The following is a 72,089-nucleotide window of genomic DNA, read 5'->3' on the forward strand; positions in this document are numbered from 1 at the left end:
TTCAAATATCTTCTTCAATTTCTTCCTTTAAAGTCTTAAAGTTCTTTTCATACAGGTTTTTCACTTCTTTGAACAGAATTATTTCAAGATATTTTATGTTCTTTTTGGCTATTGTGAAGGGTAATATTTTTTCTGATTTCTTCCTTAGCCCGTTTATCATCTGTATATAGAAAAGCTACTGAATTTTTTTAGTTTCTCTTGTATTCTGCTACACTACTGAAGGTGTTTGTCAGCTGTAGGAGTTCACTGTTATAATTTTTGGGGTGATTTTTATATACTGTCTTATCATCTGCAAATAGGGAAAGTTTGACTTCTTTCTTTCTAATTTGTATCTTCTTTTGTTGTCTTTTTGTTCTAGCTGGAATTTTGAGTACTATATTGAATACATACAGAAAGAGTGGACAACATTGTGTTCCTCCTGAGTTTAGTGGAATTTCTTTGTGTTTTCTCATTTAGTTTGACGTTGACTGTTGCCTTGTTGTATATTTCTTTTATTATGTTTAAATATTTTCCTTGTCTCCCTGATTTCTTCAAGACCTTTATCATGAAGAATGTTGGATTTTGTCAAAGACTTTTTTAGCATCCAAGGGAATGAGCATGTAGATTTTTTTTCAGTTTGTTTATATGGTGGATTATACTGATAGATTTTCAAATATTGATTGAATCATCGTTGCATCTCTGGAAAGATGCTTATTTGAACATGGTGGATGAGTTTTCTGATGTATTCTTGGTTTTGGCTTGCCAGTATTTTATTAAGTATTATTGCATCAATGTTCATGAGGGATATTGGTCTTTAATTCTCTTTCTTACTCATTGTGTGATTTGAGTATCAGTTTAGTGATAGCCTCATAAAAAGAGTTTGTCAAAATGTCCATTCTATTTCTATTGTACAGAGCAGTTTGAGGAGTATTGGTATTGTCTCTTTGAAACTCCAGGAGAAGGTTAGACTGAAACTGTCTGGCCCTTGCCGTATTTCTTTTTTGGGAGGGGTGCGGGGTGAGGTTGGACGTCTTTTGATGACCTCTTCAATGTTCTTAGGGCTTTTAGGTCTATTTAAATTGTTTATCTGGTATTGATTTAATTTTGGTTGCTGATTTTCTCAAATAACCATCGCTTTGTGTTAGTGACTCTTTGTATTGTTTCCTTGGTTTCTATTTTACTGATTATATAAATTTAAAGCTTCAATTTGATTATTTATGATGTGTACTCTTTGTGGGTGAGTTTGATTTTTGTTCTGGAACTTTCAGGTATGTTGTTAAGTCACTTGTTTGAGATTTCTCCAGGTTCTTTATATAGGCACTCAGTGCGATGAACTTTCCTGTTAGCACTGCTTTCAAAGTGTCTCATAAGTTTGGGTTTGTTGTGCATTCATTTTCTTTGAATTCTAGAAAGTCTTTAATTTCTTTCTTTATTTTTTCCTTAATCCATGGGTGATTCAGTTGAGCATAATTCAAAGTCTTTCATTTCTTTCTTTTTTTATATTTTTTCTTTAACCCTGTGGTGACTCAGTTGAACCTTGTCTAATTTTCTTAAGTTTATGGGCTTTCTGAAATTGGTGTTGTTGAATCCCCACTTTAAGCTATGGTGATATGATAAGATGCAGGGGGCCTTCCAGTTTTTTTTTAATATATTGAGGTTTAATTTGTTACCAAGTATATGATCAGTTTTAGAGAAGGTTCACTGAGGTGTTGAGAAGAAGGTATATTCTTTTGTGTTAGGGTGGAATTTGTATAGATATATGTTAAACTTACTTGAGTCATAACATGTGTTAGCTGCTTTATCTCTCCGTTAAGATTCTGTCTGGCAGACTTGTCCAGTGGTGAGAATGGGGTGTTGTAGTCTCCCATTCCTAGTGTGTGGGGTTTGATGTGTAAGTTAAATTTTCATAACATTTCTTTTACAAATGTGGGTGCCCTTGTGTTTGGGTTATAGATGTTCAGAATTGAGTCTTCATTTGTATGGATTTTTTCTATGATAATTTTGAAATATCCTTTTTTATCTCTTAGTTTGAAGTATATTTTGTTAGCTATTTGGATAGCTAAATATACTTGTTTCTTAGGTGCATTTGATTGGAAAATCTTTTCCCAAGCCCTTTACTCTGAGGTAATGTCTATCTTTGAAGCTGAGGTGTGTTTCTTATATTCAGCAGAAGGATGGATCCTTTTTTTCTATCTATTCTGCTAGCAGGTGTGTTTTTATGGGTGATATTAAGAGATATTAAGGACCAGTGATAGTTCCTGCTATTTTTTGGTTTTGTTGTTAGTGGTGATATTATTTGTGTGTTTCCCTTCTTTGGGTTTTGCTAATGTGGAATTATCTCTTGCCTGTTTTTTTTTGGGGGGTGGGGGTGTAACTAACCTTTACGGGTTGGAGTTTCCCTTTTAGTAATATCTGTAAAGCTAGAATTGTGGATAGGTACTGTTGAAATCTGGTTTTGTCGTGGGATATATTGTTTTCTTCATCTACGGTGATTGAAAGCTTTGTTGCATATTGTAGTCTTGTCAGCATCCATGGTCTGCAGGACATTCTGGCTTTTCATGATTTCCACTGAGAAGTTAAATGTAATTCTGATAGGTCTGTCTTTACGTTTATTGGCTCTTCTCCTTTGCAGCTTTGAATATTCTTTCTTTACTCTGTAAATTTTATGTTTTGATTGTTATGAGTTGAGGGGACTTAAAAAGGGGGGGTTAACTGATTTGATGGGATGATTGGTATTTGTGAATTACTGTTTTTAGAAAATTGTATTGGTACTGTTTCTTGTATATTGATATATTGAATATTGAATGTGAGTGTTCCTATCTCTATTTTGTATAAGAGTATGCTTATAACTTTGTCTATATTGTATTGATACATCTACCATATTACAATGTACATTTCTACCTCTGATACTATTTATATAATAACATTGTTTACAGTTGAATATCATTGTCTTCATATATTGCACAGTTGTTTATTCTTTTAGTCTTCAAGTTAGATAGGTATTGAGAATTATATGTTTGTCATATTTATTTTTAGATACATAGAGATTATATTTAGTATAGATAGTATAATCTTCAGCCTCTTCGAAGAGCTGTAAAAAATGGCCTTTAATCTAACCTAAAATCTTCTTAACTCTGTGCCAATGAGACACAATTACTCCTGACAATGCCACTCTAGTCCCGAGAGAACGTTGAGCATCAAAGACACTCCACTGGGAGCTTGTCTTCTTGGCAGAACTGGCCTTTGGGTTAAGAAAAGCACATACCTCAACTACTGACAAAGATACAGAATATCCATAAATGGATAAAACAGGATTGTCTTATCTTGCCAAGACAGGGTAGGATAGTTCTAAGAAAGTTTCTTGCCTTTAATAATGGTATATCAGTTATGTTAGGCCTTAGCCAAAGTTGGTTGACTCAACATTACAAACAAGACTTTGGGTGATTGCCCAAGTAGTCAGTTGTCTCTGTCATTTGTTGCACATTTTGGATATCTCTCGTTTGTTAAGTAATATTTATTCCCTTCTCAGATCTTTGACGGAGTAAAAGATTATATAATTGTAGTTACTCTCTACATTATTTAGACTCCTTGAGATAAATTGGTTAGCAAAACTTTTGTTCTCAATATTGTTTGTTATATTTATTATTTGTTATTATTGTATATAGTTGTATTTTGTTTAGTTCTGTCTTATTTAGACAAAAGGGGTAGATGTAGGGATAAGCCCAGCCCATTAGGGGGCAGGTTCGCCTCGGGCTAATGTTTACATATAAATCTGGCGAGTTTGAGCCCGCAGCCCCTTCTGTTTTCCTGTTCTCCACGGGAAACTGTGGTTCTGTAAGTCTATTTCCCCATTAAAGCTATATATATTATTACAATCTGTCTGCATTCATTTATGCCAATACATGGTCCAGTCTATTTTGTGTTCTCTAGGTCTCTTATATTTTCATGGGCTTGTTCTTCTTTAGGTTTAGAAAGTTTTCTTCTATGATTGTTTTGAATATGTTTTCTGTGACTTTTAGTTGGATTTCTCCTTCTTCTATCCCTATTATTCTTAAGTTTGTTCTTTTCATGGTGTCCCAGATTTCATGGATATTTTGTGTTATGAATTTGGTGGGTTTAACATTTTCTTTGACTGATTAATCTATTTCTTCTACTGTATCTCCAGTTCCTTAGATTCTCTCTTCCATGTCTTGTACTTTGTTGGTTATGCTTGCATCTGTAGTTCCTCATTGTTTACCCTGAATTCCTCAATTCACCCAGTTTGTGTTTTCTTTATTGCCTCTATTTCAGTTTTTAAGTCTTAGATAGTTTCCTTCACCTGTTTGATTAGTTTTCTTTCTTGCCTTTCTTTCCTTTCTTTAAGGGATTTGTTGATTTCTTCCAATCTGTAGTTTGTCTTTTCCTCCATTTTTGTAAGGAAATTTCTTTTTCAATTCTTATTCAAAGGACTCTATCATCTTCAAAAATTCATTTTTTAAGTTCATTTTCTTCTGCTTTATCTTTGTTGGAATGTTCAGGCCTTTCTGGTGTAGAAAAATTAAATTCTGGTGGTGCCGTATTGCTCTTTATGTTGTTGAATATATTCTTACACTGTTGTGTACCCATCTGTTCCTCTAATGGTTGTATGTGGATTCTGTGCTTCAGTGGGTCCCTCTTCCTCAATTTGGTGCAAGTAGGGCCTGTGGGTTAGGTGGTAGTTTTTCCTACAGGTATAGGTAGGCTCATCTCATGTTGGTCAATGATGTGCTCTGGGGCTCCATCAGGTACAAGTTCTTCCAAGGCTCTGGTGGTTGCTCTTCCACCATATAGGTGGGGCAAAGTCTTTGGTGGTCACGGATGTGGTAGGGGATGGTTGGGGTATAAGAAGGTTGCTCTCATGTCTCTGGGACTTCAGTGGTTGGGTTTGTGGCATGGTATGTGTCTTCAGGTCCCAGAGCTTAGAAAACAAAGCCTTCTGGCCAGGAACCCACTACCCAGGTGCACTCAAGACCCAATTTTGTTCCTTAAATAAGAAAATTATCTAAGGGACTGATCATCATGTAAGAGCACACATATAATCAATAAAATAAAATAGTTGCTAATGTCAATGTAATTAAGTAAATAAATTCAATCTAAGACTTTGAATTACATAGTAGTATTGAATCCATGCAAAATTTCCTAACTTCATTTATAGATTATGATTAAATAACTTACTTTTTCAGAATTAAACTATGAAGGGTTTGGGGATGAAGGAGAAATAATAAGCCTAATTGAGTGATTTAAAATTAGCTTTTTTCTTTCAAAATAATCCACATGGATTTGTGTAGGGTAAAAATAAAAAATATAAAATGGGAAGATATGTTGTTGTCATATATAAAATGAACTTTGAAATAATTCCATGTTCCTTATGGGTCAGGATAAACCTTTGGTGTGTCTGCTATGTGTGCATTTGTAAACATAGAGGACTCATGAGAAAGAGTTCCCAACAATCATTGAGTCTACTGACAGCTAAACTGTTGATGCAGATACTGATCTGAATCATGCAAACATACTCTAAACCTCTGGGAAACCAATCATATGTACTAATTTTTTAAGTTCTGAAAATCTAGTTTCAACATACAAATTGGGGCTGTAGCAATGTTCACCCCAGCTTATCCATCTAAGGATATATGACCAAGAAAATAAAATAGTGTCACTGAATACCTAGAGAAGATTTTTTTTTAGTCTGAATTGAATATCAAGCAAGCCATAGCAACCCCTTAGGCCAAAGCCTAGTGCAGAGAAAACATAGCATTAGTCATATAAAAACAAAAAAGGGTGAAAGGGTCAAAACATAATAGGTTGATGAGGCTGAATGAAAGAAGTCACCTCTACAACAAGAATGTACAGCCAACTGTTGGCAGAAAAGACACCCAAGTTTATCTGAAGATCTACCACTGTAAAACATGGAGTGGCTACACCAATGGACAGATTTTCACTATGGACAAGCTATCCTTGTGTTTAGAGAAGATGCCCTCTGGGACTCTCACAACTAAAGAAAAGAAGTCATTGTCTGAACTTAGGAGCTGAAGCAGCTGCTGGCTCAGTGTTGAACTCAACAATCCCTTGCCAGTCTCAAAATCCTAAGGTCAATTTTATATGACATTTAAGGTATTGTACTTAATATTATAGTAAATCTGGACTTTCTGTGCTCCATTAATTGACTAACAAATCGTGAGTGGTGGTACATCTGTTCACTATAGTGTTTACTTAAAATATCTATGCTTTTTGTAGGATTTTACGGCATGAATTTGTTACTGCTCATCAATAATACCCTTGATCACTCAAAAGCTCTGTAACATTTGTAATGAGAGTTAACATTGTCCTCATGGCTTGGAGTACCACAGCCATTCTGTGGTAAGCAGATGAAGGAATAATTCTAAAATTTAAAATGTATTTGAGAAATATACTTTATGGTGTTATATCTGACAAAATTAGAAAATATTGCAATAAATCTCAGAAAGGAGATTGTTCTTCCTGGAAAAAAGTCTTCAACTAAGTTGCCTTTAGGAATATCTGTGCCTCATAAAAAAGGGTTGTATTTTTTATTTTTTAAAACAATATTTTTTTTATTTTATATACCAATCTCAGTTTTCCCTCACTTCCCTCCTCCCACTCCCTGACCTTCTCCCCACCTCACCCCCAAAAATGGTTTTACATATTAAGGTTATCATGAATATGGAAGACATCAATTATGGTATTTATAGATGACTTTGGATTTATTCAGAACTTCAGTAGGGTGGGGAAGGAGCTATAGACATGGTAGAAATATTCAGAAAATTATAAAGAGAAATGCAACCTAAAACGTGGCTGCAGATGAGGAGTAGCTTTCTATGGATAGACTAAGAAGGTGGCTGCTTCAGACTGAATCTGTGTCCAATGCAGATGCTAATAATATTGTAGAGAAGGTAACAGAGAATTTAAAATAGCTTGAAAACTTAATTTGTAACTGAATTTCAGAAGCAGCAGCTTTTCAGCAGATGAGCTGGGTAGTTGTGGTGCATGCCACTAATCTCAGCAGTTATGAGGCAGAAAGATGTGGACTTCTGAGTTTAAAACCTGTCTGGTTTACAGGGTAAATTTTAGGACAGCCAGAGCAATAAAGATAAACTATGTTGATGTGGGATTCCTCTATGTGTGGTGTGAATATGTTTTATTATCATTAGTTAATGAATAAAGCTGTTTTGGCCAATGACTTAGGGAAGCAAAGCCACGTGGGAAATCCAAACAGAGAAATAGAGAGAAAGTAGGCAGAGTCAAGGAGACACCATGTAACTTCCAAAGGAATAACATGCCGTCACTGGTAAGCCAAAACCTAGTGGCAATACACAGATTAGTAGAAATGGGTTAATTTAAGATGAAAGAGTTAGCTGAAAAGAAACCCAAGCTATTGGTCAACCAATGTTGTAATCAATATAATTTTGTGTGCTTATTTGGGTCTTAGCAGCCAGGAAACAAATGAGCAGTCTCCATTTACAAAATGGAGTGTCAACATGAGGCAACTAGGTGGGTGGTCCTTGGACTTCCCACAAGTCAGGGACCCTGATTGCTCTTCGAGCTGATGAGGGAGGGGGACTTGATCGGGGGAGGGGGAGGGAAATGGGAGGCGGTGGTGGGGAGGAGGCAGAAATCTTTAATAAATAAATAAATAAATTAATTAATTAAAAAAAAACATGAGGCAACTATATTCACATTAAACCTGAAAGAGTTTGGGAAGGAATTTTAGGCATAAAAGAACATAGTTAAGCACAGCTTCTTGGTAGCAGGGTATTTTCAGATAAACCCTGTTTGCTGGCAGCAAGCAGAGGCACAGCACCTTTAATAGAAGTCTTCCTGACTCAGTATTAGTGGCAAAAATTTCATGGCTTCTTTAAGATCTGGCTTCCTGTATCATGCTGGCAGTAAGAACTTGTCTTACTTTTTCAGGAAGTCCTGCACTTAGATGGGGTTTGAGATCAGAATGCTACAAGGTGCTTAATGGTGACATAGACCCACTGAAGTGGTGAGCATTGCTTGCGGAGCTGGTGGTGAACATGCCTCCAGCATGTTTGACTGGGCAGGACCAATAAGCAAAGCAGTCTTAGACCTAGTCACACTGCTTAGCATTTTAAGAACTACTCCTGATCAGAAAATGATTACTGATATGTAGTAAAGACATATTCAGATGAAAAAGACCTCTTAATGGGTCACAGTTTTAGATAAATGTATGTAGGCTTGGGAGAGAGAGAAAAAAAGAATATAGACAGTTATATAAAGAAATAGACTTAAAAAGTAAAACAAAGTCTTTAAAGAGACAATAAAAATAATATAAAAGAGTACAGACAACCATAGATTAAGTAAGTAAAGAAAAATAAACCAGGTAAAGATGGAATATACCCCGAGAATCTGGATTATTATTACTGTGTTTTGCTTGAACTTTCTGAGTGCAGAGAGATATATGATTGTAGGCTGCTAAGCTAAACCAACAAATATATTTTAAAGGTACTATGCCTTGGTATGGATCTTGGTCTACTGACAAATATATAGGGTTAATTTTGTTACACTATGTACATGTATATTTATACTCTTGTTTAAAGTATTATGTTCCTGATTTAAAATTGTAATGTATAATTAAAAATACAGGTTAATAGTCATCAATAATAATCAAACTTTTAGTCATGTTAGGTTTTCTAGATATATATGTATATATATAAATATACACAGAGATATATTTCAGTTAGATACATAATCTTCAACACTCCCGAGACCTACAGAATATGACATTTAAAATGTTTTAAGAACTGAGACCTTTCTTGACAGTGAGACATTTCTGCTACTGGCAACACCAATTACTTCAAGAGGAAGATGAGCATTGAAGACTCTCTGTGTAGAGTTTGCTAGTCATTTGGGCAAGAAACTTTTCTTGCCTGTACTGCTTTATGGTATGCTATATGAACTGGGCATGTAGGACCCATAAAGAAGTGACTGCTGAACATTCCAAAAGATGGAATGGTGCCTCATGGTTCCTGCTTCACAGAAGAAAGTGACAGACATTCTGCAAAATACAGAAGAAAGTGACAGACACACTGCCAATATAGGCAAAATAGTCTTTCAAATTTCCTGCTTTATAGAGAAGTCTGACAGATACTATGGACCTGTAGGATGAAAATGGGTGCTCCAGTGTTACAGAAAAATGTTGGCTGACTGTCCAAACAGCAAGACTTCTGTGAATTCTAGAGTTTTGGAAGTTGTTTACAATGTACTTGCTTATTTAGGTAACATTATATTTTTCTGCTGTGTTTGAAGAACTGAAGATAGTTATAGTCATAATTTTTATAGCTATGATAAAAGATAAATTAGATATAAAACTTTAGACTCACAAAGATAGGATAGATGATAGAGTATTTTTTTTAATTTGCCAAATAGTAAGTAGAGTAAATATTGTAACTATAGTTCTTGCTTGATAACTGTTTTGTATTTGTAATTTTATTACATTAAAGTTAAAACCTTCCTTTTTATTTAGGCAAAATGGGGGAGATGATGTGGGATTCCCTTCTGTACACTGTGAATAGTTTTATTACAATTGGTTAATGAATGTAGTTGTTTCAGCTAATGACTTAACAGAGCAAAACCAGGCAGTAAATCTGAACAGAGATATGTAGATAAAGTAGACAGAGCTTAGGAGACACCATGTAGCTACTGAAGTAGTAACATTCTGGCACTGGTAAGCCATAGCCTAGTGGCAATTCAGAGATTAATAGGAATGGGTTAATTTAAGATGTAAGAGCTAGATAGAACAACACCTAAGGTATTGACCAAATGGTGTTGCAATTAATAAAGTTTTTTTGTGTGATTACTTGGGTCTGAGAGGTCAGGGAGTGAATGAGTAGTTTCTGCCCCAATTAAAAAAAATAAAGGAAAGATAACTTCAACAGATGAATTCTAAATTTAAAAGAATTTTACTTCATGAAAAATGCTATCAAACATCTGATGCTCCAGCAAAATTATTTTGTGAAATTAAGAGTTACTCATTTCAAGCTTGATTATATTATTCTAAGAAGTTATCACTATCATTTCAAGCTCAAGTAGCTACACCTCTAATTAGTCAGTAGCCACTAACACCAAAGCAACAACTTCAACCAAAAAAAAATCATTACTTTTCTTCTCACTAAAATTTTAAGCACTAAATTACTTTAAGGAAGTATAGACCATGCCTTAATTTTTGGCATAAGTTGCAGCAGTATATAGAGATATCACTTACTGTGCAAACTTGATCACCTGAGTTTGATCCCCAGATCACATGGCAGAAGAGAACAAATTTCTGAAGATTATCCTCTTACTTTCATAGGCATGTCATGGTACATGTTAACCTGGATACACACACACACACACACACACACACACACACACACACACACACAGTACATACACACATACACACTTTCAGAAATACATACACATAGAGAGAGAAACAAATATTTATAAACTGCAGTATAGTATAAATAAATGTATGTTATTTTTATTAACTGGGGGACCAGAGATTTCATATCTCTCTTTAGGTGATGCTTACTTTGCTCTGGTATACCAATAGAGTGATCTGAAATATCTCCAAGACACAGTTGTAGTATGGAAGTAACTCACCCGTATTAGAAGCACACCTGAGAAGAGTGAATTAAGTTAGGAGGTCTTGGGTTTATTCTTATTTCGTTCATTAGCACTATCTGAATCGAATCTTTAACTATTATACATCACATTTTTTTCTTCCTTTTCTTTTGTGGTCAAAGGAAAACAAGTTGCTTTCATGGGCCCCACCTTTGTTTTCACGTTGTGACTCTTCTAAAGGGCTTTGAGAGTCCTGAGACTCTCCCTCACAATTTGTCAAATAAGAGAAGTCACTGAACTATAACTTTTCACCAGATCTGTCTCAAAAGTGGTATAATTATGAAATATTTAAGCTTCAATGGTTGAAAATATTTTTTCATATTGGTGTATCTTTTATTTAGTTCTTTGAAACTATTAGAATTTGATTGACATCGGATTGAATTTCAGCTCTGTTATTTAGTAACTGCACACACTAGTAAATGAGTTATTCTCTGAGCTCTCAAAATAATGGTTACTATAAGACATTGTGTGTTTGTTGTAGTGTAAAAATTTTAATTTTATTGTAATAAATCAAATTAAAAGTTTATTTGCAGATCTTATATATCTTGCAGATCTTCTGCCTCTTCCAGTTATTTCTTATGAATTTTATTTTAATTTTAATTTGGTAGCTTCTGATTCTGTTTCTTAAACATAGTAAATTTTTCATATGTATGTCTTTGAAGACAATATTATTGTAAATTTTCACATGTTGCTATCCCCATCAGTGTGAGTAAATCAAAATCTATAAAAACCAAAACATTCACCAGTTCAAGGGGATGAAAATATTTCATTAGGAAAAAGTGATTAATATTTTCCTTTGCCCCTTCCTAGAGAATGAATAGAGGAACTGTAAACTTTAGAAAACTTTATTTTTAAAAAATTAAATTTCTAAAAAATATTCTCACATGAAATTTTGTAAACTCAGCCTCAAAAGTGTATTTGTATATGATCTACCAAAAACATATAAAAGATTACCTTGGGAGCAGGATAGACCAGATGGCTTAGCAATTAGAGCATTGGTTGCTCTTATAGAGGACCCAGGCTCAGTTCCCATTGCCAACGCCCTTACAGTAGTCTGTAATTCTAGATCCAGGGGATCTGATGCCCTTATACATAAGCTGAAAATATGGAAACATTTTTAAAGTGATTCCTTAGAGAAAGCAGTAAGGCTGGTGGATAAATAATCACAATGACTGGGAAGAGAATATAGAGGTTGGGAGCCATTCCCACAAATGAGACTCAAATACCATGATTGTTTTGGTTATTTCATTTTTGTTGCTCTTCAAAGTACAATTCTTTTTTATTTGTTTGTTTGTTTGGTTAGTTGGTTGGCTGGTTAGTTGGTTGGTTGATTGGTTGGTTGTTTTTTCTAGACAGGGTTTCTCTGTGTGGCTTTGATGCCTGTTCTGGAACTAGCTCTTGTAGACCAGGCTGGCCTTGAACTCACAGAGATTCACCTGTCTCTGACTCCTGAGTGCCAGGATTAAAGGTATGTGCCACCACAACCAGTCAGAGTCCACTTCTTAGCAGTTACATAGATGTAACTATGGAATCTGTATGATGCTGTCATCATTTCATATCTTTCTTGGAGCAAGAAGAATTGTTACATCATCCCCAACGGAAGTATAAATAATTCTGTGGCAGCAGTGAATGTAATAAACACCTTATTGAGAAGGAATGAATTTTTATTATTAAATTACTGTGGTAGCACCAGATTTATGGTGGTCACACTTGGAATAAGGCAGTAAAGAAGATTTGTGCCTTTTGTATCCATATACAAAATCTGAGATATATTTTTAAAAGTGTGTTCAAATTACGTCTATGTTGATATCTGTTGACTTAGTTTCCCCAAGTTATATTTACTCACTCCTTAGTGACTAAAGCATGATTCCAGAGTTTGTGGAGATGAATTTCTAAGAAAATTTTGAACTGTTTCATGTGTTTGCATGCATTATGAAGGATACTCATTATACATTTACGCTTTTTTCTTTAGATTCTGAATGAATGAAAAGCTAGATAGAAAGAATGCTCACTAGAAAGCTAAGCTCTCTGCATGGTACTCAGTGAGCATTTCTATGCATTAATACTCTTTCAAACCCAGAGTTTTATTATAACAAACGTGGCCTTCTGTACCCTTCTAGATATGACAGTCACTAGGAGGTAGGGTTTTTTCCTACTCAGTCTTGTGTCATATACATGCTCTCTCTGAAAGTTTGAGAATAGGTGCATCCTGCTCAGTTTAGCAGAGCCTGTATTTGACTTAGACCTTAAGTTCTTAGTGCTGGCATGGTTACAAAACATGGCAGGGTCTGTTCTAAGGAAGGGAACCAGAAGGGAAATCAGAATAACACAAAGAAAACCTGGAACAAAACTCTGGCTGTTAAGAGGCCAAAGTAGACTTAATCCAGGTTTTCGGGGTTCCTGTGTTCTGGGAATGGTGCTTTTAGGTAATCTCTATTGCATTCCTGTTCTTTACATTTCACAAACATGTGTCTCACTAACAATCTCTTTGTTTCAAAATATTTTGACTGTTGCTGTAGTTGCTATATAGACTGCTGCGTGAACTCCAGCTTCAGTGAATCTTTTTTTTTGTTTTGTTTTTGTTTTTACTCTTTTTTATTGAGAAAAGAAAAAAAAAACAAGTTTCTGCCTCCTCCCAGCCTCCCATTTCCCTCCCCCTCCTCCCACCCTTCTCCCCCTCCTCCCACCCTTCTCCCCCTCCTCTCACCCTTCTCCCCCTCCCCCCAACTTTCTCCCCCTCCCCCCACTCCTCTCCCCCTCCCTCTCCAGTCCAAAGAGCAGTCAGGGTTCCCTGCCCTGTGGTAAGTCCTAGGTCCTCCCCCCTCAGTCCATATCTAGGAAGGTGAACATACAAACTGGCTAGGCTCCCACAAAGCCAGCACATTAAGTAGGATCAAAACCCCGAGCCGTTGTCCTTGGCTTCTCATCAGCCCTCATTTTTCTCCATGTTCAGAGAGTCCGGTTTTATCCCATGCTTTTTCAGTCACAGTCCAGCTGGCCTTGGTGAGCTCCCAATAGATCAGCTCCACTGTCTCAGTGGGTGGGTGCACCCCTCGTGGTCCCGACGTTTTGCTCATGTTCTCCCTCCTTCTGCTCCTCATTGGGACCTTGGGTGCTCAGTCCAGTGCTCCAGGGTGGGTCTCTGTCTCTATCTCCATCCATCACCAGATGAAGGTTCTATGGTGATATGCAAGATATTCGTCAGTATTGCTCTAGGATAGGGTCATTTCAGGTTCCCTATCCTCAGCTGCCCAAGGAACTAACTGGTGAATCTTTAAACACATTAATGATCTGCTTGTCTTACATGAGCTTCGGAGAATTTCTATTTCCTTTTCGCTGGACAGGTTAAACATTTCTACTAACCCATTTTCAGAATTCTAAGTAAAGGCAGCACAATAAAACCCCGATGATAAAAGGAGCACTGGTAAATCATAGTTAGTGTTGTCAGTGTATGTTTTCCATATAGGGATACCTGATGAAATAATTTCAACATCTTATTAAAGCAAAGTCTAGTATGTGAATGAAAAAAATCAAGCATATCTTTAGTCTAAGAAATGACACAAATAAGATTGTCAAATTTACCATAATGATCTTAATTATCATGAGTAGTGCTGACTACTTTAAAGATTCACATTTTAAGATGTACTTATTTTTATTTTATGTATATGGGTAGTTTTCCTTCATATATGACTGTCTTACATATGCATGCAGGGTCTTCAGAGGCCAGAAGTAGAATGACAATTACTAGCTGCTATTTGGGTGACAAGAACTAAACTTCAGTCCTCTGTCGAAGCAGCCAGTACTCCAGCCATCTCTCCCAGCCTCATTTATTTTTATGTATATATGTGTGTATCTTTATGTGTGTTTGCCACATGGGCATCAATGACCAGACAAGGAGCTTATAAATTGTTCAATCTGAGTTCTGCTTTCCTGTCTGCATGTGTATCTTGTGTGTGGACTATTTCACCAGCATTGAGTTTAACTGAACATTAAAGGTCTGGCAGAAAGTCACAGTTACTGTTTCAAGGCTTTCTTTATTGAGAGACTTTTTTGTTTCAGTCTCATTACTTGTAATTATATGTTTAGAACTTTTATAAATTCTTGGCTAATTTTATTGTTAATATATAACTATAATTTATGATTTTTCTGTAATTTATAATGTATTGATAAATAAAAATTTTAAAATATCTTTTGATATTTCTCTGGAAATTAATACATGTGTTATAATAACCCATTCATCTATAATTTTATTAATATGCATATTCTTACTCTGGAGTTTGGTTAGTTTGTCTAAAGTTTGTTATTAAAAGAAGTAGCACTTTGTTAGGTCTGTTGCCTTGGTTTTATCTCTGTTTTCCTTCTCTGTTTAATTTTAATTTGCCTTATTCTTACTCCTTGAAAGTATTATTCCTTGAGACTATCATATTGAGCTATTTGTGACACTTTGAAAGAGTTATCTTTCTTTTTACTTTTTATGTTTTAATTTAACTAATTAATTTTTGTATGGGTGATTTGTCTGCATGTATACACCATATGTCTGCCTGGTGTTCTCAAATGCTCTGTGACTAGAGTTACTGAATGTTGTTAGCTTTGGATGCTAGGACCTGAATTCAGATTCTCCGGAAGAGCAGCCAGGGTTCTCAACTGTTGAACCATCTCTTCAGTCCCGTATTTATATTCAGAAACATTTATTTTTTGCATTTTTGAGACTATAATATAATTAAATCAATTTCCCTTTCCCTCGCTACCTCTAAACCCTTCTTACCTGTCTTTTATAATGAAAGTCTCTTTTCTTCTTTAAGTGTTGTTACACACATCTAGGAATTTCAGAAGATTCACCTGTGAAGTTTCACCATTACGGCTCCCTACCATGAGCTCAACAAGGACAACAACAATAGACATGCCAAAAGTAGATGGTGAAAACCCACAAGGCCACAACCCTACACAAGGAACTATAAGCAACTAAGGAATGCAGAGGTAGGAAAATTAGTCTTTCCCAGAGACAAGCATGCAAACTGGTTATCTAATACCAAATGATCAGCCTTGAAACCATAAATGTAAAGACTATTATACAGAGTAAGCAGGTTGTATTTTGTGTTTAGGAATATACATATTTAAAATATTTGTTTTTTTTTTAAATCATCTTCATGTATGTGCCTGTGGTGTCTACAGTGAGAAAGGGGATGTGGAATTTGGATCCCCTGGATTCAGAGTTATAGGTGGTTATGAACTAACAAAAATGGGGGCTAGGTACCAAACTTAGATCATCTGCAAGAATAGTGCATACCCTTAGCTACTAAGTCATCTTATTTATGCACTTACACATGTATGATTGTGTGTGTGTGTGTGTGTGTGTGTGTGTGTGTGTGTGTGTACATGTGTATGTGAGCACTTGCTTAGGCCTGAAGAGGGTGTCAGAACCCCTGGAGCTGGATTTACAGGTCATTGTGAGTCACCTGCCAGGCATCCTTGGATTCCAGGCTTGTTCTCTGTAGGAGTATCAAACACTTTTAACTGGTAAGCTGTCTCTCCAGTTATTTTGTGACTTTTCAGTGCCAGCATTTGTAGTTGTAAAATCAATCATGTAGATGGACTTTTCTGTATAATGTTCTGGTAAGGGACATTTTCACTTTTATTTTATTTCTAAAAATTTTTAAAACTTCCCCCTAATTTATTCATTCAGTGACACATTGTTCATCCAATACTTCTTAATGTCCACGAGGTTATGAATTTTCTGTAATTTCTGCTATTTCAGTCTTTATGACCTGATATTCTTTTGTTTCTCTCTGAATTTTTTTCTATTTGTCTGTGTGTATATGTGTGTGAGTGGGTGGGTGGGTGGATGTGTACCCATGCAAACATGCACATCAACCACTGAGTCATTTTCTCTTATATTTCCAGTAAAACCTGTTTGCAGGCTGAGGCCTGACCTGTCTCGCCTTCCAAGCATGAGCAACTACTATGATCTATGCTTATAGAAATGCCTGATCTTTTTCTCACCTAGACACAGACATGTAGAAGTACAGGAAACACAGCCAATCAGCCCGTGCGACTGCACCTATAGTTTACCCGAAGGTACTGCCAGTGCTTATGTGGGTGTGGAAAATGCCCATGAAGAAATTTTGTTCCCAGGAAACTTCCTTTTTACTCCATGTGTAGTAGCAGTGACAAGCAAAACAATGCCTGTAACCAGGAGAGTTTCAAGAGAAAGGCCATTATTAGGTGCGATAACGGCCCTTTTTTAATGTTTTAATTATAAAACAGGGGCCACTGTTGATCTTGACCTTTTCTGGTACTCCCAATGAAGCAAAACATTGTAAGAAGTGACTTTTGGCATGGGTTGTCTTTTACCCTGAGTAGGTGGTAGCCCAGCGTGCCTTAGAGTATCTGTCTATGACCACAAGCATATATTTTAATTTGCCAAATGGAGGGTAATATGTTATATCTCTTTGCCAGATAATATTGGGTTCTAACCTTCTTGGGTTCACTCCCTGCCCTTGTATGCAGAGAAACTGATGGAGAGTCTTACATGTATGAACAATTCTCTTTAATTCTGTTTTGGAGATTTAGAGGTATAGGTATTGAGTCCTCTCCAGTTGACATGAGTTAAGTCATGCATTTGGATAGCATTTTGTATGGGAAGAGTTGAGACCTCTATGAGACAGGCTCCTGAAGCTGCATCAATCCACAGTAGCTTTCCCTTGGGAAATTTTGGCCAGGAAGGTTTTGGTGTCCTCTCAGATGTTGAATATATATGTTTCTTTCTATCTTCTACGATGATCAAAGTTGTATCATCAAGGCAGAAATAGGATTAGTATCCAGTCTGATATAGGCGTAATGTAAGTGTGGCAGTAGGTTCACCACATAAGAGCTCTTTGAATAGAGGTTGTACGGTTCTGGGACCTCTTGTAGGGCAATATATATGGCTATCATTTCCTGATATTGAGCAGATCCCCCACAAGGGAGAATTTTTGTAATATTTGTCTTGGTCTCCCCTGCATGGAAAACTATAAATGTGGCCTCATTCTTCCTGCCATCTGTGCAAACAGTGAATGCTTAAGGCAGGGGCCTAGAAGAAAAGACTAAGGAGACTGTGCAGTATAGTTCTTCATATAGCTTCATTCTCCTGGATTCCCCACTGTGGGTGTCCAGGGCCCCCAGAAATCCTTCCAGGGTGAGGCTCAATCTACAACAATGTCTGGCCGCCCATTCTAAATCCTGAATTTTTAATAGAACTATTGATTTAGAGGGATCTTTTCCATAATGTTGGAAGTACATGTCCCTGCTTTTTATAATCATGTCAGCTATTTGATCAACTAGAGAATAGCTCTGGGAGTGCCCACAGAGTGGTGTGTATCCATTCTAGTGGTTGTTGCTGCTGAACAATGGCAACCAGAAATAATTTTTTTCCTAATAATATCCATCCTTGGATTGGAATGTTAAAATTATATCTCAACAAAGAAGCCTGATAGAGCTCATTGATGAAATTAGTGAGTGCCTGATGGCCCTCGGGGGGCAAGGAAATGATCTCATAAGGTTTCCTCCATTTAGGAGATCATGTAACACATCTAGTCTCCTAGTCTCTACAAGCAACCAGGGCCCACTTCATTTCCCACACTATCTTTTTTTATTCTTTCTTTCTTTTTTTTTTTTTTTGGTTGGGAGACTTTTGATCACTGCTTCTATTTCTTGGGGTTTATTAGTCTATTCAAATAGTTTATCTGGGCTTGATTTAATTTTGGTATGTGGTACCTATCCAGAAAATTGTACATTTCTTTAAGATTCCAATTTTGTGGAGTACGGATTTTTACAGTATGACCAAATGATTCTCTGGATTTCCTCAGTGTCTGTTGCTATGTCCCCTTTTCATTTCTGATTTTGTTTCTTTGGAAACTCTTCCTCTGCTTTTTGATTAGTTTGGATAAAGATTTGTCTATCTTGCTGATGGTTTCAGAGAACCAGCTATTTGTTTCATTAATTGTTTTTAGTGTTTTCTTTGTGTCTATTTTGTTGAAAAAGCCCATTGCTGGATGGTTTTGGGGCAGAATTCTACCAGAACTTCAAAGAAGAGCTAATACCTATACTTCTAAAATTGTTCCACACAAAAGAAACATAACAGACCTTTCAAAACTACCTTTCAAAACAGGCTACAATTACCCTGGTACACAAACCACACAAAGACTCAACTAAGAAAGAGAATTACATATCAATATCCCTCATTAACATTGATATAAACATACTCAATAAAATACAAATACCAAATACATATACACATCAAAAAAAATCATCCACCATGATCAAGTAGACTTCATCCCAGAGATGATGGTATGGTTCAACATATGAAAATTTGTCATTCTAATCCATCATATAAATAAACTGAAAGAAAAAAATCATCTCATTAGATGATAAAAAAAGTTTTTGACAAAATCCAACAACACTTGTGATAAAGTCTTGGAGAAAACATAATAAAAGCAATATACCTCAAGAAAACAGTCAATATCAAACTAAATGGAGAGAAATACAGAAACAAGACAATGCTGTACACTCTCTCCACATCTATTCAATATGCCACTCAAAGTTCTAACTAGAGCAATAAGAAAACGAAAGGAGGTCAAGGGGATACAAATTGAAAAGGAAAATTTTAAACTTTCACTATTTGAGGTGATATGATAGTATAAAAAAGTGACCCTAAAATTTTCAGGAAACTCCTACTGCTGATAAACACCTTCAGTAATGTGGCAGGATACAAGGAGTAACTGAAGAATTAGTATTCCGTCCTATATAGAAATCATATAATGTCTGAGAAAGAAGTCAGGAAAATATCACCTTTCACAGTAGCCACAAACAAGATATTATCTCTTGTGTTAACATTAACCAAAGAAGTGAAATAACTGTAGAACAAGAACATTAACTCTTTGAAAAAAGAAATTGAAAAATGTATCAGAAAAGGAAAATATCTCGCATGCTCATGGATAGATAGGATTAACATAATAAAAATGGCAATCTTACTAAAAGCAACCTATAGATTCAATGTAATCACTATCAAAACATGAGGGAATGAGATGGTCGAGATGGGATAAGGACAGAGAGGGAGAACAAGGAAAGGGAAACCTTGATTGAGGGAGCCATAATGGGGCTAGAGAGAAACCTGGCACGAACTAGGGAAATTACCAGGAATCCATAAGGATGACCCCAGCTGAGACTCTAAGCAGTAGTAGAGGGTACCTGAACTTGCCTTCCCCTGTAATCAGACTAACAACTACCTTAATTATGATCAGAGAATCTTCATCCAGCAACTGGTAGAAACAAATGCAGAGATCTACAGCTCCCAGACTTCAGTTAAAGAGAGGCAAGAGGGATAATTTGAGCAAAGGGATCAAGACCATGATGGAGATACCCCCCAGAAATAGCTAACGTGAACTAGGGGGGACTCATTGGCTCTGTACTGACAGCAGGGGAACCTGCATAGACCCAAACTAGGCCCTCTGAATGTGGGTGACAGTTTGGTGACTGGGGAAGTCTGTGGGGCCACTAGTAGTGGGGCCAGGATTTATCCATAGTGCTTGAACTGGTTTTATAGTGCCCATTTTCTTTGGAAGGATACCTTGCTCAGCCTAGATATACAGGGCATGACCTTGGTCCTGCTTCAAAGTGATATGCCAGACTTTGATGACTCCCCATGGGAAGCCTTTACCATCTCTGAGGAATGGATGCTGGGCGGGATGGCTGAAAGGTGAGGAGGTCGGGAGGAGAGGAGGGAGAGGAAACTGGGGTTGGTATATAAAATGAGAAAAGGTTGTTCAAAAAGCTAAATAAAAATAAAGATAAAAATATCAAACTCTTTTGCTGTCATATATCTCCCATTATCATCTAATTGCACACTTTTGTCTATCATCTATCTCTCTGTTGTCTATCTACCATCTAGATGACACAGAAAGAAAGTAGAGTACTAGTTGGTTTACAGTGAGCTCCTTGCTCTAACATAAGCATGTGTGAATCTAAGTGGAAAGAGAAAAGCGTCAATTCTGGAGTGTCTTACAGTTTCAGCACTTAGTTAAGACATGAAAGACTAGCAGGAAGCAAGACTGAGTTCTCAGGTGGGTGACCTGTGCTGTCACATGGTAGTCTGCATGTAGCAAGACTCAATATTTGGTTTAATGCTCTCTTGTAACTTAAAATTTTTAAGAGTTTTGATTTTTGAGCTGTATAGCTAAAATGCAGTTGAGAACCTGGAAGTTTTGAATGAGCAAAGGAGATGCCTGCAATGTGTGTTCTCATTGTTCTTTGATATCTTAGTCACATGGAACATAAACAGAGACACCAATCCATGGGTATTCAATGCCACTCTAAAGGAGAGAAAATTAAACACTCTATACCTGTGACTGGTTGGAAACTTGAACAGCCACAAAGAACACATTTTCCACTGAAACAAGAACTCACTAACATTTGGAGATAAAGTTTGATGTAATGTTCATACTTAACTCTTCAGAGTTCGTTCTTAATGATTTTGCTTTATTAAATTAGCTAATTCCTAATGCTGAGAATAAAATAAAAATGAAAAGTGATAGGAAAACTTAGAATTCAATTCCCTTATATAGAAATATATGTTTGTGTTTGTGTGTGTGTCTGTGTCTGTGTGTGTGTGTGTGTAAGAATATAACACAAAAGCATAATTTTTAGTCACAAGAAAGTGGTGAATACTTGGGGAGGTAGGCAGATATATTTATTTTAATTAGTATTTTTATTTATTTATATATACACATTTTCTTTTAAAAATTACACATGGCACCCTGCAATTATGTACAGGTTTTAGCATGCAAATTAATTAATTAATTAATTAATTAATTTTATTAAAAATTTTTGCCTCCTCCCCGCCTCCCATTTCCTTCCCCTCCCCCCATTCCCCAAACCCCACTCCCCTCCCCCTCCCCCTCCAGTCCAAAGAGCAGTCAGGGTTCCCTGCCCTGTGGGCAGTCCAAGGTCCTCCCCCCTCCATCCAGGTCTAGGAAGGTGAGCATCCAAACAGACTAGGCTCCCACAAAACCAGTACAAGCAGTAGGGTCAAAACTCAGTGCCATTGTCCTTGGCTTCTCAGCAGCCCTCATTGTCCACCATATTCAGTGAGTCTGGTTTTATCCCATGCATTTTCAGTCCCAGTCCAGCTGGCCTTGGTGATCTCCTAATAGATCAGCCCCACCTTCTCAGTGAGTGAGTGCCCCCCTTGCGGTCTTGACTTTCTTGCTCATGTTCTCCTTCCTTCTGTTTCTCATTTGGTCCTTGGGAGTTCAGTCCATTGCTCCAATTTGGGTCTCTGTCTCTATCTCCATCCATCGCCAGATGAAGGTTCTATGGTGATATGCAAGATATTCGTTAGTATGGCTATAGGATCGGGCCATTTCAGGCTCTCTTTCCTCAGCTGCCCAAGGACCTAGTTGGGTATATCTCTCTGAACCACTGGGAACCCGTCTAGAGTCAAGGCTCTTACCAACCCTAAAATGGCTCCCTTAATTAAGATATATCCTTCCCTGCTACCATATCCATCCTTTCATTATGCCACCGTCCCATTCCCCCAAGTTCTTCCTATCCTCCCCTTCTCACTTTTCTCTCCCCATCTCCCCTGTCCCCTATCCCACCCCACCCCCAGTTCCCAAATTTTTGCCCAGCAATCTTGACTACTTCCAATATCCAGGAGGATAACTATATGTTTTTCTTTGAGTTCACCTTCTTATTTAGCTTCTCTAGGATCATGAATTATAGGCTCAGTGTCCTATATTTATGGCTAAAATACAATTATGAGTACAACAATCTTATACAATAAGGGAACATCTGGAGGCATTACTATCCCTGACTTCAAACTCTATTACAGAGCTACAGTATTAAAAACAGCTTGGTATTGGCATAAAAACAGAATAGTCAATCAATGGAATTGAATAGAAGACCCGGATTTTAACCCACAAACCTATGAACACCTAATTTTTGATAAAGGAGCTAAAAGTATACAATGAAAGAAAGAAAGCATCTTCAACAAATAGTGCTGGCAGATCTGGTTGTCAACCTGTAGAAGAATAAAAATAGATCCATATCTATCACCATGTACAAAACTCAAGTCCAAATGGATTAAAGACTAAATATCATTCTGAATACATTGAACCTTATAGAAGAGAACGTGGGAAGTACTCTACAACATATGGGCACAGGAGACCACTTCCTACATATAACCCCAGCAGCACAGACATTAAGCGCAACATTGAATAAATGGGACCTCCTGAAACTGAGAAGCTTCTGTAAAGCAAAGGACACTGTCACTAAGACAAAAAGGCAACCCACTGACTGGGAGAAGATCTTCACCAACCCCACAATAAACAAAGGTCTGATCTCCAAAATATATAAAGAACTCAAGAAACTAGACGTTAAAATGCTAATTAACCCAATTAAAAAAATGGGGCACTGAACTGAACAGAGAATTCTCAACAGAAGATGTTCAAATGGCCAAAAAAAAAAAAAAAAAAAAAAAAAAACAAAAAAAAACCACTTAAGGTCATGCTCAACCTCCTTAGTGATCAGGGAAATGCAAATCAAAACAACTTTGAGATACCATCTTACACCTGACAGGATGGCTAAAATCAAAAACACCAATGATAGCCTTTGCTGGAGAGTTTGTGGAGTAAGGGGTACCCTCATCCATTGCTGGTGGGAATGCAAACTTGTGCAACCACTATGGAAAGCAGTGTGGCGGTTTCTCAGGAAATTTGGGATCAACCTACCCCTGGACGCAGCAATAACACCCTTGGCAAGAGATGCCCTATCGTACTACAAAAGTATTTGTTCAACTATGTTCATAGCAGCATTATTTTTAATAGCCAGCAACTGAAAACAACCTAGGTGCCCTTCCACGGAAGAATGGATGAAGAGAGTGTGGAATATATACATATTAGAGTACTATTCAGCGGTAAAAAACAATGACTTCTTGAATTTTGCATGCAAATGGATGGAAATAGAAAACATTATCCTGAGTGAGGTAACCCAGACCCAAAAAGATGAACATGGGATGTACTCACTCATAATTGGTTTTTGCAAATTAATATTTAAGGGACTAAATACTAGTGAAAGTGAATGGGTTATGTTTTAAATATTTGGGGTAAGATATGAGCCTATTTAGGTCTGAATTAGCTGTGATCAAACCAGACTCTCTGATTGTGGCTGACAATGGGGGATTACTGAGAAGTCATTGATAAAGGCACTGGGACTTATTTTTATGACATGTTCTGGCTTTTGGGGACCCTAGTCTATATGGATGCATAGCTCCCTAGGCCTGGATGTAGGGGGGAGGGCCTTGGACTTCCCACAGGGCAGGTTCCCTGCCCTCTCTCAAGCAGGGTAGGAGAGGGAGGATGGGGTGTAGGGGAGTGGGAGGGGATTGGGAGGCAGGAAGGAAGTATAAATAATTGAATGAAAAAAATTAAAAAACTTTAATTAAAAAACGGTAAAATAGAAGTAAGACAATTGTGCATGGTATTTTTCACAGCTCTTTTGAGAGCAAATACAAGAATAAATCACAAAATATAAATTGCGTTGTTTCAATGGTTCCACATGAATTCAGTTTGAATTTAGAAAATAGCACTGAACTATATGAAGGAAAATGTTAAGATTCATGCTAATAATTTAACATGTTTTATTTTTTTCTTGGGAAAATAATTGTTAAATGAGAGGCAGGGATATAGTCCAATTGGTAGAGTATTGTCCTTGCATTTCTGGAGCTCTAAGTTTGATCCCTAGCAGTACCTCCAGAGAGTGAAAAAAAAAAAAATACTTAACAAATCCAGACAGAAACTGACCAAGAAAGAAGTCTTTATATGTTAGTCCTACAACTGCACTTGCTTTCTTTTGTTATTTTGTTAAGTCATGTTCCTTAAAAAAAGTCATTTTTTGCCCTAATTTGTATAAATTATACTAGTAAGCTGGACTGTGACTGAAAAAGCATGGGATAAAACCGGACTCTCTGAACATGGCGAACAATGAAGGCTCATGAGAAGCCAAGGACAATGGCACGGGGTTTTGATCCTACTTAATGTTCTGGCTTTGTGGGAGCCTAGCCAGTTTGGATGTTCACCTTCCTAGATATAGACGGAGGGGGGAGGACCTTGGACTTTCCACAGGGCAGGGAATCCTGACTGCTTTTTGGACTGGAGGGGGGGGGAGGAGTAGGGGGAGGGGAAGAAGGGTGGGAAGAGGGGGAGGGAAATGGGAGGCTCGAAACTCTTTTTTCCTTTTCTCAATTAAAAAAAAAGAAAATATAAGGAATCAGATGTTCAATAACCAGTTGTTAGCACTGGGTTTTGATCCTACTTCATGTTCTGGCTGTGTGGGAGCCTAGCCAGTTTGGATGTTCACCTTCCTAGACCAGGATGGAGGGGGGAGGACTTTGGACTTTCCACAGGGCAGGGAACCCTGACTGCTCTTCAGACTTGAGAGGGAGGGGGAGAGGAGTGGGGGGAGAGGGAGAGGAGTGGGGGGACGGGGAGACGAGTGGGGGGGGGAGTTGGAGGCTGGGAGGAGGCGGAAATTGTTTTTTTCTCAATAAAAAAAAAAGAAAGTTAAAAAATAAAATAACCAGTTGTTAGACACTATCATATAAATGCTAAGCTTCCAGCCCAGCCAGGAAAGGTGAAGAAGGACAGTCTTTCTAGTCCTCTGAAGTTATAGACTTTCCATTGCTGCTCAGGGCTTTAATGCTAGGAATTAAATTTCATAATCAGATGTCAGGAAAAGGTTGTTTTCCTCAGTCTGAGACAAATCTCTCAATGTCTTAGAAGGAATTTCAAGCATTAATAAAACCTCTGGGTGCTCAACCTGAAGATATGAAAAGCAAAGCAACCAGCCACTTACTCTTACCTCAACCTCAGCACAAAAAGGGGATTCTGACTCCAGAAATCTCAGAATAAGACTGAGACTGTGAACTCTCTCCTTCCTTTTTATAATCCTTTCTAGGGCTGGGAAATAAAGGCATGCACCACTGGGATTAAGTGTACACTGCCTGCTTTCTATGACAAACTAGTGTGGCTAACTGTGATTAAAGGTGTGTGTTACCACTGCCTGATCTGTAAAGCTGTCCAGTGAGACTGTTTAACTCTCTGATCTTTAGGCAAGCTTTATTTATTAAAATACAAATGAAATGCCACTACAGAATGTATGAAGGATGTGGCTGTATTAACATGAAACCCTTCACCGTGTATCTTTTTGTCATCTGCTTATTAGTCATTTAACAATGGAAGTGAGACAGAGAAAGTGAGGGGGTGATTGAGGAAGGGAAGAAAGATAAAAAGAAAAGAAAGAAGCAATAAAATAGTGAGACCCTATCTGGGTAAAGAGTTCAAATTCAACAACTCAGAGTTACCTTGTCTGAGATTCTTCTTTAAAGAGAAGTGTTCACCCTCTGGTGACCACTATGAACTCAGTAGAAAGAATTCCTATGTCCCCTTGTTCTCAAACGAACCATGCAACTCTACCCTAGTATCATCCAAGAGAGTACATGACATCTGGACCAGGTATAAAAACAAACAACAAAAAAACAAAAAGCAAGATAATCCCATCTCCTTTTATTGTATTATTGAAGTCGTAAAACAGTTATTGCTATGTGCGTTTTAAATTAAGCCATGTTTCTGAGCTTTATATCTTCTGAGGTTTGTTTCCTCTTTAAAAATAATTGTCTCTTCCAGACTGAAGAACAATTAAATTGTCCTTGTATTTACATAACATCTTTCAAGACCATTTCTTTTCTGCTTAAAAGTTGTGGGTTTTGTTAGTTTTGCTTTTTCTTTTAACTTCTGTCTATTATTATTTTAACAGAGAGAACAAAATCTCAGCATTACCTTTCCTTTGAAATGTGGTGATTCTGACAACCCAGCAGATAGTGAATGTCAGTTTATCATATGCTTAATCTCTGTATGATTCTGAATCTGTTTCTTAATGTTCAAGTCTTCCCCATTGATAATCTATTTCTGGCTTGAATCATGCTGTTTTTATTCTTATGCTTCATTATTTATTTAAATAGATGACAGAGATAATCTCTTACCATTATCCAGCCATACCCTGAAACTATATTTTCTTTATATGATCAGCTTTTGAATTTGAACGGCATAAAAATTTGTCTAATATTAAATACTATCTAATATCTAAAACTCCACCAATTCCCTTAAGCTCTAATGTCTATTATGTTGATATTAAGCTCTTGTATCAACATGCATCGTGTTGGCTACTGCATCATTACTTCAATTTTTTTTTCATGATTATTGAGTACTGCTTTGCTCCTCATCTAAAAAGCCAAATTATCTTATACAACATTAAATATATTTAAATGCATGTGCTAGCTGAGAAAAGCAGGCAGAGGATCAATGAAGTGAATCCAGATGGCTTTGGAGGTCACCGATTCCTCAAAGTCTCTGAGTCTCACTTCTATCTTGTCTGTTTCTTTTAAATTAAACCCCTTTCTTCCCATTTATCTGCTTTAATTACCCACTTCCAACCAAGACGTAGTATAGATAGTGTAGTCCAGGTGTGTGTAAGTAGTTGTTTGATCAATAGTCTTGGGTTAAGGTCCCAAACCTATAATTTGAGCAAATTACCCATTCAGCTACTCTTCAAAAGTAAGGTGAAAGTTAAAGACCTGGTTTATATTTATAAAGACTATTACTGTCGGTTGTGTTGAAGTATGAGCCTTTATGAGTGATGGGTGAAATTTTTAAGTTTTTTGAGCTGATTGTTAATATTGGTAATAGTTTAATAGTCTCTATAGTAGGAATGTATACAGAAAAAATGGCAAGTACTATTAAAATGTGTTTTTAAAGCCTTGTTTTACTAGCACATTGCTAATTATAATAATGGATATAAACACTAAGCATATTTGGCCCTTCATAAACTCTCAGTAAAGAGGTATCACCATAAAATTAGACTATCTATTACAAATCAGTGAGGTACAGAAATCTAATCATTTGTATTATGAGAACATATAACAGCTATAATTAGTAAATAGGGAAATCATGGTTATCCTGGCCTAGTGAATCTCCAAAAAAAATAGAATTTTCATAAGAAGAAAATGCAAAGAAAATAGGAAATAAATATACAAGGAATCCACTAGAAAAACAGGTATCCAATAGGAATTCATGAAAACAAGGAGAGTTATTAGACTTTAACTCAAAAGACTCTCTGTAACGGCGTAAACGAATGTAGACAGATTGTAAAAAAAATACATATATATATATAGTTTTAATGTAGAAATAGACTTACAGAACCACCGTTCCCACAGAGACCAGGAAAGCAGAAGAGAGGGCTGGGAGCACGCTCGCCAAATTTATAGGCAAACATTAGCCCAAGGCGAGCACGCCCCCTATGGCCTCTCATAGTTATTGATTTAAAGGATTGTTTCTTCACTATACCTTTGCAAAAAAGAAGATAGAGAAAAGTTTGCCTTCACAGTGCCTACTGTTGAGAATTATAACAATTCTCAACCTTCGAGGAGGTACCACTGGACCGACCTCCCCCAGGGTATGTTAAATAGCCCCTCCCTGTGCCAATATTTTGTGAACCAACCATTGCAAATAATACGCAAGAAATTTCCCAAATCTATAGTATACCATTACATGGACGACATTTTGTTATCCGATTCAAACATGGATACCTTGAACAGACTGTTTGAAGAAATAAAGATACTTTTACCTAAATGGGGATTGCAAATCGCTCCTGAAAAGATTCAGAAGGGGAGATTCTGTTAATGATAGACAGGGTAAGATAGTTTTGAAAAGTTTCTTGCCTTTACTAAGAATGCAGCAGGAAAGGTGAGCGGGCACTCTAAAAACTGCCAGGTCACTGAGGTCAGCTGGACAACCTTAGTCTGCACGAGTGAAGCAATGCTTCTTGCGAGCACTGGGTCATATTTACACAAACTTAGTAGTGGTGTCAGCCTTGGTGTCCTTCTGTAATTGAGTTTATTTTATTGGTTGAATAAAGAGACTGCCTTGGCCTTTTGATTGGGCAGCCGTTAGATGGGCAGAGTAGACAGAACAGAATGCCGGGAAGAAGGGAAGTATGGCAGATGCCATGATTCTCCTGCCCCGATGGACGCTGGTTAGACTCATGCCGGTAAGCCACAGTCAAGTGGTGATACATATTAATGAAAATGGCTTAATCAAGATGTGAGAGTTAGCCAATAAGAGGCTAGAGCTAATAGGCCAGGCAGTGTTTATATAAATACAGTTTCTGTGTAATTATTTTGAGCTAAGCTAGCCAGGCAGGGGGACACAGCCCACCACTCATCCTACTACACAGCCTGGATCAGCCCAGCTAAGTTGAGGCCCTGTATCAGTAAGGAGAGAATTCAGAACTCAGACTCTGTTAGCAATGGCTCACAGAAACCCCTATCCTTCAAGGTCAGCCAGGCATGTCCTCTCAGTAGCCAACAGCTCAAGAAGTAGAGACAACAAAGAGCAAGGTAGAAAAGCACTGAGTGGGGGTGGGCTATTTGAAAATCTCCTATGTAACACAGCACTATGCACAACTATCTATTAATTTTTGTTCATTTTTAATCAACAATATGTTCGTTTTAATTTTTAAATAATATCTTATGCAATTTTTAAAATCATTTATTCTTTTTTGTTGAGACTTCAAAGCAATGACATCATTCCTCTCTTCAATTTTTCCTTTCCTTCCTCCACATCTTCCATAAAACTTTACTTGTTCTTTTTCAAATTAATGGCCTTGATTTTTGTTAATTGTTATATATACCCAATGTATACATGTATTTGTTTTATATATTCTAAAATGCATAGGCACACCCTGCTCAAAATGCACAATATTATTTGTACTATGTTTTCATGCCTGAAAATCTGATACTGGAAAATCGATTGGTGTGTTCTTTGAAAATTCTATAGTCTTCATGTTTGCTACTTTTGTTGATTCTGAAGTTTATCTAATATTTAGCACATGTAAAATCAACAACAATTGTAATGAATCATTTTGGAAGCTTATTTACTATAAATCTGAAGATTAACCATTCACCCCAGATAATCTGGATGTCACAAGATAACAGAATAACAATAAAAAATTCTTTTCCAGAATATTTTTCTTAGACATAAAAAGTTGTTGTAATCACTTTACTTTCATAGGAGATCATAATGCAATTATCTACAAAATAATAGCCCTGATCACTATGAGATGCACAGAAAAAAACAAATAAAACAATAAATTAAAACCAAAATGTTGGCTTATTATTGTAGGCCTGTAGCGTGATGATTTTCTGCATCTGCCCTGAGCTCATTATCTGAACTGGCCTCCAAAGTAAGTTCTAGAACTGTCACTATGTTTGCTTCTTTCCACTACTGCATCCATCAACCTGGACCTAATTACATTGACCAGACTGACTTTAAACTCATAGAGATATACTGCTTCTGTCACTTGAGTGCAAAGAGTACTGCATCTAGCATTTCCCTTTTCTAATTGTTTTTTGTTTGTTTATTTGTTTTCTGGTTATTTTATTCTTTCAATGATGGCACCATTTTATTGACACCTTTCTGATACTGAAATGCTTCTCTTTCATATTTTTCTAGCACCAATGCATGCAGTACATATACACACACACAGAAAACAGAAAGAGAGTTTTAACTATCCCATTATTCATCTTAAATTATTAAGGATTTTATTTCCTACAGGATGTTAGGCAGAATTTGGAGAGAAGAGTTTGTGAAATGTGCTCCCTGGCTCCCTCACATATCCTACTTGATAACCTTTATGTATTAAAACATAAAATTCCAACCTACATCAGAATTTGTTTTCAGAAATTTATAAATGACATATACTTCCTTAAATGTCTTTTATAGAATTTTAGAATTTATATAGTAATGTTTATTAAACAAGTTTGTGAAATGTGGAACTCAGCAAAACTGAACAGCCAGACTTATTTAATGCTTTAGATCTATAGTATGCTAGTGAACATGTGACTGTGTAAAGAGGTTTTGTAAAAAGACTATTTTCAGTCTACTGCTCCATGAATACTTCTGCTGTACGTCCATCACAGCTTACTTCAGTCATCCCACAGTGGCCAGGACCCTTGTTGACACTTTTACATTCTAAAGTCTGTTACTAGTCTGTCAATAGCTTTGCATAGGCTCTTCTGTCTCTCTTGTTCAATTATATTTTCAATATGACATTGATTGTAAACCAGAAGATGATGATACTTGTGAGCTATCACAGATTTGATCAGGGCTCAATAAATTTAAAAATATGAGTATTTTAAGAGCAAACTCATGATAAATCAATGTTCTCTACCACGTTCAGCGGTTCAATACGCTCAGTATGAAGTAGATAAAGTGGAAATGAGAAGTAGAGCTGAGGGAATATTTAATAATCTATAATGTAAACTAAAGAACTGAAAATTTTAGAATTTGACTAGAACATTGCAAAGCTTCCATTCTAGCTAGTCACCAGAGAGAATTATAACAGGTAGTGAGTTCAAAGTGTGGAGTGGATCACATGAAAGCCATTTTACTGCTGTGTCCTGTGCAGCTTTCTGTTGCTTTACATTGGGAAGTGTCTCACTGTTCCTAGACATTTTCTAATTGCAAATCAAAAACTGGCAAGTGGGCTTTTTATCTGTAATAGCTTAAAATATTTTAAAAACTGTAGAGCCTTCTTAACTACCAAAGCCTACCATCACTGGATTTCTCTCGAGAGAATAGTCTTTGTTTCCACATGCAAACCATTTGCATTTTGAATGTGTTAAAGAGAATTATGATCTCTCTCTCTGCTTACAGTAACTGCAAGATACAGTACCTGCTAATATACAGGGAATGAAAGCTTAATATTAAGATTCAAAATGGTGATTTTAAATTGAGGATTTATATGAAAAGGGAAAAGGATATCACATTCTTGACCAGGATATTTTTTTGAAAATGGAAACTAGAAATTATTACAACTTTGATGTGTTATTCCTATAATAGCTCAGCAGATAGCACCTGTGTATGTGTGATAAAGGCCTCAAAGAAAGGTGAAACAAAAGTCATTAAGCATGAGTGGTATGCAGGATCTCTATATGACTGACAGGTCTAAAACAGTGAAGGTCAACAGTGTGGACTTTTGTTCATTTGATTCAGAGGAGAATCTCTACAAAGGACCTGGATGATAACCTTCAAAAAGTTTTCTTTAAATATACATAAAAGACAAATTTAATATGCAAATTATAATGGCTTCTGTGTGGAATAAGTTCTCACACAAACTCTAAATAAAACCTTCAGATGAGTGAGGTTGCATAGTTCTTAGCTTTAGTCATTACTCATTCCAACATGTATCCATACCCCACTACTAAGAGGGAGGAGAGTTCTGGAGACCAGCTGTAGCTGCTACAGGCTCCAGGTTACCGTTGCTAATCCATTTCCTTTTTGTTCACTTGCAGTCTGATGATCTTGGCTGTATTAAATATAGAAGTTCCTTTTCCAAAGCTGTCTGTGAAAAAAGACTAATAAAAGTGGCTGAGAGGACCACCCTTTTTTAATGACTCACTGAAACTCGCAATTCTTTCTGTAATGAGAAGACAGCAGGCATCAAAATGAAAATTAAGACGGAAGGAAAATAGTGGAGTTTTGCATTTCTATACAGCTTTAGATTAAGTTCCTCTTGGTGAGCTGTTCCCACCTGCAGAAAGTATGATCACATTGGTACATTCACAGTGGAGATGAGGAACTCCTGCCTAAGCTCCAGAGCTCTCCTTGAGATGAAATCAGGAGAAAAAGAGAGAAATGAGCATGAAACTCACTTAGCTGTGGTTTCATGGTTGCCATTCACAAAATCAATCAGTCTTCTATTTGTTTGTTTGAAGAATATTTGTAAACCATTCTTGTAAATTATACTCACTGAAATAGACTGTACTGTCCCTTTAAAAGACAAGCCATGACCATTCCCTTCCCCATCCTCTGATGCAAACTGATCTTCAGCTTCCAGCCTGAGTCCTTCCCTTTCTATCTCTCTCTAAAATAAGCAGCTTCTGGTCACTCCCTTCACCCTACTTATCTGCCCCTCTCTGTCTCTCTCTGTCTCTCTCTGTCCCCCTCTCTCTGTCTCTCTGTCTCTGTCTCTGTCTCTCTCTCTGTCTGTCTCTCTCTCTATCTCTTTCTCCCACTCTCTCTGATCTTCTTTCTTCTCCCCTTTATCCTCCATAACCCACTAAATACATTTTCAACCTAACTCTGCATGGCATGCCTATCTGTCTGTCTCTTACCTGCCCTGGCTGTGGCTCTTTGTGGGAATGGCTGCCCCACTGAGGTCTCTTACCCACCATGTGGTTCCCTGCTTGGGACCTGGTTGCCTTCGTGGCCTGACATGGTCTCTTGGCCCATTGCCCATTGCTGCCACTCTGGGACCTGCAGTGTTTCTACTGCTGTGTTCCTCGAGGAATTGCAGCATTTTACTTAAATTATTATATTGGTGCTGTGACTCAAGAGGCTCTCCTGCCCTTCTCCCTAGGTTGGGATTCAGAACTGGGTATTTTCTCTACAACAATGTGTTCCATCTGCCTGAACACCGATCTCTATGCACACCAACTGCTTTGGTGGTTTTTCCCCTTCAAGCCCCCAACCACAACCTTCACAGCTACAGTTGAGCCCTTCACTGCTTTCCATAGCTAAAAATGTGACCGGAAAACTCAGCGTTGGTTCTTCCAGGGTAGCAGTGCACACACTGTGTGGTGCATTCAGATTGGGAGCCTAAAGTCCCTCAAATTCTTTTCTGCTTTCTTTTTTTTTCTTTTCTTTTGGACCACTCATAAGTTGTCCCCAGGGTGAGACTGCTCAGAGTGGCCTCAAAGCCTCTTTGACTTCCGAGTCACCTGGATCAGAGCCAGTCAGGCTTTAACACTCTTTATAGGCCCTGTGGTGTTTTTTGGGTTTTCACATTTTCAGCTATGGTATAAACCCTCAAACTATGCTCTGCCAGTGTCCCACTGGCTCTGCTTTTCCTCAGACCATCCCTACCAACAATACCACTGCTGAGAAAATTGGTCAGATCCATGAGGCAGCTGTTTTCAACAGCTTTTGTGGTTGGCAGCCTTTGTTCCCCACCATGATTTTGGTGTGGCAGCTCAGCAACAGGGTGCATCATGCCTCTCAGTGTGATTATTCATTATTTTGTAAAACCCCCATAGCTCAAAAATCATGACTTCCATACAACATATGACAGCTGCCATTTTGACTGTGGTCAGATGACCTTACTACCATCTTAACTGAGGTCAGGTGACTTCACCACCATCTTAACTGAGAGCCAGGTAAGGTGACCAAATCCAGCCAACTTTACTGAGGTATTCCCTTCTTGGTTCCCTGGTGTTGACTCTGTTACCTGTGTGTTTTGTGCAGTGGCATGCCTTTGGTAGAGACCACCAAAAATCATCCACTTTCCCCAATTCCTGTTCACTGTATGTGTGTGTGCATACATGTAACATAAATGCACCATGTTTACTGTTAAATGTTATGATTGTCTGTTCATTGCATCTCATTTCAGGCTACAAAAACAATAAGTCTCTTGTTTTAAATTGGTATGTACTTTTAAGACTCTTACAAAAATACAATATATTTAATCCAACTCTGATTTAAAATATATTAAGCTAATCTCTACTATTGTCAGTTCTGCTGTTAACCTTCTATTGCAAGCAGTTTTTCTTTCTTCTGTCTTTTTATGAGAATAAATCTTACCTGTTAAGTTGAGAGCCAGTATAGTCAAGCTCAAACCCAGATCTACAGGCAGATTCTATAACTTATCTATACCCAGTAAACAGCCCTCAACTGCTCAAATATCTGGGGAATATGGCATTTAAATACTTGAATATTTAAAAATTCACAACAAAAGAGGTTGGCTTTTAGCAGCAGCACTCTACTTCCTCAAAAGAAGACAGAGGGACACAAAGCAATATCCATCTGCAATTGACTTCAACTGCCAAGCACTGCTGACCACTGGGTAAAACTGCCTTTTATCTAATCTGAAGATCTCCAGATAGTGGACAGAATCACTAGAATTGATAGCTTAGCTGCTCAGGTCAAGACAGGTTTATCTTCCTACAGATTTCTTAGCCCACAGGATATTCTGGAGCCTATCAGGCCCTGTGTTAAACAAAGAGCAAATACAACCTTCAGCAAACATGGAGGACCTTGAGAAGTAGCTCTCTAGGTGCCAACCAAGTAAATTCTCTGTTGTTTTCTAATCAATAACTCAAGATAATTTTTAATCAATAATCTCAAAGATCTCTCATGCAGTTTGACAGCAGAGAGGTTTTATTGTTTAAATTGACAACCTCACCAAACAAATTTCAGCAAAATACAAATACTAATTATTAAAGCATGTACCTGTAAGTTATAAAGGTATGAGAACAAGTGCATGCTATCAAAATTCTCTTTCATGCTTCCTTTTAGAGTCTTAAAAATACTTTTCATTGTACAACAATATCTGCCACACTCATTCTGATATAAACATGCTACTGCTTAAAACTTATGTTTTCACAAATGCAAAGAATTCTTGTAAGTTCCAGGCAGCTGAATTGAAGGATCCACCTTAAACAGGTCAGATACTCACCTCTCAATTCCCTGGTCCCATAAAATTTATTTTTCCTAAACTTAACATTGTCCTCTGTTCTGTCTTAAACAGGTGTAAGAGACCCCAGAGCACAAACACTGGACAGAAACAGAGAAACCAGCTATTCCAGGATGTGACCAGCACCCAGTTTTCTCAAGTTCCCTCACAAGATGATGCCCACAAATAAGCAGGAAGCAGTCTTGAGAATATGCCATCCCAATTCCTTTAACCTGTTGTACCTATCCCACCTTTTTGTTATGAAAAATAGATGGGAATATAATGGTCTTTCCAGTCCCTTTAAGAGACCAGCCATACCCACTCCCGCCCCCACCCTCTGAGGCAAATTGATCAGTTTCTAGCCTGATTCCTTCTCTTTCGGCCTCTCATCTCTCTTCCTCTCTCTAAGAGGCAGCTTGTGCCTCTCTCCCTTCTTGCCACTTCTCTCCCCCCTTCTCTGCTCTTCTCCCTTTTCCCCTTTCCTGTTCCTCTACATGATCCACTAAATAAATATCCAACCTCACTCTGCATGGCATGCCTATCTGTCTGTTTCCCACCCTCCCTGGCTGTGGCTGTGGGACTGTCTGCCCCACCAAGGTCTCTCATCCACTGTGTGGCTGTCTGCCTGGAATATGCTGCCCCTTGTGGCCCACAGGCCACTTGGGTGCTCCCTGCCTAGGACAGGCTGCCTTTGTGGTCTGCCATGGTCTTGTCTGCTATAGCCACTCAGGGAACAACTCCGTTTTATTTCTACCATTACAGTCAACACTTAAGCTGTTAATCTGAAAACTTACATAAATTTAAGTTCTTTTACATCGTGGGTTTATACCTCAAAGACAGGCATATGGAACTTCAATGCAGTCTGTGCTAGTCTAATATACATAAACACTTTTTTCTTCTATAAAAGAATATGCAGAGAGAAAGAGAAAAAAAGAGATGAGAGATGGAGTGGAAGAAACAGGCATGAATTTGGAGAGAATGAGGTAAAAAAGGGAAAGAGGGAGAGACAGGGAAAAAGACATTGATTTTGTCAATATAAGTTGGTTAAAGTCTTCTGCATTGCTACTTATTAGAAAAACAAAGGAAGGAATGTCGTGTGACATATTAGTATACACTAATATCAGATTATAACTGTTTACCAATTAATGGCACACATGGCGATTCTGCCTGTTTCCCATATCAGTTCAATCTCATCTGATCAGTGTCATAATAATTTAACTTTCAGAGTGTAGCTGTCATATGACAGAAGAGTTCACACTTCTTTTCTCCTTCATCAAGGTCCTGGTACCCTGATCCCAGTTGTCTGACTTCCTAGTTGCCCCAACTCCCTATGAATGTTCTTCATATACCTATATTTGAAATATTTGAACCAGATTAGAAGTATTGGATAAAGTACAGTGAAAGAGGAAATGTTATGCCAGTTATACAGAAACTTATCTCTGTCTCCTCTTCTCAAGTATCTTCTTAGGAATATACAGACAGAACAAAGCCATGAATACCTTTATATGTATTAATGATTATAATAATATATGATATTGAGGGTATATCCACTCTTAATGTGTAATCAGAGATAAATTTTATTTATGTATACAAACTTCAAATGCATGCCAAGCATATTCAATGTCTCTCAATCTCTACAGCAGTATGGGAGCTGTCATCTCAATGCTGATTTTACCACCCTACCAGCTGTGGACTGTCTCTTGAGCATCATTTCATCTCCCTACCTCAGCGTCCTAGTGTTACATTTCTGCTGCCAGGCATATGGAGTCTTCAGACTGGACCAATGCTGAAGTTGTCACTATTTTTTTGTTTTCTTTTCCTAATTTTATTTATTTTTTCTTTTTTCTTTCTTTTTATTTTTTATTGCTTTATAAATAATACCATCCAAAATTTTGATTTCCTCCCCTGTTCCCATTTCCCTCCAGCTCCCCCACTCACCCACCCACCCCTATTCCCCTCCAGTCTTAAAAGAGGGCAGGGTACCCTGCTCTGTGAGATGTTCGAGGCTCTCCCCCCTACATTCAGTCTTAGGAAGGTGTGCATCCAAATAGACGAGGATCCCAAAAAGCCAGTACATGCAGTAGAGCCAAATCCCAGTGCCATTATCATTGGCTTCTCAGCTGGCCCCAATTGTCAGCCACATTCAGAGAGTCCAGTTTGATCACATGCTCATTCAGTCCCAGTACAGCTGGCTTTGGTGAGCTCCCATTAGATCAGGCACACTGTCTCAGTGGGTGGACCAACCCCTCGTGGTCCTGACTTCCTTGTTCATATTCTCCCTCCTTCTGCTCTTCAACTGGACTTTGGGGGCTCAGTCCAGTGTTCCAATGTGGGTCTCTGTCTCTATCTCCATCCATCACCAGATAAAGTTTCTATGGTAACATTCAAGATATTCATCAGTCTGACTATGGGACAAGGCCAGTTCAGGCACCCTCTCCTCTGCTGCCCATGGTCCTCGCTGAGAATATCCCCTTGGACATCTGGGAACCCCTCTAGAGCCAAGCCTCTTGCCAACCCCAAAATGTCTCCCTTAATTACAATATCTTCTTCCCTGCTCCCATATGTGCCCTTCCTCCACCTCACCCATCCCACTACCCCTAGCTCGCCAACCCTCCCCTTTTCACTTCTTTCTCTCCCTCTCCTCTTCCCCCTTTCCCTCCACCCCATGCTCCCAACTTTTGCCTGGTGATCTTGTCTGCTTCCAGTTTCCAGGAGGAGCTATATGTGTCTTTCTTTGAATTAACCTTATTACTTAGCTTCCCTAGAATCATGAACTATAGGTTCAATGTCCTTTGTTTATGGCTAGAATCCACTACTGAGTGAGTACATACCACATTCATATTTTTGGATCTGCGTTATCTTACTTGGGATAGTCGTTTCTATTTCCATCCATTTGTATGCAAGTTTCAAGATGTCATTGTTTTTCACCACTGAGTAGTATTCTAATGTGTATATGTGTCATAATTTCTTTATCCATTCTTCCATTGAGAGGCATTTAGGTTGTTTCCAGGTTCTGGCTATTACAAATAATGCTGCTATAAACATAGTGGAAAAAATGCTTTTGTAGTATGATTGGGCATCTTTTGGGTATATTCCCAAGAGTGATATTGCTAGATCCCGAGGTATGTTGACTCCCAATTTTCTGAGAAACTGCCACACGGATTTCCAAAGTGGTTGCATAAGTTTGCATTCCCACCAGCAATGGATGAGTGTTCCCTTTACTCCACATCCTCTCCTGCATAGGTTATAATTGGTGTTTTTAATTTTAGCCATTCTGACAGGTGTAAGATGGTATCTCAAAGTTGTTTTGATTTGCATTTTCTTGATAACTAAGGAAGTTGAACATGTTCTTAAGCATCTTTTGGACATTTGGACTTCTATTGAGAATTCTCTGTTCAGTTCAGTACCCAATTTTTTGAGTGAATTATTTAGAATTTTAATGTCTAGTTTATTGAGTTCTTTATATATTTTGGAGATCAGACCTTTGTCTGATGTGGGGTTGGTAAAGATCTTTTCCCATCTAGTAGGTTGCCTTTTTGTCTTAATGACAGTATCCTTTGCTTTACAGAAGCTTCTCAGTTTCATGAGGTCCCATTTAGTCATTGTTGCTCTTATTGTCTGTGCTACTGGGGTTATGCATAGAAAGTAGTCTCTTGTGCCCATGAATTGCAGGGTCCTTCCCATTTTCTCTTCTATCAGGTTCAGTTTGTTCAGATTTATATTGAAGTCTTTAATCCATTTGGACTTGAGGTTTGTGCATGGTGATAGTTATGGGTTTTTTTTCATTCTTATACAGGTTGACATCCAGTTATACCAGCACCATTTGTTAAAGATGCTTTCTTTCTTCCACTGTATAATTTTAGTTTCTTTGTCAAAAATCAGTTGTTTATAGGTTTGTGGATTAATATCCACATCTTTGATCAATTCCATTGGTCAACCCCTCTGTTTTTATGACAATACCAAGCTGTTTTCATTACTGTAGCTCTGTAATAGAAATAGAAAAATTTAGGGAATTGGAGTAGCCCTGGACTCTGTTCCCTGAGACTGTCTGGCTGGGCAGCCACTCACTCACCACTCTGGATCTCCTCACTACAGGAGCTGTGCCCCTTGCTTAGCTCCAAGGACCTCACAGACAAAAGGGTGGTCTTTTGTGGCAGGGTGGTATGGTACAAAAAAGCCCCAGCCTCGGGACCACTTACCACTGGCTCCCCAGCCCCTCATCCCCAAAGTAGGCTGAGTTGGGGGATCCAAGGACCTCGCAGATTGGAAGGAGTGTTTGGGGGCAAGATGGGATGGGGTAAAAATAGAAAGCCAGTAGCCAGGAACACACCCTACTGAATGGTCAGAAAAGATTAGGGAATTGGAGAGGGCCTGAACTCTGTTCCCGGGGACTTTCCAGGCAGCCACTCAATCTCCACTCCCAATCTTCTCAGTACAGTAGCAGGGCCTCAGTACAGTAGATGGGCTCCAAGGTAATCTTTTCCTTTTTTCAATACAGGGTTTCTCTGATTAGCCCTGGCTGTCCTGGAGCTAACTCTGTACACCAGGGTGGCCTTGAACTCAGAAATTCATTAGTCTCTGTCTCCCAAGTGCTGGAATTAAAGGCATTTGTCACATGGTAGTCATTTCTGACTTTAATAACCACCTGGACTCTGCAACTCTCACAGACAGAAGCACATATCTCCACAACTCTTGTGCTTTCTCACACAGCCAGGATTTTCTTTCTCTGGGGATGGGTTCTACTGTTGCTGATAAATAAAGACTGTGATGGATTATTAAAAATTGTTGTGGAGCCCTGAGTAGCTTGCTAAAGAATCCCCAGCAGTGGCAGGCAGTGGGCCGGGGGTCCTTTTGAAAGCAGCCAGTTCTAGACAGGGACTGTGCATGAGACCATGCTGAAGGTCTAGGAAGGTGGCTAGTCCCTAGCGGCATCCCCGGAGACAAGCCATATGGTGGTGGTGGTTGAGAGACAGACAGAAGCATGCCATGCAGAGTGAGGTTGGATATTTATTTAATGGTTATGGAAGGGAAGAGAGAAGAGGAGAAGAACAGAGAGACAGAGAAAGAGAGAGAGGGAGAAAGAGAGAGAGAGAGAGAGAAAGAGAGAGAGAGAGAGAGAGAGAGAGAGAGAGAGAGAGAGAGACCAAAGCTGCCTCTCTGAAAAGGGAATGGAAGAGAGAGAGAACTTAGGCTGAAAACAAGATCAACCTGTCTCAGCAGACGAGGCAGGGAATGGGCGTGGCTTGTCTCTTAAAGAGACAGAACAGACCATTACAAAGACCATGCTCCAATCTTTTCTCCTCTCAGAACACAGCAACTAGTCCTTGATGTGAATCATATGGCACCTTTTACCTGGCTGCCAGTATCATCCCTTAATGATGAAGGAATTAGAATTGTGACAAATCCCCATGATTTCATTGTGCTGATTTCTTAAGGCAGAAAATCTTCATTCTACTTAATTTATTACTCTACCTCTCAAATCTATTGTCTTAGTATAGATATTTATTTTTCCATGAATGGATTCCTGATGATCAAGGCTTTGCTTTTTACCCTTCAAGTCATTCACAAAAATTTCAAATTTTAGGCCACATAGAGATTTAAAACTTGGCATGAAGAATTTTACTGTTTAGTAAGATGAGTCAGAGGCTGAAGGCTAGCCTGAACAACTACATATAATCCTTGGAACACATGAAAAGTTGGAAGAGCTCTAGAAAGTTGTCCTCTACCAGTATGAACTCATATGTGCACACACACACACGAGTATGTGTGTGCATGCAGTGCGTACATACACACACTAAACACCATACACACTGAGGATAATAAGTAAAATTTAATAAAGAATTTCACATTATTTAAACCTAAACACCATGGCTCTGTTGCTGCATGAACTTGAAAAGTTAATCTCCTTCAGACATTGTTAGGAATTTTTCCTAATGCCAGCTCTCTGTCTATGCAAAAATCCCAATGAAGCCAAATCACAACAAGCCAAATTAAAAAATATCCTGGTTTAATGGGATTCCTGCACTCTCAGGTGGCTTGGTTGGGGAACTGGGAGGCCACTAATGTGTACCACCAGGAGGAATGAAAAGAGACCATGAAGAGACGTTGTGGGGAAGCAGTGTAATTACACTGGGGAAGTGGTCAAGATTTTGGTGGGCTCGTCTTGTCCCCACTCTGGGTAGGGGTCAAGTGTTGGCTTTCCACAGGGACTGGGCCTTCAAAGATGGAGGCCAGAGACCAGGGTTTACAGACATATCTTCCATAAAAGTAGAAGTATAGTCCTATAACATAGATTTATGAGTTCAAAGGTTAATGGGGAAACAGACATAAAATATAAGCATGTTTTTCTGGAGCTGTGATCATTACAGTAATAGGCCATCCCAGTATTCTGTAGTGCCATCTATCAGTAAGCCTCATCTCCTAGCATAATTTCCACTTAGTCAAAGCTCCTAGACTTGTTCCCAGCACTTGTGAGCGTGCCAAACCAGGAGAGAAAACTGAACTGGTAGCACTTAAATGTCTGAGCTCAGATTCTTACCTTGATGGTAGAGCAGTTCAGTGCAATCTAATCTTAGCCAGACAAGATATCACAGAGTTCCCAATGCTACGAAGGCACTTACTAAAGGCCCTCTTCCCAATTCTTGATGTCTTATTTGCATGGCATTGTGCTTAATCTGACATGGTGAACATTGGTGCTTAACAAAGTTCCAGCATTGCAACATTGCACACTACATTTCTCCAGCACCTTTTTACTTTAATTTTCAATGATTCTCAATATCAATCAATTTCCCATTGGTAAATGTTGAGTGGGCTTTAGTAAAGGATAATAAGATAATGTGTATAATGGTAGCCTCACATAACAATATAATTCTTTGGAAAAAATTCTCTGTCTTGGTGGAAAAAGTAATTACACAAAGGACAGAAAAGTTAAGAGATTTTACTAAACACACATGATCCAAAGGTTGAAATGCCTACAATTCAAATCCAGAGCCTGAGGCCATTAAGGTCAAGAGTTCAGGTAATAAATGCAGAGAAATCAGAATGGTACAATATAATGAGAAAGGAGTAAGACACACCTTGTGGGAGTGTTCTGATGGGAACAAGCCCACAAAGTAGGGATAAGAAACAGGTGTAGAGTCTGTTCTCCAGAAGTCCTTTTCTCAAAGTCAGGCATTTGGATAAGGATCTTCATTCCCTTGGGGCTTCAGGAAAGTTACTGCTTGATAAAGCAGTCTTTCTTTTTATCTATAGCAAGAGGAATTTGTGGTCCTGCATTTACAAGTGACTGGTGCCTATTGTCAAGGTTAATGCTGGATTCCTCAACCGGATCTCAAACCACACCCCAGCTAACAGGACCCTGTCTCCTGTTTAATCCTGTGTGCAACTATAGAATATAAATGATGTAGTCTTTTAAAATTAAAGCCAGTCCAATTCACTCCCAGGTCACATCTGTCTCCTCCTTCTTCCCCTACCCCAGTCTCCACATATTCTCTTTGGGATCTGACACCCCCAATCACTCCCAACTCACTCAACCCACCCTCCCTCCAACCCCAGAGCATTTATCACAATAAGATTCTTCATACTTATCTTCTATATAACAGAGGGCTTATGTATTAATTAAAAGGAATATGCTGCAATGTATGTGTGTTTGTGCATGCACACATGTATTTGTGCGTGTGTGTGGTATTAAAGAAAGAAGCCAGGAAAGCATATATGAGATAATTTTCCTACCACTGAGCTACATGACTTTTATATTTTTATCTTTTGGACTTCTGTCCTAAAAAATAAACACCAGTAAAGTGAAAAAATTTCAAAATGTTAATATTTGGGTCCAGGCTTCACCCCAGCCACTGGAATCCATGTATCCAGAGAGTCCGGAATGTTTAGGTAAAATTTTCCATTCCAGGCCCCTCCTCTAGGAGTTGCCACAGTTTAGACTCCACCTGCAAGAAAGCCCACCAAATAGTGACCCCTCCCCAGAAAGGGTCACAACTACTCTCACAGGCTATTTGCACTGCCTCTCCCCAGAGAATGATGAACACATGGTCTTTCTGGTTCTCCTTTCCTTTCTCCATGGTTCCCCAGTTGTCCTTCCCATCTCTAATCCTGGGGGGAGAGGGCTGGAAGATCTTCTGGAAGGGCTGGCATCCATTAAATCTGGGCTTTTTCTAATTTGGTTTGTTTCGGTCTGATTTGGATTGTTACATCGGTGGAAAGGTTTGTCTGGCCATAAAAACTTTTCAGTTTCTTCTAATAAAATATGTGTTAAAATACCAGATTACTTTCAACAGAACAACTCCCCTTCTCTTATCCTCATGCCAGCTTTTGGAGAGGTGTTCCTGCTTTCAGAAGCACACATGATACAATGGAATATGCATATGTGTTACTTTTTCAGACATGGAGAAGAAATCACTCTTTCATATCTGCTAGGGAAGACTTTAAAGACCCAGAAAGATAAGAGTTAGTTAGTTACTTATTTCTGTGCTTGACTTATGGCCATTAAAAACTCAGAATTCCATTCAGATGACTCAAATTTCTAGTGATAGTTGGGGATGTTTTATATCTAAGAATATCAAAGTAATAAACCAGCATACATTCTCTTTGTTTAAAAAAAAATGCCTTGCAGTTTTATCACTGCAGTAAGCCCAGCTTCCATGAAGGTCTTCTGAGAAGAACCCATTCTTCTTCATGTCTTTCTCAGGAAGTTTGTTAGTATGTTAGATTTGTTTTGCAATTTTTAAATTTCATTTATTCTTCCAGAGTGTCATGAATACACCTATACATTGGGCATAATCCCCATATGTGTCTAAACTATATAGGACATTTAAGAAGTTTTATGTCTATGAAATAGCTTAAACATTTTTATTTTAATAATAAACATACCATGGGGAGGGGAGTCATATATTCAAAAGTTACATTAAGAAGCTTTTCCAGCTGGGACTTGGGCAGCAGGTCTGAAGATAAGGCATGCTAAACATATGTTCTATCACTGAACTGTGCCACACCCAGTAGTGGTGTGTAGTGGGATCTTCATGGTATAACCTTACTATAATCTTGGATTTGGATTAGTTGCCTGGGAAATATATCTATTAGCATTAACCTTTAAGTACTATGGTACCAGGTCATAATCCATGTGTTTCCTTGACAAAGAAAGCAAAAACTTCATTCTTTATCAAGAAATAGTGGTTATAAAATGGAAAGTAATTATTGAAATTACCTGGCAAGAGTGAGAAGGAAACATGGAACACACAACAAACCCATTTAGGAGTTTATTAGAAGGGTGTTTACAGGCCTGGGGAATCAGTGTGCAGAGAGAAATAAAAACGATGGCATGTCCAGCTTTTTAAAAGCTGCCTGGTGCATGCTCACAAGGGGTTGGCATTATTGCATCATATGCAGATGGTGCAGATGATGGCCTCATGCATTCATGCAAGGGCTTAGCTGAGTCATAGTGGATGTAACCATGCATGCATGCACATGAGTCATGTGGGGCCCTTTAACATTCAGGTACTTTTGCCTGAGGGCTTGTCTGCACACGACTCTAGAACCGTGAACTATCAGCCTTATGTGGCTGTAATAATTACATTCCACCCTTTTGTTTATTATAAAATTTGGGGATTTTGAGGTCTTTTAATGGGTGAGAATGGGATACCATCAAGTTTCTCATGACTGCTTCATGCTGATTTTGTGGGTGTTGGGGAGTTGAGATGCTTGACCACATCTTGTCATGGCTGATTAGTTTTGTGTTTTTTCTGGGCTTTGTGTAACTGGCTGGATGGCAGCTTGGACCTCACATGATGCTGGCAAGGCAGAAAATTATATCTGGAAAAAATTTTAGATCCTGGTGATTAAAGAAGGAGAATCCCAAGATGGAAGATAGAGGGGGGTTCTTTTAAGTGGATGGAAGAGAGAGTTTCCCAGGAGTTTCTGAGACCAAGGATGATAAGGAACGAATTAAATGATACTTATCCACTTATCCTGTGCTAGTCTGGTCTGTTTAGGTATGTCCAATTGACTCCCTGGAACTTATGAAAAAAATGTTTGACAAAAAATAAAGTTTAGACGTATTAAAAGCTTATGATTACAATGGTATAGTGTTGAAATGGAAGATGGTGGGGAAAAGATGGGGGGATTATTGGAAATTATTAGACCCCCTTAAAGTTTTCCTTGAAGTAAACCTTAAGGCACTTGTTTTCCCTTAGTATCATGGTATCACCTTAGCATCCAGGAGATGCTGCTGCAGTCAGTGCTGAACCTGGTATTTTAAAGTCTGTTTTGTGAGTTTTTGGAGTTTGGGGCTACAAATTTGTTATTGTTTCTTACCACCTGGGCTTTTGACAGTCCTTGTACCTCTGGCTCTATGTTTAATGATGATTTCTGTAATAACAGCTGAGTGGTTAACTGGAAATTTAAGCATGACATTGGAGATATAGAGAAGTTGGTAAAGTAGATAGGAGAAAGAGGAAGAGGGAGAGTATATGCAGTTTTTTGGCACAAGAGATTTGAATATGGTGATGAAACTTTCATTTTTCTGGAACTGGAGAAAGAGTGGCTGATTTGGTGACCTCTGGAACTTAAGGGAACAGAGCCTTGTTTGAGTTACTGTATATGAGAGAGTATCTTGAGCTGGAAGTGTATAAGGTTTAAGGTGGGACTTGGGAATCCAATGAGGAAGTCCCTCGAGGTTGGCAGCTGTGAAAGTTACAGGAATTACTTTAAAGGGAACCTGCCATTTAGGGGAAAGAGACAAGGGCTTTGGTCTAGGGAGAGAACAGTACCCGATCCCCTCTTTTAATTGGCAGTGGGCATGAACTAACACATGGTTTAGGTAAAAAGTAGTCAGTAAAATCCCATAATCAGGAGTGAAGATGGAGTAACAGTGGAGTAAGCAAGTGATCAATAAGGGGAGAAGTTTTAGGTGAGAGGCCAGGGGTTAAAACCAGCCACCCATACATGAGTTCAAAGGGCAAGATGAAAGGGGGGCTTTTGGAGAGATCCCTCATTCTAAGAAGAGCCAAAGGCAAAAGTTTTCCCAGTCAAAATAAAGCTTTTCTTTAAAGAACAGTTAGTTAGTTCTACATTCCCTAAAGACTGAAGGTGGTATGGTATAAAAATGCTAGGAAATGTTAAGAGCCTTAGACAAAGTTTAAGATATCTGGGAAGTAAACTCTGGGCCATTATCTGACTGAAGAGAGGTTGGGATTCCAACTAGGGGATGTTTTCTCAGAGAAGAGCATCAGAAACTGTCTGGGCCCTCTTGTTAGTAGTGGGAAATGCTTCAATCCACCCAGACACGGTGTCGACAAAAAACAGGACATATTTAACTCTTCTGACCATTGGGCATATGAATAAAATCAAGCTGCCAGTCAGTTCCTAGAAGGGAGCCCTTGGCATGGTGGGTAGGAAAAAGGAAGCTACAATATTTGGTCTTGGGATCTGACTTTTGACAGATTTTATAAGAGACAGTGATAGCTTTTAAAAACTCTAAGTCCTCAGGGGTAGGTTGGAGGTGAGCCTTGAAAAAATAAAAAGAGCTTTGCTATTAGGCTGAAAGAGCTGATGAAGGTAGGACAGAATTTTCTGGGTGTCAGGGGATGTCTGCAAGAATGTGGGTTGTACTATATAAACCCCCTGAGGTGATTGAGGTAGGTTTCGGCTCTGGAATGCTTCTGTTCTAGATGCTTCGTCAGTCGGGTTGTATCCCTTGGAAATAATGGAACTCTCAGTCTGATGAGTCTGACAGTGAACAATTTCTATAGCTTTGGGGTGATGGGATTTTTTTTAAACAGGTTCATAATGTAACCTGAGTTAGTTATGGATCCACCTTTTGTTGTAAGAAGCCCACACTCCTTCCAGATAGTTGCATGGGACAGGATGATATGAAAGGCACATTTGGAATTTGTGTAAACATTTAAAGATTGTCCCTTTGCTAACTGGACATCATGAGTAAGGGCTATTAACTCAGCCTGGTGCGAGTGAGAAGGAAACACAGAACGTGCAACAAATCCATTTAGGAGTTTATCAGAAGGGGGTGTGTACAGGCTTGGGACTCAGTGTGCAGAGAGAGAGAGAGAGAGAGAGAGAGAGAGAGAGAGAGAGAGAGAGAGAGAGAGAGAGAGAGAGAAAGATGGAGTGTCCAGTTTTTTTAAAGCTTCCTAGCACATGCACACAGGGGTTGACATGACTACATCATATGCATGAGCACAAGGGCTTAGTTGAGTCGTAATGGATGTATGTAACCACACCTACATGCACATGAGTCATGTATGACCCTTTAACATACTTCTGCCTAAGGGCTTGTATACATGTGCATGCCTCTAAAACCCAGAAGTATCAGCCTTATGTGGCTGAAATCATTACAATTATTACTATGAAATAGAATATTTGCTTATTAGTATTCTAACATTTGAGGAAAATGTAAATTTAGTGTGAGAAAGATGAATTATAAGGCAGTATTTTTGATATGTGAATAATTGGTGGACACTGAAGTAAAGCAAAGGTGGCCTGTGTTCCTTCTTGTCCCTGGTTGGGGAGATGGACTGGAAAGCCATTCTGTTCCCTGTAGTTCCAGAGTGTTTAGTTGGAACAGTCACCAGTCATTTACCATTGTCATGGTACTCTAGAACAGAGGAGGCAGGTGGTCTCTCCTATCATTTCTGCCCATAAATATTTTATGACTTGAAGAAGATGTGTGATCCATATTATTCTCCCATTATAATATCTTTGCTTTCCATGGTACTTGGAAAAGTTCTGAGGTGACCAAATTCAAGTGAAATAAAAGGATGACTAATACATGTCTTTCTTTAAATAGATGATCTTTAGTTGGACTCAAAGAGTATCTCTCTGTAGTAGCTAATACTGTTCTCCTAACCCTGCCTCTTTTATCTCTTTGACTCTACTACCTAGCACCCACAAACCCACTCTGTGCCCAACAGTTGCAGCAATGCTGGCCTTCTGCAACAGGCTACCCTTCCTGGTTTTCATTTGAAGGGAAATTTATCTATCTGAGTTTTAGTTTCTGAGAATGTTTTTAAATAATCTACCCAATAGCACTAGTGGACAAGTTGGTCCTAATATTATGATACATCTGTGAGTATAAAATATGATTATATATATATATATGTAAACACATATATAATCACTTAAAAATGTTATTATACATTTTTATTCATATGCATATATCTAAGGTATAAATATTTCAGAAGTCTTTTAGTCTGACTTATTATAGTCTGTAAAATATTTTGATTCATGTTTTATCCAACTTATTAATATTTCATTTCATTATTTATGTTCTTAATATCACTTTTAAAGTATTTCTTTGTACTCAAAATGTTTTATGATATCAAATAGGCATTTTTAATCACTGTAGAGATAGATTATAAGTCTTGTTTCATTTACAAAAAAAGTTGCAAATGGAAACTGTAGGATAATATCATTGCTTGCAAGTCTTTAAAGGGCTAGAAAATGTACCAGACTTTCAGTAAGCTACTAACAGATATCCAATATATATAAACAGTATATATATATATATATGTATGTATGTATATACATATATATATATACACATATGTGTGTATGCGTATATTTGTACTGCTTTCTGTAAAGAAACAGAAAATCAGACATATCTTGGTACTGAAAGAAAGAAAAACTCCACCTTTTCTTTAATGAAATGAAACAGCTAGGTGTTATGTTATAATATAGCATTGTGGAGGAAGAGGGAAGACAGTCATGAGTTTGAGGTCAGCCTGATCTATATTGTCAGATGTCTGAAGAGCTTAAAAGAAGCAAAAATAATTACAACAATGTATTACATGCATTTTCTAATTTCAGTTAACAGGGAAAGATGTGTTCATTTTTATGTTTTCATATTTCAAGACTTCAAATAAGAGAGATAGATATATTTAGGACAATTTTCTGCTTTACATTGAATTTTTTTGCCATATTCCTGTATTAAGAGCAATTAACACAGTTGAATTAGTACTAGACTGAAATCATAGCAGAAAGCTTTTGTGATGAAGACTATTTATTTAGTATATGCTATCTGTGATGTAACTTGTGAATCAAGAATGTGTAATCCTCATTTCACTTGATTTCTTAATTGTTAGACAAACCTTTTACACAATAAATATTCCATGAGAAGAAAGAAGAAAATACCTCATTCTGTATGAATTGAAAAACTACATTGAAAAATAGCTCTCTTAAAGTTTGATTGTGGTTAGCAGAAATTCTAAAAATGATCCCAAAAGAGGTTGCCCCCTAATTCGGAGAATCCATACATACAATAAAACACTACTCTTAATATTTTTATAAGAAGAATGTTATATAAGTTTGATCTAATAACAGAGGTCTCTAAAAAAAAAGTTTGACTCTCAGGCAGCAAAAGGGGAAGCAAAGCTTTCAGGGACTGAGAGGAAATCAGTGACTGTTACTAGTCCAAAACTGGAGGAACAACATAAGGAAGACTAAAAAGGGTGGCCTCAAAGAGCAGAAAGTGACACCAAGTCTGGTTGTGGAGTCCTCATCTGCAGTCCCAGTCTGAGCTGCACGCTATTCTGGTGGGCAAGAATAAGAAGCCAATTATTGCTCGACAGCGACAGGCAAAGCCACATATGTTGAAAAATCATCTGCATACTGTGAATGTTTGTCACTCAAATTAATTTAATAAAATGCCAATTAGCCAGTAGCCAGGCAGGAAGTACAGACAGGGTGATCAAACTAAGGATGATGGGAAAAAGGGGAGAGTCCAGAGTCACCAACCAGATGCAGAGGGATCAGGAGATGAACATGCCATGCTAATAAAGGCATCATCATGTGTCAGAGCACAAATAAGGACCATTAATTAACTTAAAATATAGGAGTTGGTAACAAGCCTGAGCTATTGGCCCAGCAATTATAAGTAATATGAAGCTTCTGAGTAATTTATTAGGAAAATGGCTGCCAGGTATTTAGGAACATGCAGGCAGGAGAGAAATGTCCGAATACAGACACAATTTCTTCAAAGATCTTTCAACTTGGGGCTATAATGAGGTCAGGAGACAAAGACTATCAAGAGAGGAGAGTAAGTAGAATTAATATGGACTGTAATTCTTCTTGATTGTGTATTTTCAAGAACTATGAATTTCTATATGCGGCAGAAAAAATGACATCGAGTGAGAAGCTGGTTACTCAAAATTAAGGCAGATGACCTTAGAAAAGACAAAACTTATGCTATTCTCCCCAAATAAACAAAATAACAGACCACTCGACAATTTACTTTTGGGTTTCTAAGTTTTAAAACTGTAAAATAAAATTTCAGTTTTTCCATTTCTTCATTGTATTTTGAAGTAGAAACCCTAGCAAAGCAACGTTTACTTAATGTTCTGGGGTGAAGCCCTATTCTAAGGGTGGAAACATAAAACTGGTGAAGTTTAAACCATTTTCTAAGAGTGCAAACTCTAGAATTTGTGTTCAAAGTTGATCTCTAAGTCTCCAACTAGGCTACATTATCCCTCTTTAGGTTTCTCTGTTCCTCATTGTTTTAGTCATTGTTCTACTGCTGTGAGAAGACCTAGGAAAAAGGCAACTATTACAATTCTTACAAAGGAAAACATTTAACTGAGGCCTTTACCTGGCTGGCCTGAAGTTAAGAAGGTGTTGAAGCATGCCTAAAACCCCAGATTTTCTCATCCTGAGAGGGGCAGGAGTTTGGTTGCTCCCCTGCTTTGCCAGGGCCCCAAAAGACCCCAGCAAATTGACTTCCTGGGGGTCTGATGTACCCCAATGCATGTTACAACTGATATGTTCATGTGCCTCCAAGGCTACATGGATGGGTTGTTGTTTATTTGATCACTGAAACATCCCAGACTGGACTTACTTTTTTTTCTATATGACTTTATAAGATTCCTTCTCTTGGTCCCCGCTGTTCCAGAGTATAGAAATGAAGCACCCTTGAAAATGTTGCCTCAACCAAAAACATACCACCACATGGATCCAAACAGCCATTCTTCCTGGGGTATAACTATCCCCTGCCTCCTCCTAATAAATGAGCTATCCTCTAACACAGCATGGGTGTTCTTTTGCATTATACTCACCATTGCTTAGGATCCTCCTTTGTTAGACTGTTTGTGCCCAACCCTCCCCCTCCCCAGTTGAGCCAGAGTGTAATAGTCCAACCATACCAGGGTTAAGCAGTGCTCGAGTCTGGAAGGCCTTGCTCACAGTTTCAGCATCAGTTCATTATCATCAGGGTGGGAACCAGGCAGGTGTAGCAATGGAGGTTTTCCACTCTGGTCTGCAGGCAGCAAGCAGAGAGATGAGTGGGCCAGATATGGGCTTTTGAAACCTCAATGTCTACTCCCAGACACATGCCCTAATATTTCCCACACTATTGCAAACATTCATAGACATTAGCCTATAAGAGCTATTCTCATTCAATCCACCACAGTTATGATACAATTTTCTACAACTTTCATGGATGAAGCGGAATGTAAGGTCCTACTTTCCCAAACACAGATATGGTTTTCATATAAATTATTTTAACAAAAGAATTTCATAAGATTCATTAAGTTCTTAAATTGGTTTTAATTTTCTTAAATACCTGTATATTCTCTTGTTTGAATCCAGAAGCAAACTTTATTGTAGAATATTAAATACAGAAGCAAAGAATTTAAGAATTTTATGTCTATAATTTTATTTCCAAGGCAATCTAGTTTTCATTAGAAAAGTTTCAGTTTGGATAAAAGTTCAGTAAACAATATTTTACTTCAAATTATATACACATATACACACATTAAACTAGAAATATTTTATATTTCAAGAGAAACTCTTCCTTTCATTCATAATCTTATCATATTTATTGTAGATATTGCTCCTTTTATTCAGTACTTATATTCAATATGTATAAATATAGTTATCTTAAAAAGTTTTAATCACTATAAAAAAACAGAAATCAAAGGTGAACCAACAGACAATGCCATTTAAGCAAGAATGGATGTTTGATGCGCATAGCTAAATGGAGAATGATCTCAGAGTTTACTACCAGGTCAGGGGAAATAAAAAAAGGAAGTGTAGACCTGATTTTATGAGAAAAATTGCAGTATTTACTCCTTGCATATGCAATCAAATGACTCATTTAGGAAAATATGCTTTTCATTTGGAGGAACAGGAAGAAATTATAAAGTCGGTTTTAAAATTCCAGTTAAGGTCAAGATGAGCCCATTACTAATAGTTATAATGTGTCTGCACCTGAAAAGGAACATTAGAATTCTCCCCCCCCATAAAAAATTAGAGTAGGCAATGTTCGAAACAACCTTTAAAGTGTATCCCAGAATTTAACAAGAATAAGGGGGAGCATTGCAAGGAGTTCCCTTCAATTACAAACTGCTATACCAGTCTATGATTGGTTAAAATTGCCTATTTTCTTTCTTCTTACCTGTTTCTGTATGTCATCTTCATCTCCATAGAATCAGCATATTAAAGAGAATCATAAACCCTTATGAGCCTTGTCTTGTCAAGGCTTCACCATTTCCATTCTATTGAAAGGAAATGAAACTCAGAGCCTGGCCATTTGTAAAATAAAAGAAAATTTGAGAATGGATAAATCAGAGTGTATTCAGAGATGCTCAGCATCACATGTATTAGGAAAATAAAAGGTTTCTTATACAAAGACTGTAAAGATGGGATGGAGGGTAAGAGTGTACCTAACCTGTCACCTGGTACAGGTGATTAAAATGAAGTTCAGATGAAATGGAAGACATAAATCACAGAGACTCATTAAAGTAGAACTGTCAAAGGGAAACTAAATTGTGGGAAGAATCATTTTTTCCTCCTTTTAGGTAAGTACTAGATATCTGTGTCCACAATCCTGGATGGTATTGGAACCTGAGATCTTGGTTGATCAGTATGGTTAACAATCAAGAGGGCAAGCTGCAAGCAGAAACAATAAGAGAGGAAAGATGACAAGGAGCTGCCAGATTCCTCTCTCTATCATTTATATAACCATCACTCCTGTCCATGATTGATAAACATTACTGTAGTTTTTAATAACTCAATGGAAGTCAATTTAATAAAATGTAATTCACAGTCTCTCTCAGACCTGCTGCACAGTCCTACAAGTAAAGAAAGAAACTGTAGCAATCAAGACACGTACACAAATTTGCTCATGTTTGTTTACCAAAAAAACTTTTAGGTAGTGTAGAATATAAATACATGTACACAAATACTTGTATGTACATACTCATGTAAGATTGCATAGATATATGTGTATAAACAAATGCCATCTTTGAGATGTCTTCCAGCACACTTTTCTCAATTCATCAATGATTGTTGTAAAAACAGAATACTTCCCATTTTTATAACATAAATTTTTATACAATAAAATATGTAATCTCTCATTCTTCTAACTCTTCATAACTGGTGACTGAAGCAGTTACTTATATTTCTCATTTAACTTTTACCTGCTTTGTGTATATGCAGAGTTCAAAAGAAGCAACGTATATTTACTTCATTTTCATTAAAAATGAAAAATCTAACTGATAGGAATGTTTAATGATTTCACATAAACATATATTATTAAATGTATTATGAATCACATTTACATAATAAAAATAATGAAGAGGGAGTTATAACTTTACAGTTGCAAAATTTGCTTTAAGTGTTTAAAAAGACTCATCCTGATTATAAAAGACACACTGGTTACAAAATGATTTACTACCCATATTTTGTAAATGAGAACACTGAAGCACAAAGTGTTTGCAATACTGACTCACAGACACACAGATCATTTTGGATCTGAAGTCAACTTCCAAGGCTATGATTTCAGCCAATCAACTGTATTTCATCACTTTGATTGAGGGAACCACACTATAGAATACAAGAAATCCAAAACCTCTGTTCTAAAATTGTGCATAGTATCTTTCCTACTTGACAGTGGACGAGTCTGGGTTGAGAAATGAAGAAAAAATATTCACTCTCATGACGATGCCATCTGAGGTCATGAGATAAGTGTGTGGCAGCAAGTTAGCTTCAAATTTACCCTCAAAGAAAAATCTAAAAGAAGGATGGCCAAAGAAAACTGAAACGAAAAACAAGATTACCTTTTGTTTTAAGATACCCAAATGTAGACTATGAATCGGATATATCATTTGGTATTAATACAGATATAGGAAAATGAACAATGTCTAAAAGTTTTGAACTGTAGAGTCAAAGATATAGAACTTGCTCTCTGATTCTGAGATATATAAGAATTATTAGACATATAGGAACTATTAAACTTTAAAACAAAACCATTCACTTTAGAATTTTTCACAAAATTATTGTAGTTATGTGACATTGGATCGATATATTGATCTTGCTGGGTCTCTAATTTCTTCTATATAAAATGAAGATTGTAAATCATTATTGATTAAATGAAATATATGAATCTCACATCAAAACACATTGAAGAAGTGGCATCAAGAGTAGAAATTTTAGAGTACTAAGAACATAAAACAGCATGTACAATAAATTCAAGTGAAATGCAAGTAAGTCCATATAGATAGAAAGTAGGTTAGTGGATTACCAAAGCTGGAGGGAGGCAATAGTGGGAACTATAGCTGCTATCACCATGAGGTCACATTAAGGTAGAATGTGAAAATATTGCAGAATTAGCGATGATGATGGCATAGCCTTGTGGATACATTAATGACCTTTCATTTGTGCGGCTAGAAGGATATTCTGACATTCAACTGTGTATCATTTAAAAATAATACAATAAAAATGTGAAAGGCGATATCTTTATTTCGGCATACCCTCGACTCAAACAAGTTTGTAAATCCATGTATCTCCTAATTCATACTTACTCAGTGTAACATGGCCCAGAATTTAGAACATCTTTCAGCCTCTGCCATTCACACTGGAGTCCTCTCTATGGCCAATCATTCTACTTTCTATAAATGTCTCAGGGACTTCTAGAAAAATAAGAGTTGTGAAATCACGGATACTGAAAGCCAAACAGGCTACTTCTTCTTTTTTAAAAAGATTTCACAATACTGTGTGGTACATTATTTTACTTACCATGTAAGATGCAGCAAAAATAAGTTGCAACTGGCTATTATTGCATAGATTGGCATAATTATACAAATAGAGGTAATTCTTCCAACATACTATGCAAAAGTAGAGGTAGGAATCCCAAATAAGTGGAGAATTGAGTAAGGACAGTTTTGTGGAATACAAACTGCTCAAATTCACAGACTGATGTGTTAGCCCTAGGTAAATAATTCAAGTCAGCCCTCTGAAGGAGGCCCTTACAAAACACTCTAATCTCACCCTGTTGTAGTACAGTAGTGGAATTAAAGATCAAGTCATCTTTAAAACTTCACCAATTTAATCTCATATGCTGTCTACAAAACAAGCAAATGAATAAAGAGAAATAAAGTGACAGCTATCATGAACAACATTTGGAACTTATGAAGCAAGTTATTTTTTAAAAAGCAACAAGATACCTGTGTTTGTTTGTTTTTGGTACACTGTACAAATTTTGCCAAATTTAACTCCAGGTAAGCTAAAATCATGTCCTGTAAGTATTCTCTAAATCAAGCCTATTATAATTTGTATCTAGTACTTAGATGTAATAGAAAGAATAGACCTTCATTTGAACAGACTTTCCAGTGATCAGAATGATGTGTTGTGGTAAAGAAAAAAATATCCTGTACTAGAATGGTCAAAAAAAGGTGCTGTTTTGTAATTTAATCACTTTATATATCCATTTTGATTAGCTTGAGTAATTTAACTTGTTAACTGATATCAAATAGATGTCATTTTTCAAGGTACTTTCCATCTCTTCCCATAGGATTTGTGTTCTGTGTGTGCATAATAAGCTTTTAAAAATAACCTTTGAATTCATAGTACTCTTTCCTATAACAGCCCTGCTGGCTAGAAAAAAATGAGACTTCAAATAATGTTTTGTGTAAAATGATTATGCAAAATATTAAACATCCACATTAAATAACGCAAAAGATTTAATGAATAGTCACCAAACCAGAAAGGGGCTGAAGTTCGCACAGTCTACTTTGGAGAACAGCAATCATAAATAATCATAATTAACCCACAATAATAGCATGGTACTTCATTATTGTTTTCTATTGTTCATTAAGAAATAACTCCTTTTACAAGGCCAAGATCTGACCTTACTAGAGGAAATCTCACTCCTCTTCTATCAAGTAGTATTCCAGCATGAATGAGAAATTAAGCCATGTGTTTGAATACTTGGTTCATGTTCAATGGTACCATGTTGGAAGATCATGGCATCTTTAGAAGGTGAAGACTTATTGGAATAAGTAGATTACTGAAATCAAACCTATGAGTCATTCTATTTATATACAGGTCCCACTTCTCATCTGTTCTCTGATTCATGTTACCATGTGACCAGATACCTCATGATTCCATCGCAACCCCCTTCCCTATCATGATCGATGCAAGACTCTCAAACTGTAAGCCACAACAGGTCCTTTTTCACTTAAGTGGCTTGTTACCAGATATTCAGGTATTTTTTTTCAAAGAAACAAAAGTGTCACTAATACAGAGAGTAAACTTCTAACATGTAGAATTGTAAATATTACACATAAAACTTTTATCCATTCAGTTAGAACTTGTAGCATATTAACAAAGATGGGGCATGGAAGGTGAATACTGAGAAGAGAGGCTTCTGTCTTCAAGTCTTATTCTGTTCCTGGACCCTAGAAAAACACTGAACTAATAGTAATTCCTCAACAAATGCTTCCAAAAGAAAAAAAAAAGATGAAAAGTTTTACTTCATGCAAATGAAACTTAGAGCATTATTTTGTGAAATATATATATAACATATGCAATATGAAAGCATAAAAGGAAATCCTTAGAGAAGGAAAGAGACTGACAGAAATTGGGACAGTAAATTAAAATGGAGAATGAATATGGACGAAGTACAATGACATAAATGTGAGAAACTTTCATAATAAAATTAATTATTTTTTATACTACAAAAGATTAATAAAATTATCAGTTTTATTGTACATAGGATGCATGTTAAATTTGTATTCACAAGTCCACACTTTATGGTGATATATTTGAGATAAGGTTTTTACCAATTATTTTTTGTTTTGTTTTGTTTTCAAAACAGGGTTTCTCTGTAACTTTGGAGCCTGTCCTGGAACTAATTCTTGTAGACCATGCTGACATTGAACTCACAGAGATTCATCTGCCTCTGCCTCCTGAGTGCTGTGATTAAAGGTGTGTACCACCACCACCTGGTTTAAGGTTCTTACCTATTTCTACACATGCACCTGCCAATTAACTTGAGGAAAATTTGCTTTCCTTCTGGTCTTTAAAACCTACAATCCTCCACTTTTTACATTCTTTGTACTAAGAATGCCCCCAACAGGTTCATACGTTTGAACACATAGCCACCTGAGAGTGGCACTATTTGAAAGGATTAGAAAGATGAGAATCTGTGGTCTGCTTGGAATAGGTATGGCTTTGTTTGGGGAGGTGTGAGGGTTTTGTGTCATCTCCTTTTTCTCTTGGCCTGTGGAACAGGATATAGCTCTCTGCTATTGCTTCAGTGCTATGTGTGCTACCATGATCCTTGCCATGATGACAATAAACTAATTCCCTGAACTGTAAGTGAGCCCCAAGTAAATGCTTTCTTTCATAAGAGTTACTTGGTACTGGTGTATTTTCACAGCAACAGAACAGTGAATCAGACAAACTCAATGTTTCCTTTACTTGGAAGGCTCTTTTTGGATCCCTTTATATATATGATTTCTTCTTATTTCCTTTGGCTCTCATGGCCATCTCAAGGATGCCTGGACTACTTTCACTTTCTCTCCTGTCATACACATCAACTCCAACACACAAAATCTAAGTCATACCCATCTTCTTTTTTGCTTGTTTGTTCGTTTTTGAAATTGTAACTTAATCACATTTTTTCTCTTCCCTTCTCTCTCTCCTTCATCACAGTCTTTATCAGAGTTCACTATGACCTTAATAATTACCTGTGTACTTTCTCTTCATCAGTCTCTAATTCATAGTCTCATTTCTTTGACAGCACAGCAATTTTATCTCACTTTTCATGGGTTCTTCAACCTACAGTTTAAAGCAGAAACATTGTTACGTATATTTAAGAATATATGTTGGGGTTTGGAGGTATCCTCAACAATTAAGAACATCTTGAATGTTTTGGCACAGGACCATTTCCTAAAAATAACACCAGCAGTGCACACATTAATAGCAAATATAAATAAACAGAACCTTCTGAAATAGAGAAGCTTCTGTAAAGCAAAGGACACAGTCAATAAGACAAAAAGGCAGCATACTAAACAGAAAAAGACCTTCACCAATCCCTCATCAAACAGAGGATTGTTCTCCAAGATACATACATAACTAAGGAAACTAGATATGAGAATATGAAATAATCCGATTAAAAAATAGAATACAAATCTAAACAGATATTTCTCAACAGAAGAATCTCAAAGAGCTGAAAGAGACATACAGAATTGTTCGTCATCCTTAGCCATCAGGGAAATGAAAATTAAAACCACTATCTGACACCAGTCAGAATGGATGAGATCAAAAACACCAATGATAATTATGCTGGAGAGGATGTGGAGTAAGGGAGAACACTCCTCCATTGGTCTTGGGCACGCAAGCTTGTACAGCCACTCTGGAAATCAGCATGGCCGTTTCTCAGAAAACTGGGAATCAACCTACTTTAAGACCCAGAAATACCGCTCTGGGGCATATACCCAGAGAATGTTCAATCATACTATCAGGACATTCACTCAACTATGTTTATAGCAACATTATTCATAATAGACAGAACCTAGAAACAACCTAGATACCCCTCAAGCAAAGAATGGATAAAGAAAATGTGTTACATTTACACAATGGAGCACTACTCAGAAGTAAAAAGCAATGACATGTTAAAATTGGCTTGCAAAGAGATGGAACTAGTAGGACCCATCCTGAGTGAAGTAACCCAGACCCAGAAAGAAGAACAGGTTATGTACTCACTAGTAAGTGAATATTAGACATAAGCAACGTATAACCAGTCTATTCCCCATGACCCCAGAGAAACTAGATAACAAGGAGAACCCCAAGAGAAACATTTATGGATCACCCTGGAAAGGGGGAATAGACAAAATGTCCTGAGAAAATTGGGAGCATAGGGACTGGGGGAGAAGGGAGAGCAGAAGGGGTGAAGAAGGGGGACAAGGAAGGAAGGAAGAGAACTTGACGGAAAGGGATGGTTGAGACAGGGTAAGAACAGAGGAGAGCAAGGAGAGGGATATCTTGATTGAGAGAGTCATTATGTGGTTAGCAAAAACCTGACACTAGAGAAATTCCCAGGAATCCATAAGGACACACACAGCTAAGAACCCAAGCGATGTGGAGAGGGTGCCTTAACTGGTCATCCTGTGTAGACAGATTGATGACTACCTTTTTTTTTGGGGGGGGGGGGGGTTCGAGACAGGGTTTCTCTGTGGCTTTGGAGCCTGTCCTGGAACTAGCTCTGTAGACCAGGCTGGTCTCGAACTCACAGAGATCCGCCTGCCTCTGCCTCCCGAGTGCTGGGATTAGAGGCGTGCGCCACCACCGCCCGGCTGATGACTACCTTAAATGTCATCATAGAACCTTCAAACAGGAACTGATGGAAGCAGATGTAGAGATCCACAGCAGAGGTCTGGTCTGAGGTCCCAAAGTCAAGTCGAAGAGAGGGAAGAGCGATAATATGAGCAAAAGGGTCAAGACCGTATTGGCGATACTCAGTGAAACAGGTTATCCGAACTAACGGGACCTCACTAACTCCATCCTGGCAGCGGCAAGTCAACATAGGGCCAAACCAGGCCCTCTGAATGTGGCTGGCAGTTGTATGGCTGGAACAGACTATGGGACCACTGGCAATGGGACCAGAATTTATTTCTACTGCTTGTACTGGCTTTTTGGAACCCTTCTCTTTTGAGAGATACCTTGCTCAGCCAAAAATAGTGGGGAGGGCCTTGGTCCTGCCTAAAAGCAATGTGCTAGACTTTATTGACTTTCCATGGGAAGCCTTACTGCCTCTGAGCAGTAGATAGGAGATGGGGTGAGGGAAAATATGAGGGAGCAGGAGAAGAGGAGGGAGTGGGAACTGATATGTAAGATGAGAAAAGATTGTTTTTTCTTAAAAAATAAAACAGCAAATAAAATAAATAATTATTAGCTTACTTTGTGAGTAATTAAAATAATAAAGTATGTCAAAAATGTAAAGTAACTTGGAATTTTCTGGAGGAATAAGATAAATTAGACAATGTTTGGATAAGGACTGCTCTGATATAAATTATTTATAAAAAGTTTATTTATTCAAATTAAAGCCTCCATGGATACACTGATAAACAGCTTACTAATTCACTCACATAGTCAGCAAACACTGAGTACCTATTTTATTCTGAATATTAAGGAATAGACAAATAAGTTATCTGTCCTTCAGATGTACATAACCAAAGTGATGACAGACATGTAAATTGGAGATATATTCTGCCGCATGAAAACCAAGTTATAAGTGGAATGCAGGGGACATTGGAATACAAGTATAGTCAGTCACTCTATGGGGAAAATGGGAGCAGAATATAGAATGTAGGAGAAAGGAATTCAGCAAATGCAATAGACAAACAAAGAATGCGCACTAACACATAAAGAAAAATGTTTCAGTACTGATAATTGTGTTTGTGAAATTAAAAATACCTGGAGTGGATTAATATAATATAGTCTTCTTGAGAACATTAAATTCTCAAAATTAAATAAAGAAGTCCAGAGGAAAATTGAAACATGGAAAATTAAACCACAATATTTCTATAAAGCTAATTCACACTTTAATCTACTCAGCTCTTTATTAGTGAACTAAGGGTGAACATAAATCCTCAACATTAGTATTTACAGAAATCACAGTTGACTGAGAAATAACAGTAGGGCAACAGAACAAGTCATAAATACTGGTAGACTGAAGAAGTAGAAGGAACATTGAACTTTAGAACTGGTACTACAATTTAGAGAGCAAAAATAAGACACAAAATGTGAAACACCAGCAATTTATTAAACTGAAAAGCTATTATACATCATTTAGAGACTAACATGAGTATATACTATTCTGAAGAAGCATGTAAATGAAGACATATTCCCACAGATATTGAAAATTAAACGTAATCCAAGGAATTAACTACCTATGTCATATATGACAAAAATTGTTTGCTTTCCTAAATAATGTGAAGTCTTGAAAAAAACACTCTTTAACAACTTTAGAGTTAATATAATAAAAAAACTATGGGCAGATGCCAATGGGAAACTCCTCAAACAATTTGTTCTACAAGAAGTGGTAGCAAACTCTCTGTGTTTGCATTTATTCTAAAGTCTGAATATCTTCAAGGATATACTTAAAAAAAAATCCTGTGTGAGAATGCTGGGTTTTGCAGTTTTTTTAAAAAATGTATTTAACTGAAAATAGTTTTGAAATGTTAAAACTGAATGGGAAGTGAGATGGAAGGAAAGGAAACAGAAAGAGGAAGCAGCTTAGCAGAAACTTCATTATACTAGGCAGGCAGTGACCTGGGCTTTTATTTTTTTAAGTGCAGATTTTATAAAATGATAGTCTCTCTCTTTTTTTTTTTGCTTTCATAAAGACATGTTGTTTGCCTCTATGTTGCATTTTGTATCACATAATTCCCTGGAGACTTAATAAAATTTATATTCATGACTCCTAGAAATCCATATTTTCATATAAGAAGCATACAACATGGTATCTTAAGCTTCATATTTGAGAAAATGCATTCACACACTAGAAATCTATTCCACAGTCAATAACACATGAACTTTTCCCATCTGTGTTTGGGTTGCAGACTGCTTTTCACAAAACACAATGACAATAAATCAATAAGGTAGGGTAATATAAAATTCTTATCAACTGTAAATTGAATGCTTGACTAGGAATTGAATTCTTGACTAGGAACAGTCTCTGGAACTCTTGGACCATATGCATCTGTCCTAATTCCTTAGATTCAAATATCAAACTAGCCCAAACCTATTTATCTGGCCTAAACACTTCCTCCAATATAATCAAGATAAAGGCACCTTATGATCACCTGGCACAAATATAAATACACCCTTTATTAGGGCTGCTCGAGATTGCATTTTTTCTGTTTGCTTCTTAGCCTGCATCTGAAATGAACAGACCAATCAAACGAAAAACAGTCTTAGGGCAAACACAACTGAGTCTGATTAGGGCAGGTTTAAACCCTACAGAATATTTAAAATGCTTAATTCATAAGCAACTAGACTTCACAAGTATGTACTGCTGCCTTGGTGTTATTGAGAGGCCGATAATATGGCTTTAATTCTATCTACAACCATTCCAGAAAATAGTTTAAGAAAAATAAGAAAACATCTATGTCTGAATATGCTGCTCTAGGGCAAAATAGTGGCCCTGGAGGTAGACTATGCATAGAATATCAATAAGAAGACCAAAGAGGGGGAGGTTTCAATGGAATGAAAGTGGTATAAAAATGGTTTGAAGACATTCTACGGGAGGAACTAAATACTCCCCCAAAATAAAATTTTATGAAGAAATGACACTGGAAATTTTGTTCTGCCAGGAATATTGTGTTAAGGTTCTCTAGAGGAGTAGAAATGATGGGATATATATGAATTTATTAGACTGACTTATATGACAAGGTGTGAAAAGTTCAACAATGACTGCCTGTGGTGGTTTAAAAGAAAATGGCCCCAAAGGGAGTGACACTATTAGGTGGGGTGGCTTTGTAAGACCAACTGTACCACTGTGGGGGCAGACTTTGAAATCTCTTTTGCTCAAGCTACCCTTAGTGTGATAGGCAGTCGACTTCCTGTTGCCTACAAGATGTAGCACTGTTAGCTCCAGCACCATGCCTGCCAACATGCTGCCACATTCCTCATCATCATCATGGACTAAACCTCCGAAACTGTAAACAAGCCACCCTAATTAAATGTTTTCTTTAAACAATTTCCATGATCATGATGTCTCTTTAGAGCAATGAAACCTCTAAGACATTGTCTTACACTACAGACGTATAATAAACATTTATTTGTTTGGTATATAAAGCTAGCTGACTTGGTATTGAATTTAAGTCAAAGGTCAGCAGGATTCCTAAAATGCCACTGATCTTCAGTGTTGGATGCTAAAAGAAGCTGCTTTTCTTATGAAAGAAGGAAATATGATCAGGGAGATAATAAATGAATTTGCCAACAAAAATGAAAGTCTAGGCATGAAAAAAAAACCCAGAAAACAAAGAAACAAAGTCCCAAATCCTTTTTTTTTTTTATCTTTTTTGACAAACTTTGATCTGAATAGCTGCTCAGATTGAGCATGGGATTTTTCACTTTAGTTAATTTTATCAAGATGTAGATAATCCTTTAATGAGACTCTCTTCATAAGTGGTTTCAGATTGCATCAATTTGAAAACTCGCTCACCCTCTCAACTGCATGAGATGAATTAAAATGATAAGACAAGAAGGTAATGCAGGGGGCATCTGTGATAAGAGAGCTAGGATTCCTCCAAAGTTGAGACCCAAAGTTCTAATGCCCTGGCCCTCTTCTCCTGTAAGGATTGATTTGATTTAGGTTTGGTCAAGGAATGAACTGTATAAAAGCAGATTAATAGAAGACATTTAAATGGAATATCTTATAGGAGAATGACCCTATAAGCTCAGCTTCTGCCATTGATAGGAATATTAAATTATCAAAATAATTGAAAAGGATATTTTGCTAATAAATTGAAAGTTTAATTTTCAATTGAAGATGGCAGTTCATTAGTAAAGCATATCTCTCATATGAATGATATCCTCTGTTCAATCCCCAGTACTACAAAAATAAACTAAAAAACAAATTAGCTAAGTAGAAGTTTGGGTCTGATAATATGGCTCCAGAGGTACAGGTGCAAGTATAAGAAATTTAACTCCTTGTACTTACAATGAAGGTAGAATAAGAGACCTCCACAAAGTTGTCTTCTGACTGGTACATGTGCTGTGGTATGCTGTGTCTTTCTCTCTCCTGCTTGATGTAACACACTCACATACAAATATGCATATAACCTATAACAATAGGTAAATTTTTTTTAAAATGTATTCTTTAGAACTTGGGATTTGCTTCCACAGATTTTCATTCTTTAGTATTGCATGAGCAATTAGTCAATAACAGTGATTTTAATGTTATATTATTATTTTCCTTCTCCTCTCACAAAAGTTCCTGTCCCAACCCACGGGTTAGTCAATGGAGATCCTCAGTGGGAGGAGTGTGAATTGAAAGGGACAAGAGACACAAAAGAGGGAGACAAGACAGGATTCTGATCAAGTCTCTTTATTATGGGAATAAACAGGGTAGATATATTGCAATGGGAAAGAGAGAGTGGGTTCTTACATCAATGTGTATCTAGGCAGCTATCATGAAAAATGTTTCAGAAAAAATTACAGCAAAAGTCACTAATTGCAAGGAAACAGATGCTTTTAGCAATTAGTCAGAAAAAAGTACTGCTAGTAATATCAAAAGGTTAATAAATTAGAACAATTGGTTCTTAGGCTGGGAACTTAGAGGATAGAAAATGTTTCCCACAGGTCCCCCTTTGTGTTTTGTTGGAGGGTTATCGAGTAATAATAGAGCATATATCTCAAAGGGGTGTGCCTATCTTAGGTCAGGAAGTTGTCACACGATGCTCACAGTCCTTACCTGTCTTCACCCTTCTCTGGGTGCTAGGCTGCATGGCTTAGCTCCTGTCTTAGGTGGAGGTCAGCAAAGCAGTTGAAGGATGTGTGAATTCCTGCTGCCATCATTGACTAACCACCCTCAAATGGTGACAAGTTCTTAAAGCATGCTTTGAAGTCCTGCTCATGATCAGGCCTTTTAAGACTTGCTCATAAGACTCAGTATCAGCCATCTCCATTTTTTGATAATGGACCTGTATGGGCTGCATCTTAACATCAATTTTTGCTAACAGGGGAAGGAGGAAAGGGAAAAACCCACTCAACCCGCTCCAAAGATTGTCAAACGGCTCTTTTCTTCTTTTGGCCAAATCCTCTTGCAGTTTCTTAATTTTGTCACGAACAATTCCTGATTTGGTGGCATAAAAACAGCAGTGTTCTTGTAGGGCCAAACAATCCCTCTCTGCTCTGTGTCCCTCCTATTCCAGAGGACTACCTCTGCTAGGAAATCTAGCTGGTCTTGAATGTCTTGATTGGGACGAGACAGTGCCTAGACATCATCAATTAAGTGATTAGAGAGCTTAGCATGAGATTGTAACACAATTCACAAATCTGTGGAGCCTATAGTCAAAGCCCCTGTGATACCCAGGTCAACCAGCAAAGGAATAAGCAAGCTCTCTTAGCCCTGCTGACCACAAAATCGAGGCTGGGAACGGGTACTGGACTGTCTCCTGATAAAACATCTATGTCTGGTAACAAAGTTGTTAGTACACACAGCCTAGTCCAGTTAGCAGGAAATAAGGCAAAGGCCATATTTCCCCTGCAAAAAATACATGTCCCTTCTTAGGGCAGAACGGTATAAAATAATTAATCACTTGAGAGCAATTAGTAAAAGTAACAAATCCTACATCTATATCAAAACTATTATTCTAAAATCCACTGTGTAAGCAAAGGGAAAAATTAAAGTGTATGTGTTGAACTCTAAAAGGCAAGCTACCATTACAATTATAGCTGTTGCTAGAGTAAGTAGGTTCCAAGAAAGAATTAACAGGAATTGCAAGGGGCATGGGAGTACTCAAAGTCATGCAAAGCCAGCAATCCTGAGAGAGTGCTGGATTGGAAATATTTAAAGCCATATGAGTGACATCTAATATGCTTATGGTTTGATTGTCCAAATCCACTCCTCTAGATTTGGGAATAGCCAAAGGGTGATAGGAGACTTCTGGAAATATATACTTAATATAAGACTCTACCTCTGTCTGCACCAAAATTTCCCTAACTCTATCTGACACTCCTCCTCCATCTGAAACGTGAATGGGGGAACATGGTTCCAACAAACATTATTGCCAGGGGTACTATAGCAAGAGACCTGAGCATACTTGTAATTCTCCAAAACTTGGGGAATGGTGCTCCAATCACCGCCAAAGGTATGATATTAGCAATATAGCAGAAAATATATCTGATTGTCCGGGCCTATGCATTCATAAGCAGTTATAATGCAGGATATATGCATTTGTGTTGTATACTGACAATCCTGAGAGCACAGGTTGTTCATCTTTTATGGGAATAATTTTTGGCTTATTAATACAAATCCAGCATTGATCATGTCTTCCTGCAGGGTAAGGATAATAAAATAGATATACCTTTATGGTGCCACAATCTGTGCTCTGAGTATAAGTTGTAGGAGTAACTGGACTAGCACCCCCCTGGCACTCACACAGGGGTCCATTTAAAATCTTAAGAAGTTCTCGAGGATCAGATGGTGGCTCCAACCCTCCGTCAATGGCAGGAAGCAGCAGGAGTAGCAGAGTTCCCTGTAACACAAACCACATCTTCATTTGTCTTTACCTGCAAAATAAAAGAATTTCCCACAGACACAATTTATCCCTGAAACCATTTATTTTATCATCAGCATCAGCATCATCACGTTGTTGAGCACTATCAATGTGTTTGACCAATCTTTCATGGAGCCATCTGGCAGATTTTGAATAAATGCATACTGACACTGAACCCCAGATAAAGACTAGGTCTGGCCAATGCCAGGAATTATCTATAGGATCCTTCCATAATACTGGGGCAAATTGTTTCTGAGTTTCTGTATTCCAAAAGCAATCGGCAGCAGAATGTCCATCATTATCCAGTTTTAAAAAATTGAGGATGAATAGAGCATGAAATAAAATATTTCTTGGTAACCTCCTTGTGGGGTACCATTCCCCCTTTTTAATTTTATCAGTTGTAAGTTCTAATGTGAGATGTGAAATATTAAGCTGTCTACAAAATCTAGAAAAGGCAGCACTAGTATATCCAGGCCCATTATCTTTCTTAATATGTTGAGGACATCCAAGCACAGAAAAGGTTGTAAGTAAATGAGCAATGACATTTTTTTTTTTGCCACTTCTCGAGTTTGTAAGATAGCAAATATAAAGGTACTATACGTATCTATCACATGTATAAATTTAAGATTTCTGAATCCAGAGAGATGAGTTATAACCATTTGCCACAGTGCATTAGGAACAAGTCCTCTAGGATTGACTCCCAGGTGTGACCTGAAAGATGTTGACCACATGCAGCACATTGTTTAACTATTTGTCTGGCTTGTTCTTTGGTAATATGATGCATAAGCTGGAGGGCTTGAGCATTAAGATGTAGCTGATGACAACAAGTTAGGTTGATCTTATCAGTTTCCTGACATATTTGCATGACAAGGAGTTGAGTATGAGTGATCATGTCAGCACATTGATTACCCTCAGCAAGGGGTCCAGGAAGACCAGAATGAGCATGTAGGTGCCTTATAAAAAAATGAAAATTTTCTTTTTCTGATTAAAGTCTGCAGTTCTTGGAAAAGCTTCCCAGTTTGAGAGTTATGTTTTATCTGACCTACGGTTTCTAGTACATTTCTTGTACATTTCTTGCACAGAATGGGCAAGGTAAGCACTATCTGTATAAATTTTTAAGGATTGGTCTGGAAAGGCTGAGAAAACTGCAATAATAGCCTGCAATTCTATAATTTGCCCTGAGGAACCTACAGCTTGGAATCAGGTGGTTAGATTATTACAAGCATAGGTTGCAATGCTGGTGGATGAGCCATCAGGAAAAACCAATAGGGCATTGTGTATAGGAGTCAGGGATGTACCTTTGGGAAATACAAACTCACATCTAGTAGCAAAGTCTATTAGTTTATCAGGGGGGTAATGATATCCAGAGTGCTGCTATAGGAGACTAGAGCTATGTGCCAAAAGTCAATCGTTTGCATCAGCCAATCAATTGTTCTTTAGTATAAGGCTGTATAATGATATCAGATTCCTTACCAAAGTAGAGTTTTCATTGTTCTCTACCTGACAAGAAAGTCAGATACAGCTTGAAAATAAGAAGCAATAGCACGCTTTGGAGTGGCAGGCAAATGGATCTACATGAGTGGCAGAGTTTGCCAAAAATCTGCAGTAGGAGAAAGGGCAGTTTTACATATTATCATAAAGGTAGCCATTCCTTGAGGAGCACACGCCATTGACATCTTTGTGTGGGTGCTCAGAAATTAATAGAAGGTAGACTAAAGGCAAAACACTTTTAATCCTTAGGGTGTAATGGAATAGTGAAAAGACAATCTTTTAAATCTATAATAACTTTAAAGTATTCTAATGGTATAGCAACAGGTGAGGGAAGACCTGGTTGCAAGGCCCCCATTAGCACCATAGTCTTATTGACTGCTCTAAGATCTTGTAGGAGGAGCCATTTTCCTGATTTCTTTTTAATAACAAAAATTTGCATATTCCAGAGGGAGTTGCTAGGAATAATATGACCAGCTTGTAGCTGTTCCTGCCTCAGATGTTGAGCTATGGCCAATTTTCCTTTAAGAGAGGGGACACTGATCAACCCATACCAGCTCATTATGTAGCTAAGAGACCTTTTCTGCATGAGCCACAGGAGAGTCAATGGCACCTATAGAATATGGCCTAGTCCTGTTCTCAGTGGTCTGGTAACAGGCTCAATGGGTTGCAATATTCCTGTTCCATTATTTTTCCTAGTCCTTTACCTGGTAAATATCCATTTTCAAACATTTGCATGGTGACAACATTATCGGGACTGCACATATTTTTTCCCAATTGAGAGAATAGATCTTGCCCCTATGTCAAGGGGTTCCTGTAATGACATAGGGTTCAATGGTGCCTTGGTTACCTTTCTTATCTTTCCATGTTAATATTTTTGAGCTTTTTTCCAGATTTTGGCTTTGCCCTATTCCTTTCAGGTGGGTTAGGGTAGTGTCTAAAGACCAGGTTATAGGCCAGACTTCCCATTTAATAATAGTGACATCTGTACCTGTGTCCACCAAGCCAGAGAATTCTTTGTCATCCAACTTTAGGGTCATAAGTGGCTTTTGTGCTGAAATTACCACTGACTAGTAAACATCTGAGAAACCAAAACCTCTGCTGTCTCTGATATCTCCTATTGCCTTATTCTAGGTGGAGAGGAAAGGCAGAAGCAATAGCTGACCAAATGTCCATCCAGGTATTATTGTATTAATAAGTTTTGGGAATGATACCATAACTTTGATTTTTCCCAGATAATTATTGTCAATGACCCTAGGAAACACTTGTAGGCCATTAACAGTAGCACCACTAAGACCCACTGTGAAACCAAATATGTCTTTGGGTGGAAGACCAAAAATGCCTGTGGGAAGGACTTAAACTCTCATTCCAGGCCTTAGTACTGTGTGGAAGGTGGAACTGAGGTCCAGTCCTGCACTCCCTACTGTGGCTCTGAGGAGGTCTGAAATAGATTATTGTTTGCTGGAACAAAGCTAACTGCTCCAAAGATTTGTTTGGGTTAGGGGGGTGCTGGGGCTAGCCCCTGTTCAGGTTTCCCTGGTTCTGAGGCAAGGGTTGACCCTGGGCATCCCTTTTGGATTTGCATTCATTTGCCCAGTGTTTTCCCATCTTGCATCTAGGACACAAACCCAGAGTGGGTACCTTTGTGGCAGTATCTTTATTTTTGCAATCCCTGGCAAAATGTCCAAATTCTCCACAATTAAATCATTTGTTTTTATTTTGCTGTGACAAGAATTGCCTTACAGTAAATCTTTGCCATTGCAAGACCTTGCTGAAAGGCAGTTCCTATGTCTGAACAAAGACGTATATATCCTGTCAGATCAGATTGTTTTAATACAGGCTGAATAGGCGCCTGACATGCAGCATTAGCATTATCAAAGGCCAATTGTTTACCAAAATCTGTGCCTGCATCAGCATTGCCAAATATTCTTTCTGCTGCAGTGATTAGCCAATGAACAAAATCAGCAAAAGGCTCATCTGGACCCTGCTTTAATACTTGTTAGGGTAGAGCTCATGTCCCCTTTAACTGGCAGTTTTCCCCAGGCTCCTGTAGCTGCAGCTTGAACTTGGGCAAAGAGACCCACATCATATTGACTCTGAGCATTAGTGATGGCATAATTACCTTCCCCAATCAACATATCTAAGGTCCATCCATTAACAGCCTGAGCATTATGTCTGCCAATTTCTTTGCTGGCCTTAATGAATTCAGATTTCCAAAGGAGATAATCACCTCTAGAGAGGGTCGCTCTAGCTAAGGTTTGCCAGTCTCCAGGTGTTAGCCAATTTTCAGCCATAGATTCAACAATTGCTGCGGTATAAGGAGCTGTAGCTCCATACTGTGCAGCAGTCAATTTTAATTCCTTAATTAATTTGAAATCAAAATTTACATGAGTCCTCCAAACCATTCCATGAGCGTCCACAGTTTCTGTAACTGGGAAGGCTTCTAGATCATCTATTTCTGGTGATTTGACTATTTTAGGAGGGAGCCTGGGTGTAGCTCCTCACATGGGTGGCTGATGGTTAGACTGACTGCCCCTGGGACCTTATTGTTTGTTTTTCCTGTTTTTAATACCTCTAGTTGGTTAATTAGATCCTGATGCTCCTTTTCCAACTTTATCTGTTCTTTTAAGAATTTTATTTTATTACAAAGTTCTTTTTGAAGGTCTACTACTGGACAAGCCAGCTGAGGGGCACTGGCAGTGGCATTGTGAGGAGGACATGTAAGAGGTGGCCAATTTCAATTATGAATATCTGGCTGTTTTCTCATCAAAAATTATTACAGTCCTCCTCACTCAAATTATCCTCTTCAAGAAGGAATTCCTTTAAGGCTGGATATAGTTTCTTAATCTTAGGTCTGGCTCCTGGAGATTTTTGTGCTTTTAGCTTAAGTGAAGAGAGAGAATCTTTGTTTAAGTCTTTAGTTTCCTGTAGGGAAGGTTTAAGCTTAAGAGCCTCTATATGTTGATTCTTTTTGTAAGATGTATCATCATCACTATCAAGGGACATAAGGTCCTCACCTTTATTTTCCTTACCTTTTTTTAACCTGTTACGTGTTGTTCTTTTGAATAAGATCCTGTTAATCTCCTCTATCCAGATTATTGTTTTTTGACAAAATCTCTTTTCCCACTTCAATTGCATTAGCAGCCATAGAATCTTGATGTCTTTGAGACAAAAGTTCATCAATTAAATTCCAGTAAGAAAAGGTACCCAAATGCTTGATAATAGTCCTTAAGAGCTTCTCCAACTCTTTTCCATATCTTTTCATCTATTGTCCCTTCACAAAGGAGTCAAGGACACACATCCTTAATGTAATCAAAAAATTCACATAACTGCTTAATTTTAACCTTTACCCTTCTAGTCTTTAATGCTTGCCTTAATCCTCCAATAAACATTTCATACTGACTAATTCCTTGTCTCATAATCGGTGTTCTAATTACCGAGGTTCAGAAGACACAGCAAGCTCCTGTGTTTCTCTTCTTCTTAATTATACTTAACTTTATGCTGGCCTCTCTGAACAGTATTCTTCAGTGAATCCTCTGTACTCGAGCCCCATGCTGGGTGCCAGTTAATCCTACCCATGGTTTAGTCAACTGAGACCCTAAGGGGGGTGTAGGGGAATAAACAGAGTAGATATAGGGCAATGGTTACTAGGCAGCTGTCATGAAAAATGTTTCAGAGGAGATTACAGAGAAAGTCACTAATTGTAAGAAAACAGATGTTTTTAGCAATTAGTCAGAAAAAGGGACTGCTAGTAATATCAGACGGTTAATAAATGAGAATAATCAATTCTTAGGTTGGGGACTTAGAAGACAGAAAAAAGTTTCCCACAAGTTTATACAC

This window comes from Microtus pennsylvanicus, chromosome 3, assembly GCF_037038515.1.
Source record: "Microtus pennsylvanicus isolate mMicPen1 chromosome 3, mMicPen1.hap1, whole genome shotgun sequence".
Lineage (NCBI taxonomy): Eukaryota > Metazoa > Chordata > Mammalia > Rodentia > Cricetidae > Microtus > Microtus pennsylvanicus.